The following is a 72,089-nucleotide window of genomic DNA, read 5'->3' as shown; positions in this document are numbered from 1 at the left end:
GAGCACTTCTCATTGTCTTCATACGCAGTGCTTCTTGTTAGCACCTTTTAGTGAATACCTCAAAGTACTCTAAAAACAGTAACTAGTTAATCTGGAAGATTCAATCTTCCCTTTACAAAACTAACTTGCAAACTAAGAAAAACTGAGGCAGAAAGGATGACATGAGCAGATCATGGCAGGGGGGCACATCAGGCTGGTACTCATTTCAGTGGAGGAGAATGTTCCTGTAGCAACAGAAACAGTCAAAGAAAAATATGTAGCCTCATCTCATACTTCTGAGAATGAATTGTAAAATGAGAAAACTTGCACTTATTTTATCTGTATTGGAAAGAGAAATTCCATATTCACAGAAAATCAAGACAGCAAATTTAAGGATTCTAATAACACAATTTATTATGTACCCAATGACCCACAATAACAAATCACAAGCACTCACAGCAAATGTTAACACTCAAAGGTTAATCACCTGGCAAGAAGTTTACACCAAGAGGTTTCGTGTTACACTTGTGATATGTGTGCTACTATGCCTCAGTGGGTGGCAATCCTTGCCGTCTGATGTACCCAGACTTCCATCCCCAGCTCACAACCAGCCAGACTTGGGCTGTTTACCTGGGTGAAGGCCAATAATGCAGTTTCAGGTTCTCTCTGGGTATATCACCTATCTTGAAAGTAATCACAGCACTCAGGAATTTCACAGACATAATAGCTATTTCTTCAGTGTGATTGATCCCACTGCAGATGGGTAGGCTGCTAGCCACCACAGAAGCATCGCCAGTGGTTTCTATCTTTAGCAAACAAAGAGTGCGACTATTTTATTGCATATCTAGATGTGGGATGTAGAGTACAAATAAACGTGAACTTCAATCATACAGTGACTGGTACCAAAATGTAAAGAAAAGTGGGGGGAATACACCCAAAAATGTTTTGAAGTTACTGTATCAATAATCCTTCACTGGACTAAACTGAAACTTTACTCAGGCTTTTATCCTAAGACAGATCTTCAGCCACTTCACAACTTTCTTTGGCAGTTGGGGAAACAAGTTTCCTCCTCACACCCATTAAGAGATTATGAAAATGCTTTAGCTTCTAATCTGCTTACAAGTTATTCTGGCAGAGGTCTCTCTCCAAGGCCAGCAGATGAGCCCCATCAAAAAACCTTGTAATCCCATGACTGTTTGCTCAATAGGCTTCTGGTTGGCTTTTGTTTCTTAATTTCAAGCATGTTAGAGCAGCAGTTTGGTTAGCAACATATTTGTACAATGTCAGCCAAAAAACCCAGCCAACATTGATGACAAGAGCTCACCTATCTTCCTTTTCTGCCACCAACTGCCCCAGTCCCTCCAATCAATCTACATATTTTTCCTGTTTGCTCACCATGTTGTCCGAGATCCAAAAGTGCCTACTGGGGCATATACAACCAGGTCACATTTGTTTACCATCTGGTGCCAAGCGACACAGGATATAGTGAAGAGTTTCAGATTCCATTAATTTTCTCCTGGACGCTGGATTTCATGGCAAGGGAGGGAACAATTTGTCTGTTCCCTTTTCCAGGCCTTTTCATGAAGTGCCATAGTCTGATCATGCTTGGGTCCTCCTGCCACACGTCTCTGCAGAATCTACGTACATGGCTAATTTCTTAGCCATTTCTCATACTAGTTTAAAGGGAATTACTTCACTGAGGTAACTAATAATTTTGAAATAATTATAATTTTGAAATAAAATAATTTTCCCATCTGGCACAATTTAACACTAGCTTAACTGGAGCAGAATAAAGGTTCATTCATTCTAAAGCCTCCCTCTGAGAGTAACTGCCACCAGCAGCTGCTTATAGTGCAAAAGCAACAGAACACGTAAACTGTGAATCTCAGAGTCCTCTATGGCAACTAGTGGAACTTACAGCTATTTCACAAGACACAAAGCTGTAGGCTTGCATCCTGGCCAAATCCTAGCATAGATTATTATATAATACTGCGATATTGGAAGGAATAAAATGCAATTACCTGAGAGAAGGAGTTGCAGGGATGAGAAATCAGGGGTATCTACTGTTCACTATTGTTTAGTTAGCACAATTGCAAAGGATAAGGCATTTGTATACATTTTATCTCTTTAGCTTATTTTGAGGCTTTTTAGATGTAGTAAGATTAATGTGACCTATTTGACTTCAAGAAGACACTAGACAAACCTTTGAAATGAGTAGGGAGAATACTGACCACAGATACAGAAAATAAGCTGGAAGGACTCTGTCACTCACAGCACCTGAAGCAGTAAAAATAAAAGGCACTAGCTAACTAATTTTCTAATTTTTTATTATTTTTGTAATCACCATGATATCTGGCAATTTCAACTGGATATTAATCATCTTCACTTCCTGCTCTAAACCACCAAACATTGTCATTGTGGGCTGTTTAGCAGCTACTATTTCCCTTCTCTGCACCAGCTGCATTTGAGCGATGAGCAAGCAACAACTGCACATTTTGCACGGTCTGCAAAACGCTTCTGATACCTGTCAGATGAAAAGTGCAACCTATTTGTGGTAATGAACTTTTCACAAGTGAGCAAAACTCACCCTTTATGGCTTGCTTCCCTTGACCACGTTTTCACAGAGAAGAAAACCTCTGTTCTGTATTTTCATCCCAACGAGCTCTTAACATGGCAATGGTCCTTGTATTGCACTTGTCCACACACACACACTAGGATGGCTGTAGGGATGAGTCCTGGAATCTGTTGATAATCTCTGAACACAGCAAGCATGATTCACCATGAGCCCAGGTCCCCATATGCCTATTCTTATCTGGCTGAAAATGCGTATAACAACAAAAGGCTTGTGTCCTCCCTATGAAGTGTTCCAATATGCAGTGGACAAGAAGACACCACGTGAGTGCTTTAATACGCTAGAGAAAAAGAGCAGCCATAGTTGCTGAAACAGATGATATAAAATTGCTAAGGAATTTTGCTGAGCTGCTTGAAACTTTGGGCATGGTGGGAATTGTGGGGGACTTTGGAGGGGTGCATGGGACTAGGTTTCTTGTTAATAGGATTTACAATCAGCGACAGGATGTCCATTTAGCATTAGAAATCAAATAAAAGAATTACTAGTAAGCTTAGGCAAATTTGTAACCTTGTAGAATATTTATCAAAAGGTCAAAATCCATACAAGCCTTCAAAGATGGAAGATGACATCTTTAGTAAGGAGACAGATACATTACTCTGTACTCAGGTATTCAATGTTTCAATGCAAATGCAGTAAAGATAGCTCTCTCAGGATGTAAATGTGCACTTCCAAAAAGGATTGTCTGAAAAGACAGTTGAAAACAAGCAATAGAACACTGGCTTCAGAAACCCTTGGTATCTTCTCCATCCAGCAAACTGCCTCTCCTGGAGGGGATCCTGTTTCCCATCAGCCTACACAGTGTCACGGTTCTGCTATAGCTACATGGCACTCTCCCATCTACCTTTAGACATCTGCCAGTAACTCAGGCCAATGCTTATGCCTAAATCCAGCCGAGTGATGCCTAAAAGCAGACCCAGCTCACAGAACCAGACTGACGTGGCTGTACAAACCCAGTACAGAGAACATGTAGGAAACTCAAATGCTAGAAAGGATATAGCGGTGCTAAAAGGCTGCTGTAAAAGTTTGTCTTAGCAATAGGAATTTAAATTTAACATCCTTTAGTCTAAGATACATAAAGAAAAGACAGGAGGAATTAAAAAGGAACAGTTGTTAGGAAAGGCTCTAGAAAAAGTTAACTTTACACCCCAATAACTAGAACTGACCACAAACAAAAACCAGACTGGTTCAGGTAACCACAGGGGAACATTATGTCTGTTCAACAACAGTATGACAATTCTCTTACTGTAGTTCTGCCACTGCAGCTCTCTTATTTATACACAGACATTAAAAGCAACACTATGCCCCAGGGCATTGTAACTCAGAAAATTAGCATATAATACCCATGCCCAGGTCTCCATCCCAAAAGTGAAACAAGATCCTAATTCCTTTGTAATTGTCACCTGAAGGTTGAGCCTAATTTTCCAAGAGGTTGCCCAAGAGCTGTTGGCTTTTCTTAACAATGTCAAGGTTAAGATTTTCCCCTATCTATTATTCCTAGGTACAAGGAAGTGGAGCAACACAACACAAATAGTGCAGCAGCACACTGTCAACAAAAGAACAATCATGAAACTGCCTTGATCAGTGCTGGGGCATCCTGTGAGGTACAGCGTTACCTGGGCTCTGCTGCTGCCATCCTTGCCCTGGCTTTCCCAGAGAGGTTTTCAGTGAAGAGGCTTACAACCTCTGAAAATCAGCCTTAAAGTTTGCCTGGAGATGATTGTGGTGCTGGAGCAGAGGACATCTTTGCCAAGATTGGCTAATTTTAATGTTGCTCACAAATCCACGTGCCCTGAATTTCTGGGCTCCTTATTAATCAAGCAGAGTTCAACTTTATTTTGGTGACCAGCTCTAGAAGACACTGACTTTAAAGGCTTAATCCTTCTAAGCCCTAGTTCCCACCACACACACACACACACACAAAATCCCTCTCCCTCCCATCCCCTTTTCAGTGTGACTGCACATCACAAACTTCTGTTAGTTGACATTTATAAGTTATTGTCATGTTTGAAAAGAGCAATGCTTTCCTTACTCCCCAAAGCACCTGACAATTCAGTTGTCCTGACTCTTAAACATACTTCTAACTGAAGTTTGGCAGTATTCATCATGAAGCCCACAAAGTGGACACAAGTCTTTAGGAGGAAGGCCAGCTGATGGAAGCAATATATTTTGTTGGAGTGCAGGCAGACGTGGACAGCTACTGAAGAATCCATTTCTACTATGTTTTTTCTTTCATTTTTACGTTATGAATTTCAGGGAACACACACCGAACTGCTCTGGACTCTCAAAGTGACCATCAGTTGTTGAAAATGGAATGTTTTCTTCCCCACAGAAACTTCAGAAAGTGGGAGACAATCTACAAATGAAATATTTTGGGGAGTGGGGAATATCCAAACCTGTTAAAATTTAGCTCCTTCGTGGAAAATCATCTTTGAGTGAAGAGTAACTGATATGGGAAATTTTCCAGCCACCTATGAAGAGTGTTTTTCTGAAACATGCTCCTCTCTCCTAATTTGTCAATGTACACAAACCCAGCTATCCCTAGGAAGAGAAGGCTTTTAACACATGAAAGTTGTGGATGAGAGGTACGCGGTCAGTCTCAGCTTCTCTCCAGTTTTGCTGCATGTTGAGCTGGATGTTCCCCCATTAGTTTCTCTTATTTTCCTTCTAGAAATTAATCAAATCTCCAGAGCAAGAGGATTCCAAAACGCACATTTCACCTTCCTCAGATTGTTCAGGTGCAATAAGAGTAACCTATTAATTACAGACACCCAAAGGACTGATATTTTACTGGAAGGGGTTTTTTATATATAAATAAATGATGGCAACAATAGAATCCAAGGCTGCCCAGGGAAGAACTGCTGCTGAGTTCAGGCTCCAGTTACACCAGCACTCTTCCACAACCTGTTTCATAGACAGCAGAGCTACTTTCCCGACTTTGTATCTCAAACATAGTACTTTCCAGGGTGCTGAAGAAGGGCCAAACTCCTTTCTCCATCAACTGCCACCCTCTTGTGAGAAAGGCCTTGTGGTGTCTGCTGGGGCTGATGTGGCTGAGGCATCTGTGCTCCCTGAAGACTTCCGCACCCAGAGAAGCCCAGAGAAGGTGTTAAAGCAGCTTTCAGGACAGGACTTGCTTTCCTGACCCTTAAACTGGCTTTTATTTTTTGGTCTTTAGGAACCAAAAAGGATTTTAGTGGGACTTGGGACAGATGGCGGAGTAACTACATCACTTTTCAAAGGTTCATTGTGCATGTCCAAAAGAGACAGAAAAAGCATATTCAAAGAGAGGTAAGCACCAAAAGCAGCTTAGCTAGGATGTACAGCTCCTGTTCTAGTGCCACATCTTTCCTTTCTTCTCAGCAGCCTAAATGTTGAGGGGTTTTCTTTCTTCAGAGCAACTGGGATTATGAGCTTGGTAAAGACATGACATGCATGCTCCTATTCCCAGTGTGGGACTAAATCAGGGCACTCTTCATCAACTACTGTAGACCTGATAAGAGTCTTCAAGCAAGGTTTGTGATTCCACAGAAAAGACCCAGGAGAGACAGATCCCTGTTGAATTTCTTCTGTTTCTTAAGGGAGGTGAGGACAACAGACATAGAAAACTTGCTTGCCTATAATGTCAGGAAGGGGTCAGCCTGCACAGTGGCTGATGAACTCTCTGAACCACACAGGATTGGCACCAAGCCAGTAATCAGTGATGCTGCTGCAGCTGGTCAGGCTGTAAAATCATTGTGCCTTACTCAGCTTCTGCTGCCTGCCTACCCTTAAGCAAACCCTCTCCCTAACCCAGCAACCTCACAATGATCTGGAGTTAAAAGGCAAAACAAAAGGTTATTCTGAGAAATCTTTAAGGTAACCAGGTAATTTCATCAGAACTGCCTGGATCTGATTTGGAGGTACTGACCTCACCCTCTTTTAGGGACAGTTGAAACAGGACATTTTGATATCACCTCAAAACACAGCTATAGCTAGTATATGCTCACAAGTCCTGCAACCATGCCTCCAGCTGCAGCCTATGATGGAAAGCAGCCTATTGGTTCACTTCAAATGTATACAACCAGGAAAATCACCTCTCTGAATGCAAAAAGACAAAGGGATTTTATTGCAGTTTCAGATTCTCAGTAAGTGCTTTTTGACCGCAGATGTCCTTCTCATCATTTACCTTCTTTTCTTTTTTACAGACATAGCCCCATGATTTAGCATTTCCTTTACAGATATAACAGCAGGACTGCGTCCTGCAGGTAGGCCAAGTAAGAACGCACCTTAACTAACAAACCTAAACCAAAGTGCAATAAAAATGCAGCACTCTTGAGATACTGCCTGGGTTTGGTATTTGCCAAAGCATTTTCAGGTAAAGGTACATTTCATTTCCAATAAATGTATTCCAACTTTGTCCCAAATGCAGCTGTGATTCCAGACCATTATAATTAATAGACAATCCATATCTAGAACTAGCTAGTATCATTCTTCAAGCAGGAAGGAACAAAAACATGCCTAGAAATGTCACTCTTACATGGAGTTTGGGATTCTTTAGTCCCTGAGGACTGAAAACCACACACAGGTGCCTCAGATGCACTTTGGTTGGAGACAAACTTATTCAGATATACAAATCTGGGGAAATCACAAACTGGGAAAAGGAAAAGATTTAAAGAATATCATATAAGGCATGTGCTACAAACATGGAAGGCAGTGTCAGCCTCTTCCTCTGAAGAAAGGGAGCTGTGAAAAGGCAGTGCCTTCAAGTCTTTCCTAGCCTTCTTCCAAAGAATCTAAATACTCAGTCGATTCCCCAGGAGAGCTGAGGATGACCAGGAACATGTGCTCATTGTCTTGGAGACCACCACTGCTCTCAGTGCATCTTCCAGGAACATGTCCTGAAATCAAGAAACAATGCCCTTCCTCTGGCATGCAATTAGTAACTCCAGCACTTATCCAATCAATCCCCTGGAAAAGGCTAGAAAGTAAGGTCAGCTCACTGCAGGGTTGAGAGAACTTTAATCCATTAGTTTATTTGCTGATTCTCTCTTACTGACCAACAAGTACATAAACCAGAAAGGTATATTAGGCTTACTGCATTACTGCTGACCTTAAACTGCTGGACAACAAAGACAAGTTTCCCATTAGCAGATCTGTTTAACTTCAAGCACAACTGACTGACATAGAATCATAGAATAGTTAGGGTTGGAAAAGACCTTAAGATCATCCAGTTCCAACCTCCCTGCCATGGGCAGGGACACCTCCCACTAAACCATGCCACCCAAGGCCTCATCCAACCTTGCCTTGAACACCGCCAAGGATGGAGCATTCACAACCTCCCTGGGCAACCCATTCCAGTGCCTCACCACCCTCACAGTAAAGAATTTCTTCCTTAGATCCAATCTAAACTTCCCCTGGTTAAGTTTGAACCCGTTACCCCTTGTCCTATCACTACAGTCCCTGATGAAGAGTCCCTCCCCAGCATCCTTGTAGGCCCCCTTCAGATACTGGAAGGCTGCTATGAGGTCTCCACGCAGCCTTCTCTTCTCCAGGCTGAACAGCCCCAACTTTCTCAGCCTGTCTCCATACTGGAGGTGCTCCAGTCCCCTGATCATCCTCGTGGCCCTTCTCTGGACTTGTTCCAACAGTTCCATGTCCTTTTGATGTTGAGGACACCAGAACTGCACACAATGCTCCAAGTGAGGTCTCACGAGAGCAGAGGGGCAGGATCACCTCCTTCGACCTGCTGGTCACGCTCCTTTTGATGCAGCCCAGGGTACGGTTGGCTTTCTGGGCTGAAGAGCTGTAGATTAAAAGCTGTAGATTAAAACAGCAATTGCAAGGGTGAGAGGGAAGGAGCACATACAGTCATTTCCCTTTGTCACAGAACAAACAGAGCTACTGATCAGTAGTAACATTCCATGAATTGAATTTGTCACCACACAGCAAACACCTATGTACAGAATTTAACTGGAGACGTGTTCCTGGAAAGCCCACTGGGCTGTAATTGAGTAGTTACAATTGTAATGTTTGCTGAATACCAGTTGACTAATGACTGCTTAAAGATCTTGTGGTGACGGAAAATTAAGTGCTTTGAGGCAGCTGGAAACTGCCAACAATATTTTACCCATTAATAGTCCTAAAATTAAACTGCCTGGAGGTAACACAAGAAAGGACTGCTTTTTAGGCAAGGTGATTGCCAGCCATAGGCTTCTCTTTGCTGTACAGAAACAATAACATTCATCCAGAATATCAAACCAAATCCACCAAGTGACAGAAAAATCCCTGTGAAAAGCATTTCTCTGCGTGATGGTGGGCAGCAATGTAAACCAGCACAGAAACATCTGCAAACAAGACATGACAACTAAAGACAAGAAACAGCTTCAATCGTTCTCTCATCTTCCAAAAATAAATATTTTACCCAAAAGCTGTAAAATATTTATTCAAATATTTTTTCCTTGGCAATGTTGTGTTAAAAGCCTGAAACTCCATCAATATCTTAGAACGTGGCAGCTTCCAGTTACACAAAAGAGCATTTTTCTGTTTTCTGAAAATGGAAGATGATATTTTTCCCTCTTTCAAAACTGTGGGACTTTCCAAGAAAATGAAAAATTATTTACCCATTTTTTTTTCCAAATTTCTGAAAAAGCTTGAAATTTCCAATGAGAAAAAGCAACACAAATAAGTACAAAGTTCCCCTCCCTGCAACTGCTCTCAGTTTTTATGCCCTGACTTAGTGATTATACCTAGCCAAGTTCATTTCCTGAGGGTCCAGGAGTAGATGCTGCCTCCAGAGCTTTCCCAAGAGACACATTTTTCTACTACTTTGGTGTCTGGAGAATGCAGGGAGAACACCTCACTGCATTGGGCATTAACTAATGCTGGGAAGCAGGGATGGTTTGAGACCTACACAAAGAGCCGAGTCAGCTGGCAGCAGAAGAGCGTGTCCTGGAAAAGCCCAGGATCAGTGCAGACTCTGTTCCATAAGTGAACACTTTTCTCCTCCCTTCACCCCAGGGAAGAGCAAAATGCTTAATCTACAGTGAGCAGAGCAAAGTCCTCCTTCTGCACAGCTAGGATGCACAAAGCAAAGGGGAAAGCAGCACGTGTTATCAGCATGGTCCTGGGGCCAAGTACAATGCCAGCAAGAGCTCTGTCAGAAGATCACTTATTTGTATATAATTTACCTAGCTAGACTCCATGGCCTGTACTCGGGCTGTCTATTGCTGTGATATGCCTTTCTAAGATAACATGACAGAAGATAATATACATGTATTTTTAAATAGGCATTTGAATTTGGAAGCTACATGAGAAGCAGACCTTCAGTGATCACAGCTTCCATAAATCATGCACTTACAAGGTGCAGATCCCTAGAAAGCTCAGACTGCTATGAAATGGTCCGAGTACAGACAACGTAATTAGAGATATTCCAACAACTGGATCAGATAGCCATTTAGATCCAGAGTTTTGCTCTGTGTGGATGAATCATATTTTTAAGCTACTGATTATTCTTTAATTCACCGTGTTAGGCCCACAGCAATCCTTGCTGAGTGTTCTGACTTGTGCTATGCTACTGAAATGAGTAACATAAAAAAGCCCATAAAATAAATTGCAAAGAGGATGGTTGCAGTACTAGTCACAATAGCAGTTTTCAATATTTTTCAATATTCAAATTCAATATTCAATGTCAACACTAGCAGCACGGTAGCTGCATTGTAGCATGAAGAGTAACATTGCCTATTTATAAAGCCTCACACAGTTTCTGCAAGAGCTACAAAGAAATATAAATCACCCTTTAAACAGCTAACAGTAAGGATGGAGTCCATGCAGTTTGGGATATGCTATAGTCATTGGGAACCACATATATCCTCAAAAACTGACAACCTCTGAGCAAATGTTTATTACACACTTGAATATTAACCATAACAAACTAGGAAACATTCATTTACTGTTAAAACCCAAATTTGCACTAGGTAAATATTCAGCACTTGCAACACGATCCCATTTCTATATCTCATAGTGCAAGAAACAAGTGCTGTGCAGTACATTTCTTCCTTAGCTCAGCACAGCACTTCCTTACGATCATAGGTAAGAAAAGCTAAGAGCAAAATTCTGGCAAAGCCAAGCTGATATGTACCTAATTTTGCTCCCTTAATGCATTTCTGCTGACACTTCCACTGACGCAACCACTTTCTCTTTTGAAATCAAGATCAAACAGATATTTTCCTTACCATGATGGTTTCAGGTGGATTTTCACACAGTTGACAATGATTGAAAACAGAGGACAAACAGACCATGGGTTACCTAAGTAACACTTATACAATCAACATCACTTATTTTTCTAGAGTACAAGCTCTAGAAAAAGCTACGGTTATGCTGTTTTCTCAGATCTTTAACCCACATACACTTGTCTAACTTCCTCTATCAACACATTGCTGTTCTTTATAGCACTGGAATACCTAGATCAAAGACCAAATTTCAACATTTTTGGCCTGACATTCACACTGGAAGAGACCATATTGAAACCAAGGAGTTTGCAAGATAGTTAGAGGATGCAGCAGTTGACAATTATTAAAAACAGAGGACAAACAGAGGTAACTATAGGGGATCATGGGTTACCTAAGTAACTCTTACACAATCAGCATCACTTTTTTTCCCTCTGGTGTGTCTCTGGATCAAGAGTTATACCCAATAATTCAAAGGGAATGAAAAAGTTTTGCACCTAAGCAGTCTTTCATTAAAAAATAAATAAGTAAATAAAAAATTATTTAGCTTGAGAAAAGAATGTCAGTAAGAAATGAAAAAGTAATCAAGCAAACATAACTTTTGCAAGATGAAAGCTAACCACTCTTCCACAGAAGCATGCCATGCTGTTTGCACAAACACAACAGAGAACTGCATATTATTCCCTAAACCTCAGGAGGAGCCCAGCAAAGCAGACCTGAGCAGGAGTAATTGCATTAGCTGCTCTTGGACATTCTCTACTTAGGCTTATTAGACAGGCTCATTAAAAGACTGCAGCAAGATCCCTCAGAGCATAGAGCCACAGCCCACAATTTGTTAAAGAATTACAATTTCTGCAGCATCAGGCAACTGCTCAAGCTTCAGGCCATGCAAACTGGGGAAGAATTGAGAGGGACTTCCCCCAGCCTCCAGTAGAAACCCACATAACTGACAGCCACTTAAATGTGTCGCCTTAAGATGACTGGAACCAAGGATCACAGGGATTAAAAGCTTATTTACTTCTTCAACATTAAACTCTATTTTAACTCTGGGCACTGAATGTCCATTAGGAAAGTTTCAATGTCTGAAAAGAATATAGAATCATAGAATAGTTTGGGTTGGAAAGGACCTTAAGATCATCCAGTTCCAACCCCCCTGCCATGGGCAGGGGCACCTCACACTAAACCATGCCACCCAAGGCCTCATCCAACCTGGACTTGAACACCGCCAAGGATGGAGCATTCACAACCTCCCTGGGCAACCCATTCCAGTGCCTCACCACCCTCACAGTAAGGAATTTCTTCCTTAGATCCAATCTAAACTTCCCCCGTTTAAGTTTGAACCCATTACCCCTTGTCCTGTCACTACAGTCCCTGATGAAGAGTCCCTCCCCAGCATCCTTGTAGGCCCCTTTCAGATACTGAAGGCTGCTATGAGGTCTCCACGCAGCCTTCTCTTCTCCAGGCTGAACAGCCCCAACTTTCTCAGCCTATCTTCATACGGGAGGTGCTCCACTCTCTACTGTAAAATTGGCTTCAGTGAGAAAATATTTTTCCAAATCATTGCAATGTAATGGGAAAAATCCATTTCAGACTGAAATTCTTCTTCACCATATACATCTACAGCAAATCTATACCATTTGCTATAGATCTTGGAAGCCACTAACAGACTACAAAACCAGCCGGTAGGCAGTGTCCCATTAAAACTGTTTTCAGGTTTGTAAGCTTGTGAGTAGGCTGACTAAATCACTGAGGTGAATGCACTGCATAAAAACAGGTTATTATGTGAGGGTGTAGCTGTCACAGTATAAAAGATGGTTGAGCAAGCAGACGGAATGGCAAAGAGCGAGAAGTTGACAACAGTGCTAAGGAGATCACAGAAACAACTGATATTTTACTGAAAGAGGTGAGTCACTTAAGAAAAAACCCTAAACTATATTTATATAAATATATATAAACCCTAAATTATATTTATATAAATATTGCTTGCTTTGTCCACTTCCTGGGCTAAGGTGCTTAGATGGTGTTAACAACTCCCTATGGCCAGACAGTTAAGACTTCAGTGATACTGCTGATCTCTTCTTCTCTCTCTTGTGACAAGATGCATGTTTTGGTTTTTCACAGTAAGGTAATTAAAAAATGCTAGGTGAGCTTTATGTATAAGAAACATCTTCTCTAAAATATCTAGTTCCATGTACCAGTCTTAAACAGGTACTATATATTCACTTGTGCATTTGCACTTTGGGGCTGGAGATGGGAAAAAGAAAGGGGATGGAGAAGGGAAAAAGAAGAAATCTAAGTTCTTAATTCTTATGACAACTATTTTATGCATGGAAACGTGTGACATAATGAATCAATGGTATGTATTTTTGAAGAGCATGTGGACTTACTGCAAGACTGGAAGCAAATCACACTGAAACCCGCACAGAAAAAAGAACTTCAGCAGCAGCATGGATGCTAATGTTTTCTGAATAATGAAGCAGTACTAAGGAATATAAACTACACCAGTGACTACACAGAACTAAGTGAAGCCTTGATACACCTCCTCAGACAAACATCACAGGTTTGGAGTTTGTTTTTACTTCTTTCCCTTTTTTGTTGCTGTTGAGTTTGTTTTTAAAAAGATCAAACCTGGATTGCAAAATCTGGAGATAAAGAGAATGTAAATGATATGAAGTCTGACTGGGTGTCACAAAGCATTTTCTAATGTATCTTCTTGCAAAGACTTAATCCAAAAAATGTGATTTAAAAGCATCACTTTAGAATGAAACAGAAGAGAAGGAATGTAAAGGAAGACTCGTTGTTTCCAGCACTTGGAATCTTCAGAGCCCCTGGGTTCTCCTCCAGCTTTGTTGGGAGGCTGAAGTCAAACACCTTCTACATTAGTTCCTGCTCTACCTTTGAATATGTGACCTTCTCCTTATGTTTGGTCAACAAGCTGGATCTGGATATATTAATCTAATACCAAACAATTAATGACATTACTTACACCAAAGGTATTACAACAGCACGTGGGTGTGTAAAATGAAGAATGGTATGTGACTGCGTATCAGGAAGAAGACTTGCAATGACCTGCACTCCACACCATGGATTGAAACATGAGTAAGCTTGGGTTCTTAGCACCCAGAAGACAACAACAAAGGGTATTACCATAGAACAAGTCTTTTTTGGAGTATATGCAGCATATGGAGTAGATCCTGCTGACTGTGTTCAAGCAGCTTTTAGTCTTTACAAAGTGACAACAGATTAACATGTTCCTCTGTTACTCAATTATCTGCCAAATACTCACATAATTAATGACCCATTTCTCACTGATTATGCTGATTTGACATTTACAGAATTTATAGGATTCATTGCATGCTCCTGCAATCAGAGGAACAGATTATATTACATGATACAGACATAAGCCCTGCATGGATGCCATAATTGCCTCAAGGAAAGTTTTGAGTTAGCTGTTACCAGTTGCAAACAGAGATATCATTTGGCAATATTTTCTAGCATTTGCCTTCCTATTGCATACTTCTACCAGGAAGCATCACTACAGAGTGAGTCAAAGTGCTGTGATTGCGGCCATAGAGAATTCACTTAAAGCTACTGATAGCCAGCCAGAGAAGCTCAAAGCAGAGTCTTGGGCAAACCATATTATGGCAGATGTTCCATTTGAAAGGTTAAGAAATGAGCGGGCTGTGTGCCAATAAAGAAGTAACACTCAGAAACTCCAAGTGGCCTCAAAGACAATATCGTCCCATGGTACAGAGATTAATCTTGGCAGTGCACACATAGCAGCCTCAGACTTAAAAGGCAGCATAAGCTAGTGCCTGAAGTGCCACTCCAGGATGTACAAGACTAGGGCTGAAGACACGATTTGCTTCTGACTAGTTAAAGTATTTCTCACTTTCGTACAATCTCTGGCAAATCATATCACAAAGCATCCAAGTTCAGCTGGAAGGTGCCAAGACATTGTGCTTCAGCATTTCAGAAAACATAATAAAATTGGTTTCTTGCTTTTTAAGGCTTGAAAGACCCTCAGAGCAAAACAGAGCTCAGTCAGCTTTCTGAAACTGCTACAGAAAAAAATCCAAAGAACCCTTCCCAGCCAGCTCTGACACTGGTATCTTCTAGAGAGTAATTTGTAGGAAATACCCTGAACCAAAATCAGCTCCTTATGAGGGAAAGTAATAGAGCTGACAGCAAAAAGCCTTTGGCAGCAACAACAGACAGCTCAAGAGCTCAGTATAGCTGAAGAGCACTACTTGCCCTCATTTGCCATTAAGAGCTTTCCCTTCTGCCATTTGTTATAATTAACAGACAAACGAGCCCCCTTCCCTTCCACTTCCTAACAGAAAATACCAACTTCATAGCACAAGCAATAAGCTTCAAGATGTGGCACAGGCACAAAGCAACACACATCAAAGGCAGGTCTCACCCCAAGCAGGTAAGTCGCAGGAGCACTGTGTTAACACTATGATAACTAACACAGATAGCTTACACAGAGGCAGCCATCTTCAGTTTCCTCCCTACCCCAAATTTCCCATCTTGCTGTCACAAAGTTTCATGAAATGTCAGTAACTATCAACAGGAGCATGGGGACATCACCAGAATTACAGTGGTTTTTACTGAAGAAGAAAGTATTTGACTATCACAATTCAAGACACATGAACTGCCATAACCTGTGAGCTCAGAGGCAAAAGAAACATGTCAGAGGGGATAGAGGTCCCTGAGAAAATCATCCTGGCTTCTCATAGTAATAGTCTTCCCCTAATGCATTCTTCCAGAAAAGCCTGGAAAAAGAACACAGGATTTTTGCATCTGCTGGAAAGCTGCAGCCAAACTGGGTCTTACCCAGCTGCTTTTGAACAATCTGGTCCAGAAGGGCAGAAAGAGTCTCCTGCTGAACCTGACAACTGAAGGCATTAAGAGACTTCTTGGCATCACAAACACAATCAGCATAAAGAAAAGCCAGGAAAAAGTTACCTAAGGACGACCGGTCTGAAATGACTGCTGACTCAATCTGGATAGTGGAACCTAGCTGCTGGCTGCATCTGGGTAGGAAGCATTCCAACGTGCTCGAAATGCCACAACAAGCCCAAAGGTGTCTAGTACATTAACCAAGGCATTGATGAGGTTCACCAGAGCAAGAGCTTGTAACAGACAGGAGTCTTCCTAGGTACTGAAGGGCACACTCAGACCATGCTGTCACCAAGTGGCAGTACATATGAACCTCATATGCTACAGTTCCCTCTTATTTCTGTCTTTATTCTGCTGGCTCCAACTTCTTTGCCTGTCACCAGATTTTAATTAAATAATCCTAATTAATGAGATAATATTTAGTTGTTCCAGTGGCACCCTGAGTTGGATTAAATATGTATTGCAATTCAGGGCAGGTCAGATTTTACAGTCTGTCATGTATTGTTTATCACATTTCAATTGGGAAGAAACAAATAAGTATACGGGATGCAGTATAACAGTAATGAAGAAATGAAGCAAGTTTGCCTCAGTGTTACTGTTGTTCATCTCTCTCCCTCTAAGCCAGAAGCTGGATCATGTATAATAATATAGGTAGGGTAGAAAGTCTCTTCCTGGACAGAAAAGCTTGGCAGGTGACAGAGGAGAAGGCAGGCAGTACTAGGTTTGGTTTATTTGTTTAGGGTCTTTTTGTCTGTTTGCTTTTAATATATTTCCCTTGGTTCTCCAATGAGAACTGAATGAAACTTACAGCCTTGTGAAACAATGGACATGCTCCTCTGCTCAGTGTGCCACCAGACACAGGATGCATTTAATGCAGGATGGGTGGTTTAATGTGCTTTGAAACTGAGTGGAACCACAACAGCTGAAGAAGTTCCAAATCCTCCAGCAACCTAGGTAAACAACTTCAGATACCAGCAAAAGATCCAGGAGAAGGAGCAGATGGCACTTGGTACCCTCCATGTTGCTCAGGATACCAGCAGTGTCCTGCAGAAAGGGACTATCAACGGCTGCTCCAAACATCTACTGGCATTTTTTTCTGCCCAAATAATTTCCTTTGACTTTCAAACTTTTATACAATCAAGACCTCGCAGGTAGTACAATGCCACTGGTGACAAAGGTCACGAAACTACCAAGGCAGAATAGGCAGCTTGTCTGTTTACAGCCAGCATGAATATGTTTTCTGTTCTCTTGCATTCTGTTTATTCTCTGAATTTTTTCCTCTTTCTGTAATTTTTCTTCTTTTTAACAAAGTTTTTAGCACTGCATATTCTTCATTGGCTATTGGGAACAGATTCAGCATGGTTCACTCCTACAGTGCCTGAGTAACATTATATCTTGTTCACATGAAATACCCTACATCCTCTGAAACAGAGGATACAACCCAAATAGTCTCTGTCTGAGCTTGCCCTGAATAGGCAGCTGACAGAACACAGTCATCTACTCTAGCTATGGTCTGAAATCTTCTAAGGAAAGTTTGCAACATGAACAGTAGGTCCTTTTCAAATCATTTGGGGGTAGGACACAGGTCTTGAGGTAACTCAGCAATATATCTTAGTGGATTGCTGCATAAAGATCTAGTAGTGATATCAATCAAAGGTACTAGGTGTCAGCAATGCAAAGCACAGGTCATAAAACATGTAGAATTTGACATGATGCATTTTGTCTTGAATTCATTCTCCATTAGAATCACTGCAAGGTGAGCTGCAAGCTCAGGTCTTCTAATCCACCCCCTAACTAAACCAGAATCAACTATACCTTACATCAGCATGTTCTTTTGCTGTTAACCTAACCCAAGGAAAATCCCTGATCTTTTAATATATTTATTGCAGAGTCCTCTTTGTCTATAGCAAATTAAATCTGGGAAACATGTTAGCTTAAAACACAGGAGAAACCCCACTGAACACAATAGAAAATGTCTGTGTTTAAGTACTCTCTATGACCAGCCTGTTTAGTGATTCTTCAGGACTTTCCACAGGCTAAAGTACTTTTTGAGAATTATATTTCATGTAGCTAAACCCTAAAGCACCAAATCCCTTTTGCAAGTCTCTTGCAGTGACTGCAGTGTAAACGGCATACATGTGCTTGTTACACACCTGTACTTCATACACTGATTAATTTGGTACACAAAGTTATTTACTCACCTCATTCCAAACCCTTACTAAACATGATGCAGGGGTTATAACTTAGCTATAGAAAATACTGATTACCTGAATTTGAGTATCACTACCTTTTTTTCCTCGATGTATTTCCCTGAACTGCAATATACACCTACATATTATTAGCCAAGCAAATGGGTTTTTTTCAATGTCAGTAGCTTCAGCTGGCACAAAATTGAATTTGACAATCCTTTATCTGCACAACCCTGAAAACCCATATGTGCTATTGAAACAACCTCAATCACAGCCCTTAAATTTCTGAACCTAGTTTTAGGCACCAAACCATAAGCGCCTTCATCAGTAAAAAGCAACTTCGACAAGAGAAGCTTAATTACAATCTAAATCCACAGTTTAAAACGATGTCTCTTTTTGAGATCTTGGACTAAGATGATCTCTAAAGCCTTCTAAAATTTAGCTCCAGTGGTCTTTTTCAACTGATTTCTAAAGAAATATGTGAAATTACTTTGGAAATTAAAGACCGTGCCAGTACTCACCAGATGGCATAATCCTTGGTCTTTTAAATCTATGCATCTAATGAAGTTCATGGAATTAAATCACAAAAACATCGAACACCTTACCTCATAACGAGCCACATCCTGATCTTCTTATACTCAGCCTGGTTTTTAATTGAGAAAAAACTGACCCATTCAAGGCTTGAGCTGAAATACAGGTAGAAAAAAACGACTTCAAAACATTACAGGCATTCTGCATTGCTCCTGTAACAATGTATAAGCAGAAAATCTACTGTATTTTAAAGGCTTGTTGCTAAAGGCAAGCTCTGTGTGGCATTATCTCTAGTCTGAAAGGAAAAAAAGACCCCCTATATTATGTTTCAATATTAGAGATGGACCCCAAATCAGATCACAGCTCTTCAGAATATGAGAATAAGAGCTGAACTTCAAAGCTGATCCTTTATGTTAAGCACAGGTGAACAGATAAGGTCCAAGACACAACACAAAGGACTGCAAGAGACACCTTCTCAAACCAACGTATTTATTATGCCGCTATCAAAAGCATAGTGTCTTAATACAAAAAAAAAATAAAAATCAAAAAATATCCTTGCTGCCTCTCTTGTTTAGCAAAATTACTCAGAATTGACACTGACAAACCAGAACCTCATGGCTAGCTACCCTACAAATAGAATCTGGTTGTTTCAACAAAGTGTAACCACCTAAACAAATTGCAGTACTGTGATAACACCCAGAAGCAATTCCAGTGGTCTTTAAACTTTCCTCATCTAAATATTACACGTCAGATACTGCTTACTTTGAACACCAGCTTTTCTCTTTTTTATTAGTCTGTAGATCCAAAGTCTAAAGTCATCAAGACAGATTTGCTCCATTCTTACTTTCAGTTTGAATGGCCAATAGTCAAAGTCTGTTCATAAATTGTCATGTCTGCTCCTCTCCGCCACATTTCATCCTGCCGGTAGAGGAGGTTAAGTACAGCAAAATGTTCAGGTAAATGTGTAGGCAGAAAGACAGAATCCAACTGTGAAAACTACTGAACAAATGAATTGGAAGATTCAGTTCTTAGTCATGATTCAGGATTGGATTGGGAAGTCTGGATTTGATGCAGAAGCCAAGCTCTGCATGGAAAAAACCCAACAAAATTATGTTGAGCTTCAGACTGTCAGCAGACCTTCAACTTTGATAGGCAGTTCTCATTTTCATCAGGAGTTAAATACCATGAAATCTTCATGAACCTGTGATCATGTGTATCCATTGTGTCTGCCCACTTCATGTTTGAGCAGCCTCCATTGTCATTAACCTTTAGAGAAGGAAAAGACCTGATAATTTAATCTGTCCACAGACTTTCCACAGAGCCTTGCTGTCAAATCCATGCAGCCAGGCAGCATGTGTGCTGGATGGTCTCCGGAGCTGACGTTCAATATATGGCATTCAGTGCTTTTGAGATAGGAATGGCTCTACTTTGTTTGAGATTACACAGAGACAGCTTCATTAACTTCTCATCAATAATTCTTAACAATGAAACAGAAGTGATCAATGCCAAATATTTTTTTGTGTAAGAGTTAAGAACAAATCTTTTGAGGGCAAATTCTGATCCCAAATCAGAATTTACCACTGTAAATCCACAGTTTTACATATTTTTTAGTCAAAATAAGTAGAACTATCTGTCAGTTGTTATTCTCAGAGTCAGCAAGTCAAGATATAAATCAGACACTTTCAGTTCCTGCAAAGTGACTGGTGACAATTCATACTTGTGCCTATGTAACATTTGCAGTTGTCTTAAAAGTCTGTTTCATCTGGTTTTAAAATCACAGACACTGGGACACACCTCTTGAGCTCTGCTTGAAGACAGGACAATGCAAGATTGCCAACGGTAACACGGAAGCAGCAAATTCAGTCAGATCCTTCAATTATATGCAACAGCTGTACCTGTCCACAAAGTAAGTGTACAGCTGCTCTTGGGCACCACAAACCAACTGCAAACATTCAGACAAGCAGTCTCATTATTTGATCAACAGTTTTACACACATCCATCCCTTTTACACAAATGCTTTAATGTAGTAAGAATGACTTATAATATCGTGGCACCAAACTTTACTACTGTCAGGGCAATTACTTAGGCTGAAGGGTTAGTTCTTTTCATGTTTACCACCCAATAGCCTATTGCATTTCAGTAGATTTCACAAGACCAAGAAAAAAGGCTTCTTATATGTTACCAAGAAGTGATTAAACTCCAGCTTTATGTGGTAATGACCTTTAGCTCCACTTTTTACAGCTCACACTGGTTGCACAACCTCAGCAAGAATCACTTTTATTCAGCATTCCGGGATACCCCACAGCTGCATGTTCACTGTCAGGTATCTAAAATGTGCCTGAGAATCCTGCTGTCAGCAATGGAGCTAGAAGAAAGCTGGAAAAAACACTCCATTCAAATTTTTTTGCTCCCTTTTGGTGCATATTCTTCATCATTCAAGTGTCAAGTGAATTGAACACAAGGCAAGTGATTAAACTGTTAGTGTGATATTTGAAAGTTCTAATGCAACTAGTGATGCTTTAGATAAGAACAGAAAATGGATCTAAACAGAGAAAGCAAACTACTGAGCTTTCCATCACCTATGAAAACTAGCAACAGAAAATCTGGATTATCACATGCTTAAAAACCACACGCATGTGGACACTTTTGTCAAAAATTAATACTTTGACAATATTTTGAGCCATAATCCTTTCCAAAAGTTCAAAAATAACTAGCTTGATACAATCCATACAGACAGCTCTGTCATTTGTCATCTATTTTCTTCATAATTTAGTCTTGAGGGGAAAAAATACCATCATTTCAATTAACTGAAAGCATTTTTTCCCAATCTTATGATTGACTCACAACCTATGTGAGTAGTTCTGCCTCGAGTTCTTCTTTTTCAGAACTGGGACATAGGTAATGCCTGCAGCTGATCTAGTCTATCATGTCATTGTTGATGTGGTTTCATCACCGAGATCACAAACTACAGTGTCAATTGTTCAGAAACAATAAGGAACACAGGTAATATACACAGATGAGCCTGCACTAGAGAACATAAGCCCGTGTGTCTTCTAGGGCTTATGAACATGTTTTCTCACACCTGCTTCAAAATAAGCTGAAAAAGGTCACCCACCATTAGCAAGTCAGCAAGACTTTTGATCAAGAGCCCAACCTACCAGACTCAGAGATGACACACTCACTGCTCAAAGTTGTTTAGGATTCCCAGAATGGTTTTTAATGGTAAAATAATCAGTAGCCTTCATGCATCAGGAAGCAATTATATAGTTGAAAGGTGACAACCACCACAACTTGGATAAATCTGTTGTTCAAAGGAGGTAAAAAGCCATGCACTTTACGTACCAGGGTGAAAGGGTGGAGAAGGAAACGCAGTTATAGCTTTACATGTACAGTTATTTCAAGTAATTGGCTTTGTTTCCACCTCCAGTGACTCTGTTGTCCTTTCCCACCACATAGAATCATAGAATAGTTAGGGTTGGAAAGGACCTTAAGATCATCTAGTTCCAACCCCCCTGCCATGGGCAGGGACACCTCACACTAAACCGTGCCACCCAAGGCCTCATCCAACCTGGCCTTGAACACCACCAAGGATGGAGCATTCACAACCTTCCTGAGCAACCCATTCCAGTGCCTTATATATTCTTCCTTATATCTAATCTAAACTTTCCCTGTTTAAGTTTGAACCCGTTACCCCTTTCCTGTCACTACAGTCCCTGATGAATAGTCCCTCCCCAGCATCCTTGTAGGCCCCCTTCAGATACTGAAGGCTGCTCTGAGATCTCCATGCAGCCTTCTCTTCTCGAGGCTGAACAGCCCCATAGAATCTCACCACCCTCACAGTAAAGAGCTTCTTCCTCATATCCAATCTAAACTTCCCCTGTTTAAGTTTGAACCTGTTACCCCTTGTCCTGTCACTACAGTTCCTAATGAAGAGTCCCTCCCCAGCACCCTTATACAAGATGCATCTAGGAGCCTAAACCATAGATGGTGTTAGTCGCTCTAGCTCCTTTGAGGTGGTGAGGCAATGTCCACTTACATGGAGCAGGAACCTGATGAGCTACTAATTATTAGTATGCATTGCATACCTTGTAACAGCACTGATTGCTTTGTTTCCCATATGCAAGATGCACCACAGACTGGAACTGAGAGACTTGCACACCAGTATCATCTCTTTACTCCAAGTATGGATCTGTTCCACTCTTTTCATCCTCCTCAAACTGATATTTACTAAAAACTTAGAGAAGATTGCAATCAGAAGGTCTAGGATGAGTGTTGCCCCAGGTGTTTCCACTTTTATTCATGTCAACTGGTACAGGAAGGTTCCCCCACTCCTATCTAGAATACTTAAGATCGTAAGTGAAAAGTGTTAATGTTGGTTTACTCTTCAAATATCATACAGGAGTCAAATTCCAGCATTAGTCAAACCAGGCCTGGATTAACAAAATCTTGAACTTGACCAGTCCTGACAGTATTAAGTGAGTGCTGAAAGGACTTTGGTATTGAGCCTTATCTCTTGGATCATGAGGAGCAAACTTCTTCCAAAGATCACATCCACAGCCTTTGGAAGTGGAGCCCTTGGCTCCACCTGCCAGCCCAGCCGGCATACCTCACCACACAGCTGAGTCTTTCTCAAGCAGCATTAGGCACAGCAGTCCTGTTACTCTCATTTCATACATGGAGGAAGACAAAAAGCCAACCAGATCTCACTTAAATCAACACAAGAAATCCCTGATGAAGCAGGCTTAGCCTACTTGCCAGTCCACCAAATGCAACAACACCCTTTGCACACCTTCAGAAGGGCAGGTGCATCACAGGAAGATAACCAGCTCCCTGTACACCCCAACTGCACTGAGAGCCCCTACCATAAAGGAGCAGACTACTTCATGGACCACTTGAGCTGCAAAGGAAACCCATGCCACAGTGATTGGACATGATTAAGGAGAGTCCCCTACACAAAGCAATAGAAAAAAATATCAGAACATGTTTGCTTGCTCGAAGTATGATCTAAGAGGTACCTTTTTTCAGTGGAACAAGACTTATTCGGTGCTCTGTGTATAGTCTGAGTAAATGAGAGTCCTGTTAAAAGCTCAAGTGTGCGGCTTTTGCAGGGCTGGGGTTAGCTTTCAAAATGCACTGCTCTCTTCTAAAGCTATTGCGCAAGAGCTGTGTGTTTAAACACACATTTCTAACCTGCCAAAATTGCTCTTTATATTTGATCAGGAATAATTTAATTTTTTTTTTTTTTTTTTAACCTTTGAATCTGTTGCAATGCAGGTTCAAAGGTTACCTGGGTGCAGTGTTGCCTGTTTATTAAAGCCACACACTGATGATTCGGGGCTTAGTCCTGCCACAGGAGCTGGCGAAGCACCAACCCTTGAACACCCACTTGGAGTTGTAAAGCAGCGAAGGAAGCAAGCTGTACCAGCCCTCCACCCTCCTCAAGCACTGAAGGAAGGTAAGCAAATCTTTCCTGATCAGAGCCTGTGTTTCTCAAGTCCTAGACTTCCTGCTCCTGCAGAGTACTGCAAGTGGGATAATAGCCTTAATCTGCTGCAATGCCTGGAGCCAATGCACTCTTCTAGTCAGACTGTGTGCTGCTAAAGGCAACAACTGTGTAATTGGCTGCATGTTGCTAAAGAAGCAAGTCTGGGCTCAGGGGTGGCCTACAGAGAAATCACAGCCTGAATCAGAGCAGCCACCTGAACACTCCCTGCTGCTACAGAATGGCTGGAACTGGAAATCTATGTCCAGGCTGAAGCCGTTTTCTTATTAGTTTGTTAGTTATATCTATTTAAAGATACAGTACACACAGTGCCAGGCTCCCATTCAGACTCACATCTAAAAGAGTTCCAGAAATAGTAGAATCATTTGGTTCCACAGCAACATGGATAGGCTTTGAAATCTTGTCAGTAAAAAGTTGCTGAATGCTAGATCACTTACAGAAGCTTATTAGGAACATTTACTACATCCAACAGGACCTTAATCCCAAACTATGAATACACAAGCTGGTGATAATGCCTTTTTTAATATTTTAAAAGCAAGATCTTAGAGTATGGCACACCAGATTGCTGCCTTCGCCTTAGTACAACTGGTTGGTGTAGCTATAGAGATGGAGCCTCCTCCAAGCTCTTTCTTGTGTACAGAGCTGCAGATGTAATAAAGGAGCAGAGACAAATATTAACCAGAAGCCAAGCTGCAAGAAAGAGAACTGGCACAAAGCAGACTGCTTCTCCAAGCCCTGAGCCCATTGTCCTGTCCATACTACCTTCTCTGAGATTACTTATGTCCCTGTGTAGTTGCTCTGCTTAACAGCAGCGAGAAGGCTGCCCTTGAAAAGTGTAGCAGAGCAATAAAGAATAATTATTTTTACAGCATTAACAAACTGGAATTCAGAAATCCTTCAAATAAAGTGAGCCAACACTTCCCACACTCACAAAGTTTAGATTCAAGTCTTGAAGTGACAACAGAAAAAGCTGTTCACTGAGCTAATGCTTCCCTTTCCTTTATTTACATCCTCTGCTCTTCGCCATAGGTGGATGAACTATTTTGGCATCTTTGGATAGCAAAAGCTCATGCTGTGCCATGCACCTTAAGATTTATTACTTGAAAGCTCATCTATTTACCTTTTGTAACAGTGACAACAGGAAGGAAACAAGTTGAGCTTTATATACATACTCTACCTACTGCTCATGCTAATTTGCTAATGGGTAGGAAGATGCAGGTATACTTTTTATACACATGTACAAATAGATGCAAAGGTTGAGTTATTCACAACTCTGCTTTATTTTTTGGCAGAGAATTACTAACAATAAATGGATTCATGCCTTTCAAAAATCTGGAGTTTATTCAGATCAGTTAAGGCAGTATCACAAATGAAAAGCCTAAAAATTTGCATGTCACTTCTTATGCACACCAGGCAAAGAGTATCAGCTGTATTGTAATTTAGGAGCATTAAACAGAACCCATCATTAAGGAGAAGCTATTCTCCCCAAGGCTTTTTTGCATGCATCCTTTAAGCCCATTTACATTGCAGCTGTGAGACCCGCTGAGCCCAGGCAATGTAGCATAACTTTACCAGCTCAAGGACCTCTGCTTCACATGCTGGGCTTCTGGCAGGTCAGGTAGGACAGTGCTATGGGCATGTTCTCTCACACCTGCAGCCAATGCATGAGGTACACAGCATCACTACTTAACAGCTAATCAGAGACAAGGCAAATTCACTGCTATTTTTCTTCCTCCTGGAAAAATAACAGCCTGGGGCCAGATATCTGAAGGGGGAAAGTCCTCAGACAGATACCCTAAGAAGGTGATAATGGAGCTGGCTGGGCTGGGAGCCTGGCCTCCTTACCCTTCTCTGTAAGTGGTATTGCCTTTCTCTAAGCAGAAGTCTCTCTGATGTGCACTATTAAAACTGAAGCTCACAACTTCACTTAAATGCCACAGGAACAGGTCTAGGTAGGCAAAACCAAAAGCAGAGGAGTTTCATGCAGAACAAGCTGTTTCTTTTTCATCTTCACATAAAGCAGTGAATTAAGCCTCAGCTTTCCTAGGAGTATGTCTGCATTGCTAAATAATATCACAATTGCAATGTAAGTTAACTTTACGTGAATAGCATAAAATATACAGCAGCAATAAAACCATAGTTGTGATTAGTAGAAGCTATGCGTTTTGGCAAGCCAAGGTCCAGGACAGGTTGTATTCTCGATGCAAGTATGTGCCGTGTTATTCCATCACAGATACGCTTAGTCTAGCTAAGCAGATTAAACTGAAATCATCCAGCATAAAAAAACTTTCATACGGGCAAATTAAGTGGGAAAACAATTCCAGGACCTGAGGTCAAGGTACTAAAGAAGAGAGATAGGAGAAGCTGCTGCTTTCTCACCCCTGCAAACTTGCTGCAAAGTTGCAGTTAGACAAGCATCAGAGAGAAAAATGAAACTGCAGCAGCTATAAACTGTTCAATTTTTAAGTGAAGAAATACAACTGCAAAACCACAAAGAAAAATCTTTTCACAGTAGGAAACAAAACTGAAGTCTGAAACATGATTCACTGTTATGTTGTGCAAATAATTGCACACATGTGAGTCTATACCACAGCAGAAAGAACTAGGTAGCTTTGGGGGAAATAAAAAACAAACCCAAAACAACCAAACCCCAAAACAAAACAAGAAAAGCACTAAAACTAAGTAAGCCAAAACCAGCAACAGAAATGGGGATTCAGCCCACCAGCAAATACATTACAGCAGTATATGAGAAATACTGTACTCAAAGGATTTTTTCAGTATCACAGGTTACAAAGCTCTACTCAGCTTAATTTACCTGCAGCTATAGGAAGAAAATTGCTATTATTAAAAGTACAGTTTTATACACACAGAAAATAGATTAGAAGCAAAAAAATATTGCTCCAAAAGGGCTTGTTCTACTTTTCACTTGGCTCTTCAAAAACATGCAAACCTTAAGCTCTTTTCATCAACAGGGAAAAAACTCAACAACTTCCTCTGTATTGTGTTGTTTTTTTTTTTTTTTCTCTTACCACTCCAGTTCCCAAGTACAAGTTCCTCCCATTTATATGTTCCCTTCCCAGCATGCTTTTCTGCTTGCTGATTTATTTAAACCAGGGAGAGGAAACTAGCTGTAGGTTTTAATGAGTGTTACCTAATTGGTGTCAGTTTGTTATTGTGTTGGTAAGACTCCCTTTTACTTAAGGAAAAGAGATTGGTTTCCCTTCCCATCTTCACAATGGTAGGTGTTCTTGATTACTGGTTCTCCATATTTGCTCTCAAGTGTTTTCTGTATAAGTAATGAAGTTCTACTTCTATTTGTTTTATTACTGATGGGATTGCTTGTTGTTACTGACGTGGTCTTTTACCGCAACCTGTGTGCAGGTGTGGTGATTAGCTGTAGGGTCCAAGATAATGAACTCTTTCAGGAGATTGCTAGGAAATCTCTGGTAGTGTGCTATCAGGAACAAATGTGAACCTTAGGCTAAGTTAAGTTCAGATACACTGAGAGCAAGCATGTGAGTATTGTGATAATATGTAGCAATAAAATGCTATAGTATCTGAAAATTTTTAGTGCTACCTTTTTCTGTATGGCTATGTATAAGCTATGTAAGGTGCTTAATGCTGATGTTCTAGTTTTTTTAAGAGTTCTATGTGAGTTCTCAAGTTCTAGCTCTTTAAGCTGTGCTTGCTGAACATCTAGAGATAATTTCCTATTAATATAATGTTGATGCATGCATGTTTTGCAGGAATGTGTTCCTGTATTATCTAATAGATAAGCAGTAACAAAATCTCTTATGACTATTTTTCTTATGTTTTCGAAGTCTCAAAGGGCTAGTTGAATGTGTTCTCTTTTTGAGTAGCTCACTTTCAAGGAGAAAACCTAATATAGAAAAATATATGAAAGCTCGACTTTTCAGTTTAGGCGGCAAAGCTTCTTCTAGTGCTAAGCAGTGTCATGGTGTTGTTGGTCTCCTGATAGAGGGATAATAATAGGCACAGTAAAATTATTTCTAAAAAATAGCCTTTCTATTTAAGTATAATGAAGCTCTGATGTCAGTAGGTTTCATGAGCAAGGCCCAGAAACAGCCTGTAACATATAGTCTGAAACCACAGAGCATTCTGCTTCCTGGAAGTGAGTTACTGAGGCCTCATTCTTTCCCACTCCCTTGCATGGAGTCCTTCTTAGTCAAGATCAAAGGGTACTTAAACTGTTTGGCTCTGACTTTCACAAGAGGTATTCTCAAATCAAAGCCTAACTAAAGCATATCTTAGGCTTATTGCAAATTACTGTGGATTTGTTTTGTGGTTTTTGTGTGGCTTTATTCAGCAGTCACTGCTGAGCTTTTGCACTTTAGCTTCTTTCTGGATGCTAAAAGTTAGGTGTTCCTAAACCCTGGAGGACACAAGGCTTGTCCTTCCTGCTAGGGGAAAGTGGGATATAATGCTTCTAAGGAGCAAGAACTGGCACAATGGTTCACATTTGCAGGGCACTAAGCAAAGGCTGCACTGTGTAAGCAAATGTAAGAAGTAGGCTAATGTAAGAAGTGGTGGCTAACTAATTAGTGACCCCAGTGTAGTCAGTTGTGCTCTTCTCTTCCTGCTTGGAAAGAGTCAATACTCTTACATGTTACCTTACATTACACAAATCAACAAATTATTGAGATCACCTCAAAAGCATATGCAAGCTGTTTTTTAGGCAAAATTCTAGAAAGCATTTTCCTAGGCAGTGTATGACCATTGCTTCTGAAATTGTGCGAGTTTTGGCCATTGCTTTGCTGTCTGTAAAGAACTACTGTGATTGAGATTTCTTTCTTCATGCTTATGTGTTTGGAGGCACAAAGCTCAGTCACTTTGCAGTGAAGAGAATCTCCTGGCTGTGAGAGAATAGGGAATAACTGTTTCCTTCCTATTAGTTAGTGAAGGAATTGTTATAGAGACTAAGGAGCTGAGGGGTAAAGTAGAAATGAGAACATGTACTCCTGAACCCAAGGGTGTAAATGGTATCACTGTCATCTCTTTTGATAAAAACTAAGCCTTTGCACTCTGGAGCCTAGTGTGTCTTATCCCTGACCGTTGATCAGGGCAGACAATCCACATATACTTTAACTGTCTAGTGTCATATTGCACAAGAGGCCTACATGTGGTTTGAGACACCCTGTGTATTTTATATCTTTCTCGTCACTGAGAGCTGAGCCCTTTAGAACCTGGGTTTCAAGCACTTCATCCCTGCATGCTTAAGAAAGCAGCTGGCCCTCAGACCTGCCCTGCAGTGCAAGCTGGTGTCTGTCAAAAATGCCCTGGCTTTGGCTCATGCTGCACTGAGTTTTCACCTAGCTGATACGGATTGGGTATTACGAATGCACAGGACATTTGGATTTATGGGTTTAACTCTGGTTGTGGTTGCTCCATAGGACAGATCTAGGGTAGAGGTGTTCTCTTCCCATGGGCAGGAAATCTTATCCTCTCTGCTGGTTCTTCTGCTTTGAGGGCAACAGGATTAAGTAGCTTTTGTAGGACACCAGAAATGATTAACTAGCAGTGACTTGGATTTGACAAGTTGCAGTAGAAGCTCTTGTTGTAGGAAACAGCTGTCCTAATACTGGGAATTGAGACAAATTTGCTGAGAAGTCTCTTTTCACATCTTGAATAACACACCCTGTGTACATTGATAGGAGTGACTAAAGCCCATCTGAGGAAATAGGGTTAGGAAGTAAAAGCAAAACACTATCAATAAAGTAGAGGAATTGAAAATAGCCTGTCAGATATGAAAAGCATTTTTATTTTTGTGTATTGCAGACAAGGTCTAGGTATCTGTGCTTTTGACACAACACTGACTGCTGTAGCTTTAAAGGATGTTGGGTTTTGACTGTCATGTGTAGACTGTAAGCAGGCTAACGAACACAGTTATTTCAATAACCCAAAACAAACAAAAAGTAAACCCCTAGAAACAAATGAGCATATGATACTTCTGAGGCTTTAGAGAGAAAATCATTAACAGGTCTTGCTTTAAATGAAAAATCCATTTGGCTTATAACTGAAACCCATCCTTGAGTAGCTATAGGGATGCTGGTTAGATTACAGTGACATTAGGCTACTGTCTTACATGGAGAGAAACCAGAGACTTGGGGAACCAATTTAGAATCTGAAGGCAAAAGCTTTGCTGCATTTAACTGTCTTCAGGCTTTTCACAACTTGATCAGGCATTCTCTCTGGACTTAGAGCTCTCTGCTCCAAGCATCATTTCCTTTCAGGGCCCCTGATGCTCTCTCTTCCTAGTTGTCTTTCTGCAAACTGCCTTGCATGTGAGTCAGTGAGGAGGTGAGAATACCTTGATGGAAAGATTTTCAGTGACTGATCTACTGCTGCATGGAGCATTTGAGCTTAGTGGGTTCTCTGATCCTTACCCCAAAAAGGTCAGACAAGTGACCTCTGTTAATTTTCTGTCAAATAAGGCCATGTAACAGGCAGTAGCATTTGAAACAACTGCGCTGATCAGTCTGATTAGGCAGTGTTAATAAGTTACAGGAGAGGACTTGGTGCTATAGGCCTGAACCCCAGTTCTGTTTATTCCTCTAGCATGATACCCTAAAGCCAACCAATCCTTCCTGGTTTCTAGGAAATTATCTTAAAGTCACTATTAAAATGAGCACATGAGAGCACACTTCAGCCATTAAAAGAAGTGAAGCTGTACAGGCATGTGATCTCCTCTGTTGCCTTCATATAGCTCTACTGTCTTACTACTGATTGAGAAACTTCATGTCTAGGGAGAGTCATGAGTGCAAACTCCTTTTGGTCCATGTAGGGATGGAAAAAGATTGGAAACAGCCCAAGCTTTAAGCAAGCTATTTTAATGGACGGTGTCCCTGCTCATGGCAGGGGGGGTTGGAACTGAATGAGCTTTAAGGTCCCTTCCATCCCAACCCATTCTATGAAAATTCAGGTGAGTTGAACACGAGTACTCTGGTATCTGTCTGAAAAGATGTGAGAATAGATGTGCCAAGGTCTAGTTTTGCCAACAAGCTAAGCTTCCAACATACAGGTGGTAGAAATGTGATTTGCTCTGTCACTTGGATCTAGTACTGGCCTTTGAGTTAAACAAATAAAGCTTATATCCAACTCCTGTACATGTTGGAGAGTGAAGATGCCTCTATCAGGCTGCCTCAGTGCTCATGCTATAAAAAAAGTTACTTGTTCCTGTTAACAAAAGAGGAAGTGTCTGAGTCACACAATAAGCCAGATACTGTTTAAGCACCTACAGAAAGCTGTTTGCTAACTGCTCCAGTAATGGGTTACAAGGCCAAATGTCTAAGTCATGAAGAGCAGCTGATTGCCAAATTGCTTTATTAATAATCTTCAGTCTTCCAAAAAAAGCAGTGCTAGAACCTAGTGTTAAGTGACTTTGCCCTGAGTGTAAACTTAACCAGCAGACCTGGTTTTAGGGGATTTTTTTTAATCTAGGCTTGGTTGATAAAGGTCCAAAGGAAGAGTCTGGAGATGGGTGACTTCTGTGCTGTAGAAAGAGCAGGTTTGATATACCCAGTGACTGGAACTGTCAGGCAGCGCAGAATGCCAAGGGCATTTCCTGTCTTTCTTGCTGTAGCATAATTTTTTGGGACTCTCAATACATAAAACCAAGGTCAGGAGTTTGAAGTGCACATTTTAACTAAGCAGAAAAGCTCCAACGCTAGGCAGTTGGTACTTCTCAGATATGTAGGTGGCATGGTTTTTGGCAGCTTAGACTTGATGACAGTCCTCTGAGGTACCCTTCATTACACAGATGCTGAGCGGGCAAAGCATGCCTTCTCTCACCAGAGAACACGTGAGGACTGCTGATTAACGCAGCCACTGGAAACTGGAAATACAAACGCATAAATCAGATATGGGTGATCTAATTCTGGTCAGTCTGGCCTCAGAGACCTGAATTCTGACTTAGGGGCCTGGCTGAATTTATTAACTTTGGAAAATTCCTTCAACTTTCTTGAAGTTGCAGTTAAAGGATAACTGGAGCTCATTGCTCCAGAATGCCTGATAGTCTTGGACAGGGATTTAGTTAGTTGCTAGCTGACATACTGTCTACTGACTGGGTTTGCTTGATTCTGTATGAAGGAATTTGACAGGGTGTGGTTATTCATCTTGCAAAGTGTGATGTGTCATGTCCCGCATAGCTGTTTAGATACGGGCAAAGGTAAGTTGGTGAAATCTGAGTTGATTCAGACAAAAAGCTGTCACCTATGCTACATTTTCTCAGCTGTTCAACCTTAAGCATACCAGAACACTTTAGATATTAAAGTACTTGTTTCAAGGGGATGAGGCTGAGGTAGATGTCTGTCACTTCTAAGAAAACCTGCATTCTTGGGTTTTGCTTTCCTGTCCTTAAAGGAAGAGACTCTGGAGGATTCAAGCAGCAGAACTGCTGCTGTTTCCCAGCCAGATTTCCATTGCACACATTGACTTCTAGGTCACAACTTCATAGTAACTTTGACAGTTTTGCCTTGTGCTGTATCTCGTGCTAAACACATTTTTCACTATCTGAAATACTTGTCCAGCATGAACTCTCCTTTCCAGCAAGAGCAGCTGATCACAAAGATACTTCTTGTCTTGAAGACTTGCATATGCACAGGTAACAAACACTTAACTTGTCAATACCCCTGCTATTTTAGCAATACCCCCTCCTATTGCAGAATATCTTCTTACTTCTGCTGACACCACTGAACTGTAGGCATTTTTTGGTCATACTTAATTTGGGAAATTATATACTGGGGTTTTTTTGCCAGGCAGATTTTTTACTCTTCAATACAATGAATAACATCTGTTTCTTGTCTGACTTCATCAGGCTTCAGCTTTTTGTGGAGGTGGATGCAGCATGGATTAAGATTAATGGGGACAGGTGACTCGCGATCTCTTAAGAGGCTTAAAGTGTTGCATAAGCATGCTTTATTATTGTACCAGGACTCTTTAGGAGCAAACTGCCGAAATAATTTGTAGTATTGTTTAACAAACTGCTGAAGTAACCATAGCTCATGGGTAGTGAGTGCTTCTAGCTCACGTCTACTGAATTTCCTGTTTGTTTCAGGTTCAACTCTGGCTCCTCTGATCCAGCACAATGATCTGGATACTTCAAGTCTTGTTCTCACCGCTCCCAACACCAGCACTGATTAGTCTTATTGTATTTGGAGCCGGCGTCTTCCTGTGGGTGATAAGCAGGCCAAAGCCTGTTTTGCCTCCTGTTGACTTGAACAAGCAGTCAATAGGAATTGAGGTAATACTCTACTTGTGGGCATACATTATTTTTGAGCTTAATCTAAATACTGATCCATTCTGACTCTGGGTATTGGTGGAAACTGATATACACAGCCTTCTTTCCCAGGTGTACAACTCAAGAGTATGATGGGGAGAAGGGAAGTCTTAAGACACTAAGAGTAGGAAGCAGCTGCTCTTGCCAACAGGATTAGGTGGACTCTTTACCAGATGGCCTTGGCTGTCACTGACTTTCTTCTGTATTTTAAATCCTTTGTATCAGCTTTGAAGCTGGTGCTAGGCTTCATGTAACTAAGCAAGTGATAGCAGTCAATCTTAGTCAAGGTCTCTCTAATAACTTGTAATGGAAGATTAATCCATTTAGAGGCCATTTAGAAAATTCCTTTGTATATGACTGAGCAGATCAAAATCAGGAAGGAAAATGAGACTTCTTTAAACAAAGCAAAGCTATTGAAATACTTCAAAGGGAATTGCTGGGAGAATGGCTAAGGAACAAATGACGCTGCATCTGTTCTGCACTGTTTCATAACTGTGCTCTTTCTCTAGGGAGGAGCCAGAAGAGGTGCGCTCTTGACAGACAATAACCTAGTTTCTTATTACTATGAAGATAGTAAAACCTTGTATGAAGTTTTCCAGAGAGGACTGCATGCTTCTGGTAAGCTTTGCATCTGCTAGTTAGTATTTGCCTATCACAGGTAAATAAAATTATTCCAAGCTCCTTTACCTTGCCTCTTGTCTGTAGTAATAATTAAGGATAACAAAAGCTTTCCTAGCCTTTTGTGAAGTAGAGTGACAAGTGACCATATTCCCCAGACATGCACACTGATTTAGAAGCACTCTTAGTTGGCAGACTGGGCAGGAACAAACATCAGAAGCTTAAGAAGGTAGAGTTCAGTGAAGAGGCAGAAGACACTAAGCATCAGAGGCAGTTGCAGGGAAACACCTCTGCTCTGCCTCGTGGTGTGGTTTTTAGTGTAAAATTACTGCCTGTTTACAACAGGTATGAATTTGTGCACATGTGACTTTGGGGGTCCTATGCATGGAAATAAGTGATAGCTTACAAGCTATTTCAGTCTCATGTGTGTCATGAAATGGGAAAATATCCCCAGACCTTGGAACTATTGCCTTTAAGGATAAGCCAGGCAGTCCTACAATGTGGGCTTGGGCAGAATGGTTAACTATGGACACAGCATTTCCATGCTCCATGCAGTTAGCTGGATGTCTGACTGAAAGTATTTCCCACTTAGTGTTGCATTGAAGTGCTGTGCAACTTCAGTACTGAGCTTTACAATTGCTTTTCTGAACTCCTCCATTAGGAAATGGCAACTGTTTAGGCTACAGAAAACCCAAGCAACCTTATCAATGGCTGACATATAAACAGGTGAGTACTGTACACAACAGATGTTGTTCATTTGGGATCCTGTCCTATAACACTGAAGTCTGGGAAAACTATGTTACAGGTTTTGGACAGAGCTCAACACCTGGGATCAGGGCTTCTGCAAAAAGGATGCAAACCACAACCAAACCAGTTCATTGGCATTTTTGCTCAGAATAGGCCAGAGGTAAGAAACAAACTGAATATTCTATCCCAGAGTATTCTGACACCTTAGGGAGAGGTCTGTATTTAAAGAGTTTGAGGCCACTGGAAGAACAATCAAACTGGCTTTTCTTTCCCAGTTACTTTATTATTGACTAAGCACATACCATGCCAGACATATAATACACTAAGCACATACCATGCCAGACATATAATACAATGATCTTGAACCCTCACTACTCTTAATTTCATGTACTCTTGCTCCTTACACAACCCCCACTACTATTGTGTGCATGGGCTAGTCAAGCTGTAGGAAATCTGCAGATAATCCTGTCTTGAGCTGCTAGTTTCCCTTAGCTGTACTGTTTTCTCTTTTCAGTGGATCATTTCAGAGTATGCCTGCTACACTTACTCAATGGTTGCTGTTCCACTCTATGACACTCTGGGGCCAGAGGCCATCGTATATATTGTTAAGAAAGGTAAATATTGACTTCCATTATTTCATAATGACTTCTCTAAGAAGCTTTGTTTTGAGAAGGCTGAAGTTCAAGGGAATTCAATGCAAAAAATCAGAGTAGCTTTAACCTTATTGCTCATACACATTCATAGACACTTAATTTCTGTAAATGAAGCTGCTTTGCAGGGGGTATGGTCAATGCCTAGAAGAAGCCTATGGCTTTTCTATGTCTCCTAGTGTATTGACTGCAAGTTCACTGAAGACCTGCTAGATCCTGTGCATAATCCTGCAATCAAAGTGCTCAACTATTTGCTATTTGAGGTTTTGCAATCCTGAAATCCCACATTGCCAAAGAACCAGACAATGCAGACAGTCTTGCATGCAAATTAAGACTAGATGTGTGTCTCTGAGTTGAAGTTGTAGAATGTAAAGAGTGGAGGACGGAAGGGTAAAGATATGCCTAAATCTGCTTAACCTATCTGGTTAGGGCCTGTTGTTCTACAGAACCAACAACTAGCATGCCATCACAGAAGAAACTGGTGAGGAAGCTTGAATAAAAGTTCAAGCTTTCTTCTTCCAGTCAGGAGACATGGGAGGAGAGGAGGGAATATCCACTGCTGTCACAATGATCTGGGATTCAACCCATAAACAGGATTTCCATGCAAAATTGCTTCAACAGTTATGCTGGCAAACCTTGCAAACAGGTCTTGCCTGGAACTACGCAGCTGTTACTTACTAGGCTAATGGGGAGCTGGCATGTTCAGGCAAACTCAGTTCCTCAGCTGACTTAATGGGAAATGTGTTTGCAATTGCACAAAACTCTCTTCTACAGGTAGGGAAGCTGAGGCATAAACTCAATAATTTTGATTACCTCTTTCAAGTAGGTCTAAATTTCTTTAGATTTGAGGAAGATTGCTAAACCTAAACAGTCAGTGAGGACAACTTTGAGCTTTTATGATAACATCAAGAGTTTAAATGCCTCTCTTGACTGTGATTGAAGATTCATCTTCAGTTCCTCAGCATTTTGCATAGCCAAAATCTCAAGTTTGATCAATCAGTTGGCCGTGGTAGGAGGAATGTTCATAGCACTGCAAGCCAGCCACTAAATCCACATGAACAAACACAAACGGCTTTAGAAACAATGCTATGTTCTAAATGTATGTTCTGCTGAGCTGTCGCTAGCCTCATGTCTTCTAAACAGACTTCTGAAATGTAATTTCTTTTCCGTAGCTGACATAAGCGTAGTGATCTGTGACAAGCCTGAGAAGGCACAGGTCTTGCTTGAGAACTGTGAGCAAGGAAAGAGCCCATGTCTGAAGACTGTCATTCTCATGGATCTCTTTGATAAAGAGCTCAAGGACAGAGGAGCTAAAGTGGGAGTTGAAATTCTAGCACTGCAGGAGGTTGAGGTAGGTGACTAAAGGCTTCTGCTTGATCTTGCAGAGGAATACCTTGCCAGCTAGACATCTGGATCTCCTTTGGCAACAATGATACTTTGATGTAAGCATTATCCAGTTGTCACACCTGTACCTGAGATGTTGATGAGCAGTCACCTTGAAAATTGATATATTTAGCCAAATGAACTGGCAAAGTTCAAACCATTGACTGAAGTTGTGTCCATGTGTTGTGGATAGTCAGTATGCATGAAACTGAAGACTTCCTTAGCTTAATTTATGGTGTAGTTGTAATGGGATTTGTCAGGTTTTTAAGCTGACAGCTGAGTATAATTGAACTGTTAAGTGCAAATTACTGACTGCTTTGACATCCCAATACTGGACTTAATCTTCCAGATGTGATGCATAAATGCAAAGTCTAAGAGATGTGGCTTGCATTAAATAAACTGAAATCTCTCCACGCAGGACTTCCAAATTCCTTAAGCAGTTCTGACTGCTTTCTATACATTTTAATTTATGCTTTCCACAACCCCAGGAGACCGCTTTCCCAAGTTGTGGAAGTTCAGGAATTAAGTTCAGGAAGACCAGCAGCTCTCCCTGAGACAGAATATCAAGAGGCAAAGTGAAAAAAAAAGTGTTGCATGTGAATGCAATTACCTACTCATCTACTGTTGCATGTGTATTTCTGTTGCAATTTTTAAGCTGTGTTTTCTCTCTAACACAGGAGCTTGGAAGAAACAACATCAGAGAACCAGTGGTAAGTATCTCTGTGGAACGATTACAAACCCGTAAATATAGTCTTTAAAAAGAACTCTTGCCATACTGCTAGTAGAGGAAGCTGGCAGATTTATTTTGTGTTGTATCTTGTCTTGCTGTTTCTAAACAGAATTCCTAGTTCATCCTACTTTAGGATGTGTATGTAAATGATAATTTAAATATGATACATAAATAATAAACATAATCCTTACCCTGTGAACTTTGTGTTGTTTTCCCTCTAGCCTCCTAAGCCTGAAGATCTTTGCATTGTGTGTTTTACCAGTGGAACCACGGGTAAGAGAATAAGTATATATAGTGGTGCTTCCCCGCTACAATAATCTCCCTGGCCTGAAAAAATAGCTTTGCAGCATGAAAGGAAATTATAACAACACAAAAGTAAAATAGTAAATGAGAACAGCGTCAGTCAACTACTTCAGTTTTACTTGGGACATTGATGCTACAAATCAAGTATACTAAGACAAAGCTTCTTAGAGCTGGGGAGAAGAATAGCTAAATGCATGTTGTCTTACACTAAACAGTCAATCTTTAACATTAAAACTGTATTTTTCATAGGTTATGTATTCTGATCCACAGGGGCTAGAGAAATATCTTGTAGCATTCTCAACGTTACTCCTAATTACTCTGCTAGTTCAATAGACCTTTCCTTTATATAATATCCCTAGCTGAAAGTGCTCAAGATGAGGCATATTTGTGATCTCTTAAGACAAAGCATGCATGACTAAACCTAATACAAACATAGCTCAAACTGAGTCAAACAAGACACGGGAAACTGACAGCATAAGCAGTCAGAGCCACAAGTGACCTTTGCTTGATCTCTCCGAAGGTAACCCTAAAGGAGCCATGCTGACACATGAAAATGTTGTTTCAAATGCTGCTGCCTTCCTTAGATGCACAGAGGTAGGCTACTGCTAATGGTGATCTCTAGGCTGCATCACTCAATCATGAAACTAGCTTTAATCTGGACATTTCTGCAAACCACTCACTCACAGCAAACTCATGTTTTCCATATATCAATGGAACAATGGTATTGCAAGAAACTTGGTTTAACTTTGAACAAGAACTTCCATACAGAAATTATTCTAGAATGAGTCAGTCCTAAGTGCCAAGAGTATTAAACTACCCTATTACAAGTCTTGCCAAAACAAAACTATGTTGATCTAGTATGGCAGAGTTGCAGCTGCAAATGTTGAAGAGGTGATGAGTGATCTGGGTTGTTTCAGTCATTGAAGTGTCTATTTGAAAGTATTCAAACTGATCCAAACTACACTTGCTTTCTATTTAACTAACTCAAGCAGGCATAGGAAGTGCTAACCTACATCTGTTTCTTTCCCCTGTAGAACACAGTTGAGTGTACAAGTTCAGATATTGAAATATCCTACCTTCCCTTGGCTCACATGTTTGAGAGAGTTGTACAGGTATGTACAGATGTATGCATCTGAGCTTCTATAAATCAAATAAAAGGTACAATGGCCTGTATTTTCTCAAAAGCTATTTACAATAGAATATTCGTTCCACTGGGCACTGAAAATCATGCTGCTTTCCATAGACAATAATTATGGTTAATGAAGCTAGGAATTACCCTTGACTTGTTTGGTCAATTTTCAGACTGTGGTCTACAGCTGTGGAGCAAAAGTGGGCTTCTTCCAAGGGGACATCAAGTTCCTAACAGATGATATGAAAACCTTGAAGCCAACACTATTTCCAGTTGTACCAAGACTGCTCAACAGAATATATGACAAGGTATGTGAGCAATTTTAGCTAAATCATCTTCATGATGATTTAATAAATTTATTATCATCATTAAATCATCATTTAAATGATGATTTTAATATCTAATTAAGCATACAAGTTTAAATGAATACTGAATGCATCATTGCCACTAGTAAATTACTTCTTAGCAGGAAGAATTCTTTAAAATCCTTTCTGAGAAGATGGAAAGAGCCTTATGACCTGGAGTATAAGAACAGCATATCCAGTCATGACAGTGCTAAACCTGTTGCTGTTCAAAGATGAGATGTTCATTTACTTTGGAATGCAAATGAAGCAAGTTCAAAGCTAGAAGGATCTCTGTCTGTCAAAGCTATGAGCTGAATATGTCAGCAGTAACACAGATTAGTGTTGTCCCTTGGTTCATATCCCAGACCACGGCAGTAGTGAATATGGACCCAAGAATATCAAAGATATGGTGACTCCTAATAAAACAAGAACAGGATGTACAGATGTGAGTGTTAAACCCAAAAGTCATCAATACTTTTCTTTACAGATACAAAGTGGTGCAAAGAGCCCAGTGAAACGCTGCCTGTTAAACTTAGCTGTGATTATGAAGATGGCTGAAATAAAACAGGGTATAATTCGTAATGACAGCATTTGGGATAATTTAATCTTCAAAAAAGTTCAGGTAAGGTATTCTAGGTGTAAATACCAGGTGAATCATGTAGAACTGGAAGATCTGATGGCTTCTATTTCACTTGTAGGAAACCATGGGTGGAAGAGTACGTATAATGGTAACAGGCGCAGCTCCTATATCTCCCTCTGTCCTGACATTTCTTAGAGCAGCATTAGGCTGTCAGGTAAGATGAGTTTTTGATTACGTTTTATTATGCCCAAATAAGTGACCAACAATACAGCTGTGGTCCAGCCCAGCTTGTTCAGGGAAGATTGCTGTCAGTCTTCAGTATCTAAAGGCTGCTTGATAAGCTCCATGAGCTCCCAGTGTAGTACATTTGAGAACACAGTTGTCTTGTTCAGAGAATTAGGTGACCAAAGCAAGGTTTGGGTAGGTAAACTTGAACATTTGGTTGCACTAAGAAGACCAAGAAGTCTTGGCTTCCTTCCTAAGAAGATTTGAACACAGGCATACTTGAAACTGAGCTCTTTCACACCAATGGTTTAATGTTCAAAGAATATTCCTCCTTTCTTACACAGATCTTTGAAGGTTATGGGCAGACTGAATGTTCAGCTGGATGCACTTTCTCAATGCCTGGAGACTGGACAACAGGTATGGTAGCTGGGACTTGGAAACTCTCCCATAGCTATCAGCAGGAAGTGACACTCAAGCTTAGGTGCTCTACTGCTTTTTGTTCGATGAAAGTTAAATCCTGGGTACTTAGAGTGATTCTTGGTACTAACAGATAAAAAAACCCCTGGACTCAAGTAGTCGAGTCCTAGAGTGAGGACTCAAGTAGTTGAGGATCTCTCATGTCACACTATGTTTAAGTGATGTAGGTTACCTTAGGCCCTATCCCAGTGTACAGAAAAGATTGTCTGTACAGAGCTGGAAAAACTGGACAAAGATTTCCCAAATGGCTCTAAGAAACTAGCTTTAGCTCCCAAGTAACTTGTTTTACTCCAAGAATAATGACTAAAATATCAGACATGATACTTGACTATTTTCCTGAATGACTACCTGACCTTGAAGATTTGGCTTTCTTATTAGCAAGGATGTTTTTAATATTGGGTATTCTAAATTTGAGGTCTAGATATTATCTTTGGTAACATAATAACTGCAGAAAGAGCATAATGAGGATGAAATGCAAGTGAATACCAGGGTCTATGAGGGAATCCAGTGGAGGCAAGAGTGCTACATGATTGGTGTGGTTAATTACACCAATAAATGGTTGTAATAATTGATACTTAGCTGCTATTTATCCTGCATTAACTGCCTGAAAATGGCATTACAATAACTTTCTTGAGCTTTTAGTGTCAGAATCCTTTAAACAGTACTGGTTCTTGTTAAAGCAGTGAATAAAGTGCCTTTAAGTATCTACCATCGCTGAGGCCTTTCATATGTCGGGGGCATCTGAGTTCTCCCATATTACTTAAATACCTAGTCTTTGTAGCTTTAGACCAAATAGGGCCAACTACTAGCAGAATCCCCAAAACATAACTGTCTTTTGCTTGTTTGGGTTTTTTTTGGGTTTGTTTTTTCAGGCCATGTTGGACCCCCTCTGGTTTGTAATATCATAAAACTAGATGATGTGGAAGAAATGAACTACTTCTCTTCTAACAATGAAGGCGAGGTAAGTGCGATCTCCTGTATGCATCAGGAAATGCTAGAATGTAAGACATTGACTAACAATGTTCTGTGCTTGCTATAGGTCTGCATTAAAGGACCAAATGTGTTCAAGGGTTATCTGCAGGACCCTGAGAAGACAGCAGAAGCAATTGATAAAGATGGATGGCTTCACACTGGAGACATAGGGAAGTGGTTGCCAGTGAGTATTGTTAAATACAAGCCATTGCTTGGATATGAATTCCTGGCTAGTTCACAGTAATCTGAAAAGCTGGAGAAATGAATTCTAAGATAAAAGCCTTACACAGTACTTTATGATCATTCCCAAAGTAACTCCAGGCAAAGCTCCAAAGACCAATTAGGTTACAAGATCTAGAATAACACCTCCTAGGCCAGTAATTAACACTGTCACTTCCACAGTGCAGTGCAGCAAGGTATCTTGGTTTCTCTCAGAGAAGAATGAAGGAGCTGTCTAATCATGTCCTGAGCTAACTGGAGAAATTAGACCAAGTGCTCCTTCTCTCTATAGAGAAACCAGTTCCAGACTAGCATGTGCCTTTCATGCAACAAGCCCTAACCTATTATCTTCTTATAAAAGCAAGACAGAGACTTGAAACTAATGGCTTTCTTTAACTTCTAGAATGGAACGCTGAAGATCATAGATAGGAAGAAGAATATATTTAAACTTGCACAAGGAGAATACATTGCTCCAGAGAAGATAGAAAATGTCTATGTCAGAAGTGCTGCTGTAGCCCAGGTCTTTGTACATGGGGAAAGCCTGAGGGTAAGTGATGTTAGGAGTGAGGATCTTGCAAGATTCCTCCCTCAATGAATTCTGGAAGATCAGGTACAAAGGTATGCACAAGCAAGAGAGTCCTTGAACAAGATCTGCTTCCCAGAGTGCCATGTTTATAGGACCATTTGTTCAGACCTATAGCCTTCCCAATTGATACCAGAGAAAAGGAGAGCTTGATTTCAAGCTCTGGGTAAAGGCTAATTGCATACTTGTGTGCGATAAGTATGTCAGGTCAGCTCTGGAGAATTTAGAATCATGGAAGAGTTTGAGTTGGAAGGGACCTTTAAAAGTCATCTAGTCCAATCCCCCTGCAGTGAGCATGTAGAGCCCTCTACAGCCTGATCTTGAATGTTTCCAGGGATGGGGCACTTACTCTGGGCAACCTGTTTCAGTGTTTCACCACCCTCACAACAAAGAATTCCTTCCTTATATTTAGTCTAAATCTCCCCTCTTTTAGTTGTGCAGGTGTATGTGCAAAGCATCATCCCCTGTCCTGTTGCAACAGGCCCTACTACAAAGTTTGTTCCCATCTTACTTATAAGATCCCTTTAAATACTGAAAGGCTGCAATAAGGTCACTATAGAGCCTTTTCTTCTCCAGGATGAACAACAACTATCTCAGCCTTCCTTCATAGGAGAAGGGTTTCTCCACTTCTTTTCCAAATGTCACATATGCTAGCAGAGGCCATTCTTCAATCTGTAAACCAGCCAAAAGCAGTTGCTGAAGCATTCAGCACACAAAAACCCCTGCATTAGTACATTTACTGCTGTCTGATAAGTGACTTAAAGTCTGTGTAGTCTGTTCCAAACTCCAGGAACAGATGAGGCTGTAGATGTGGCTTGTTATAGAGACACTGGCTACAATCAAGTACACATAATTTCAGATGCCTTTTCCCAATCTCGACATGACTGCTTCTGCTTGTTTGCAGTCTTTTCTAATAGGTATAGTGGTTCCTGATCCTGAGATGCTTCCAGAATTTGCAGCAAAACTAGGAGTAAAAGGTTCTTATGAAGATCTCTGCAAAAATCCAGTGAGTAGCTTAATGTTTTAGTGGCTTGTAGATAGAACTTAATTCTGAAGTCCAGTCTTGCATTGCTTTGACTCCATTCTGCCTTCCTTTTTTGTAAATTAAACTGGCTCAATACTGAGTGAGTCATGCAAGCAGACATACACTAAAAACTGGAACCAAGTATAGGTGTCTCTTGAAGTTTCAAGGGCTATCACTGATGCTTTTCTAATGAGAAGATGTTAAGGCCACTGTGAGTTCACATGATAAATCTTGAATGTAGAAATATGTACATGTGTTCTTATCAACCTCAGTTTTCACAGACTGGGCAATTGGTATGGTCTTGAATTGCAATTACAAAATGGAAGCTTTGCCCACTCTCTTCATGCTCTATTTCTTCTAGGCAGTGAAGAAAGCTATCTTAGAAGATATGGTCAGATTGGGGAAAGAGGCTGGCCTTAAATCCTTTGAACAAGTGAGTTCTTCTACATCCTGCTTGTCACAAGCACTTGTATTGTTAATACAATGGCTGGGAAGTCTTCATTCCTGATACCGGCTATGTCAAGGTGGGACCTAAGACAGCTGCCCCAGACAACTGATCAAAGTAGGCAGTGAAACAGTGACTTCTGATCAACAAACAGGTGTCTGTACAGGGCAACAGTAGTAATTGCCAGGGGATGGAGTGGAGATTCACCATAAACTGCAGGAGCTGTACTGTAGTTCCAGCCTATTCTCTTCCTGTGTCAGCCAAAAGGAGTTTGACTTTATCAAAAAAATCCCCAGTTTATTTAATGGCAACTCCTGAGTAGTTGTACCGAGCTTGAGGAAGGTGACAAGAACTGTTTGTGCTCTAAGTAATTGTGTAAGTGCAGTTGCTAAAATATTTTCTTTTAATAGGTTAAAGACCTGTACATCCACACAGAGATGTTCTCTGTAGAAAATGGACTCTTGACACCAACACTGAAGGCAAAGCGAGCAGAGCTTGTTAAACTCTTCCAGAAGCAGATTGAGGCCCTCTATACAAGTGCAGAGGAGTAAGTGGCCGGTTTAAATTAAACTGCATGGAGTATCCACGTGAATCTGTGACACTACATGACCTATGGAGGACACAGGCAAGAGTGGAGGGGAGCAAGGAGAACTTCAATGTATTTTTTTTCTGGTATCCTGGGAAAAATTACTTTCAGATGAAGATGGCTGAAGTATAACTGACAACTGGCAGTGTTCACATGGTGCAGGACTGAGCATCAGCTGTCTAGACAAAGCCAGAACTTTGATCTTCCTTGGACTTTGACTGAAATGCAGAAACACTCAAGACCCTCAGCCTTTAAACGGCAGCTGTGTGCACTTCTCCCTGTCAAAAGCAAATCTTCATTTTCCTGCTCCAGTTATAAACTCCATTGTGACCTTTTGTGGATTGATCTGCAATCAGACTGAACCTTTTCATGAAGTTACATTTTGGGTGGGGGAGATGGTTCAAAAACCAAGTGCAGGAAAATAACACTTCAGTTTTCACTTGGGATGCTAGTCTACTTGGGATACTTGTCTCAACTTAATGTGTCACAATTTGAATTGGAACTTAACATCTGTTCAGCAAATACAGAAGTGAATTTCCTGTTCCTAGCCCTGGACCATACAGTACAGGTTGTTTTTAATGAATCAACTGGTCATCAACTGGTTTACAAAGTACATGTGTTTAAGGCAAACAGAGCCTATATGCTAGTATGAGAGGCATTGAATCAGTTTTTGCACATGTTCTCAAATGCAATGGCAGTTAAAAAGCCTCTTCTACACTTACAAATTTGAGTCTGGTAAGTGGAAAACTTTTAGCTGTCATTCCTAAGGATATAGGATGCAATAAATTGTAACTGCACAATTAAACCAAAGCCTGTGTGCATGACTTGTTTCTCTGCTGCATCCAGACAGTTGTAAGGTTTACTGCTGCCTGGTTATGTATAGCTGCAGCTCCAATGCAGCTGCTGCAGAAAGCTGACTCGTTTCCTCTGCTGTCACTACTCAAGCCATGAGGCAATAAGACAGTGCCAGACCAGATGTTACTCCTGTACTCAACTTTCCTTTTCTTGTAGTGTAAGGCATTATGCACCAAAGTCCTCAACAAATTTGTTTTTCCAGCTTAGCATATTGCATGAACTAAAGCATAAGATATCATTTTCTAGGGCTAAAGCTGCTTCTTTAGAAACCTCTTCAGGCAGGATGCATACTGTCTCTATCTTTAGGAAGGTGTCTTCAATCAGTGTATGCTGTCTCTGCTGTCCCTCTAAGTAGTCTGCTGTATCAGTCAAAGGCAATGCAGTGCTAAAAAAGATGTTAAGTAGGGGAGGAGCACATGTAGCTTTCCTATGCCAGTTCTCCTTGTCTGTGCTGGGCTCCCACAACTGGCGGCTGTTTCACCCTGTACTTAGGGCTTTTGGTCAGATATCCCAAAATAAAAGCAACCAATAGATGTGTTGGTCAGGAAAGCTCTGAGACATCTGTAGCTTTGATTAGTAAAAACAACCAATAAATTCTGTTTCTAGTTTAGGCTAAAGACTTCAGCTTTTTCAGGTAACTTTTGTGACACTTAGTGTGCTTGTCATAACCGGAGGCTGAAAAGGCTTCTAAGACTGAAAGTGCATGTAACAGTATTGCTTATCTCTTCCATGGTTCCTTAAAGCAATGGACTTAAAAGTTATTGCTGGCTTGATCTTTTTCCCCCAGTGTGAGACTGGGGAGTGAAAAAGGAACCAGAAAGAAGAAAAAAATTATGCTGAGACTGGGTTTGGGTTCTGATAAGCAATTCGGTTGGGGACACTAAACGTAAGGCAACTGAGCTGTGTATAAACTCGACGTTGAATCCTATGATGCCACCTGCTGCAGTGACAGGAAAATACGTTGTTTTGGTGTATCAACAAGTGAAACTTCTCTACAGCAATCTGCTTGCATGTTGAAATCCAGCACTTTGGTGGGCCCTTCAACTAGCAGTATCCAGATATCAAGCACAGTTCTTCATTCAGCTTAAAGTGATCTCATTTGTGAACTGAGTAGAGAATGCCTACTTCTCCATGCCATGTCTCAGAAAGCAGCAACTTTGTACAGGTCACTTCCTAATACAGCAGAGATGCTTCCCCTTTCAGAAAAGGAAACCTCAATCTGTGAACTTGGTTTGCTCTTAATGACAATTAAATCTCTTCTCACGGTGCTTTAGATTTTTCATGTCTGTGGCACCTGCTAGTAGCTGTTACGATGACAGAATTGAATGAGTAATAGAACTCTGAACACTAACCCATACATAGCAATTCAAGTGTATATTGGTCTGAAACTGGTCTCCTGAGTGCCACTTTTGCCACATGAACTACCTACACCATATAGATCTGAAGTGAAATCAGGAGCACTTTAGCCACGCTTAGCATTGAAACAGTACAACAGTTACTTCAGGCTATTGTTGAAGCACTAGAGAATGCTACAGCAGGCTTGAAGCACTATTATACCCAGTGAAAAAAACATTTGAGGTAAGGATGACTATAGGTATAATGAAGCTTAATTCTCTGCAACTTTTTTACCTAGCTAACATCCAGTCTTTTCTACTTGCTTTAAAAAGCTCTCCTTTAGCACCTGTCCATTATGAACTGACCCATAGAAGTGTATATAAGCTGAATAATTAGATACCATGACTAATTGCTGAGGTGAGTAGCTCGAGAGAGGACGCCTTCAACACCTGAGCGGGGGGAGGCTCAGCGTCCACGAGCCTCAACTGAGAGCGGCCAGAGCCACTGAGGGAGCCTCGAGTCCTCGCCAGGCCTCGCCCAGGAGCCGGCAGCTCAGCTGAGGCGGGCAGGGACTCACAGGGGGCGGAGCCACGAGGAGCGGCACCAGCCCTGACTGGGTAAAAACCCGCCCCAGGGAGCGCGGCGACCGGCGCGAGTCGAGGCAGTTCGCGCGGGCAGGCGGGCGGGATGAGGAGTGCTCGCTGTATGACCCCGGCCCGGTCTGGGAGCTCTGCTCTGGCTGCGCCGGCGGTGGCCAGCGTAGGCACCCAGACAGAGCCGATGAGAGGGGAGGCTGCAGTGCAGAGCTCGGAGTGTAGAGAGTGCCGGCACTGGTCTCCTGAGGGAATGGTGCCCAATGGGCAGGGCTGCACTCGATGCTCCCTGGTGGAGGTCCTCCTGCAGCAGGTGGCTGAGCTGCGGGATGCTGTCAATAGGCTGCAAGATGTCAGGGAAGCTGAGAGGAAGCAGCACTGCCTGCTCCAGGCCCAAACTGTGCAGAGGCCTCAAGCGTCCCCTGTAGCTCAAGGAGGAAAGAAGGAAGCCATTAACCCAGGAAGCTGGGAAACATCAACAAAAAATCCAACAAAAAAATGAGGAAGAGGACAATTAAAAGCAAGGAGCTTCCTCCTAATGCTGTTGTCCCCACCCAGAACCGCTTTGCTGTCCTGCAGGCGGCTCATGAGGAAACGCACTCACATCAGAAACAACTGGCTGGTGCACTGGTAAAGAAGGTCTCTACTGGTGCTGCAAGGAAAAAGCGGTGGGTCGTAGTAGTAGGGGACTCTACTTTGAAAGGAACAGAAGCACTCATCTGTCGGCCTGACCCAGTCTCAAGGGAGGTGTGTTGCCTACCTGGGGCACGGATCAGGGATATTGCAGAGAGGCTGCCTGCTCTAGTGAGACCCACGGACTATTACCCACTTCTAGTGATCCATGTGGGTGCTAGTGATATAGATAGTAGTAGCCTGGAGAACATGAAGAAGGACTACAGAGCCTTGGGAGAGGTGGTTAGGGCCTCTGGAGCTCAGATTGTCTTTTCATCAATTCTCCTGGATACAGGGGAGGACCTTAAAAAAGCTTAGGAGGATTGGCCAGGTTAATAAATGGTTAGAAGGGTGGTGTCATAGTCAGGGAGAGCTGAAATCAGGCAATCTAATTCCTAATGCAGTGCATGCAAGTTGTTTCCAATTTGTTAAGTAAAAGGAAGCTATATTGTCAACATTCATATTATGCCTCATGTGAAGCATGTATCATAGAATCATAGAATAGTTAAGGTTGGAAAGGACCTTAAGATCATCTAGTTCCAACCCCCCTGCCATGGGCAGGGACACCCCACACTAAACCATGTCACCCAAGGCTTCGTCCAACCTGGCCTTAAGCACCGCCAGGGATGGAGCATTCACAACCTCCCTGGGCAACCCATTCCAGTACCTCACCACTCTAACAGTAAAGAATTTCTTCCTTAGATCCAATCTAAACTTCCCCTGTTTAAGTTTGAACCCGTTACCCCTTGTCCTGTCACTTCAGTCCCTGATGAATAGTCCATCCCCAGCATCCCTATAGCCCCTCTTCAGATACTGGAAGGCTGCTATGAGGTCTCCATGCAGCCTTCTCTTCTCCAGGCTGAACAGCCCCAACTTTCTCAGCCTATCTTCATACGGGAGGTGCTCCAGTCCCCTGATCATCCACGTGGCCCTCCTCTGGACTTGTTCCAACAGTTCCATGTCCTTTTGATGTTGAGGACACCAGAACTGCACACAATACTCCAAGTGAGGTCTCACAAGAGCAGAGTAGAGGGGCAGGATCACCTCCTTTGACCTGCTGGTCACGCTCCTTTTGATGCAGCCAAGGATACGGTTGCTTTCTGGGCTGCGAGTGCACACTGCTGGCTCATGTTCATCATATCAGAAGTCTCTCAGAGGAAGAAACTTTCTAATCACTGATTTCTTGTACTGGTGGTAATCACCTAAAGTTACCAGCTGTGAGAATACCAAGGTTAGTGTTTTGTACAGCCTGTTGTATAGGGTAACCAGGCTCTCCCTCATGAAGAATTGAGATACCTGGCATTCCACAATGGAGTCTCTTTCAATTGGAGGGCAACAGAAACCCCAATTATCTGTGCTACAGAAGAGGTGGGACTCAAGTTATGGCTACAGCAGGATGAAACCATGTTCTTCAACCACTAAAAGACATCCACTCCCCTATAAACAGACCGCAGCTTAAATAAATGCCTCTCCTAGAAGCTAACAATCAACTGTGGGTCATTAGTGCTGTTACTCTGTTCCTATTACACTGCTAATTGCTGCCTGCTAAAATAGACATCAGCTATTTGATAATTTCAAAGTCAAGAATAAGATGTCCTTAGCTGTCAGCTTCTTCAGCTAGGAGACAAGCTTCTTTTTGTAATTTTCAGTTCTTGACTCCAGACACTGAAGAGAAACTACTGCAGTTGAGACTAAGAGTATTCGATGCAGTTTGGAAGATTTCATATTAATTTCTGCTCATATTCCATATAGCTACATCCTGCTGAGTTATGGCCTTTCAGCTATTGCTAGCTAGCAGGGAAACTAGGAGTATGATACACTCCTATACTACTACTTCTAAAAAAGGGCTTTGATTTCAAGAGCCACAAAGCACCTGCTTGCAAGCTACTGAAACTGATCACTAACTCCCCATTGCTACAGCTCAGAAACAACATAGGATTATGGCTTACCATTGGCATTAACACACAGCAGATCAGGCGTAACAAAAACCTGTCTTTGTGCTGGAGATGAAAAGCCTGAGAATAGGAGCATACAGGAGTAATGCTGGCTTGTCTGTATATAGTTATTTCGCTATACACTCAATACTGGCTAAGAAATGCTCATCTGAGAAAAGTCATGCAGGTGGGTGTAAAGCAGGCATTAGTTTAGAACAGTAAATTGCAAATACTCCCAACCTGTGACATGCAACTGCACTATGAGAGAACAAACCCACCTGTTGCATTTAGGATACATTCAGAAAGCCTTCAGCTGGTACAGGTTACTTCATTTTAAGGTCTTCCTTCTAGTAATTCATACCAGATGCTAAATAAAAATGCTTTAGAAAAGGTGTTAATCACTCAGTAGCAACTAGGCTTAGAAAAATTTTTATTCTTGGATTTATTGCTTCCTTTCACTCCAAGATGGATCAAGAACTCTAGTTTCTTGGGTATGCACTCATATTATTTCAGAGGGAGCAGATACAGCTGGCTATATTTTTTGGCCATTAAAAGCACAGAATATTCTTACAGCAAGAGCTGCAGGCATTCTAACCTTGAAAAACAACTTATAACTCTGAACACTTTACCTCCCAGTCGTTTCACGTTCCCATGCCCATAAACAAGTTCTCGGTAGCTCTAAGAACAATTAAATCCACAAGTGAATATGAACGTATCATTTATTTGAGGTGGACAATTCACATCATTAAAAGTCACAGGTAACAAATTTCATCTTGAATTTGAATCAGATGTTTATTTTATAGCTTTCAGGGGCAGCTTCAGAGAAATTAAAATACAAAAGAGATGCAGCACGCATCGCCATCAGATGCGGGTGAGAAAAACATCTAAATCATGAACCCTCAGAATGCAATTGAAACAGCAAAAAGAAAAAAAACCCAGACTCGGGCTGAAGAAGATGCATCTTGAAGGCAATCCACTGAATGGCTTCTTCAATTATTTACTGTTAAAAAAGTCTGCAAACCATGGCACAGACATATCCAACCCTTTCAGCTGCGAGGAAAAAAAAACCTTGTCCTAACACATTCATTGCATAAGTCTGAAGTCACACGCAGAAAATTTCAAGTAAAGGATTGTGGTCTGAAGTAAAAATTCCATTTCTTATTTAAAAAAAAATGAGAAGGCTATCTGTTTTTCTTCTCTCCATCCACTGGTTGATCCGTTTCTGAGTCATACTGGCATTTTTCCACACATTTCCTAGGGAACCAGCCTCGTTCTCTTATTGCACCTTAAGACATGAAAAGTTGCATTAACTTGGAACAAAACATGGCCCACTATAGATGAAAAACACAGGACTGGAAGAGATATCAAAAGGTTACACCCAGGTTATTTTATTCTCCAAGGTTATCTAATGATTCCCAACATCACTGACTGGGGATGCATCAATTCTCTTCCACTGCCTAAAAAGTTTTCAGAGTGCTCTACCTTCCCTAAGAAAAATCTTCCCTAATATCCTATCTGAATCTTTCTGACTATGAAGTTCACAACTCCTCTTTCTACACACCAGAGACACAGCTAACAACCTTCTCCACAACATAGTTTCACACAGCTGATGACTACTTGTATATACCCTGGGCTTTCTCCTACCTCTTTTTTCTCTCCCAGCAAGCCATCCCAATTCTTCCAGCCTTCCCTTACAGGTCACATTTTCTGTTACTCTGATTATTCTCATTGTTTTCCTCTTTATCCTTTACAGCTGATCTTCCTCTTTCTTAAGATGCTGTAACTGCTTTTACTTGTGGTAGTATTTCAACTGAGTCTCTGCCAGTGTCGAGTAGGATGGAAGGATTACTTCATGCATCTCAGAAGCTATATGCTTTTTTTCTTTCTTGGAAGTGTTGACTCATCTTAAGATTAACTCATTTGCTCAGAAGAACTGCTACTTAATAATCAATTTTTCCATCTTGTTATAGTGCAGCTTGTTACTCTGGCTTTATTATAGCATTTTGCTATGCAGTCTTAACAAATCTTATTCTATTTCTGAAGCCTAGTTCTCCAAAATGCCAGTGTTATTTTGAATTCGAACCTAGCCTCTCAGTATACACTCAGTTCCCTACCCATTTCACCTGATTAAAAACCAAAACTAGTCAATGTAGCACAGATATCTCCTGCTAATAACCAACACAAAACAATTACCATGCTCGTTTCTCTGACTCATTTAAGGTTTGGTGTTTGAGATAGTTCACTGGAGTGAGCTGCTAAGCCCAGGAGATAGCAGGGCTTGTAGAGTAGGCTTTAAACTAGGTTTGAGGGGAAAGTGGATAACACCAGGCTTGCTAGAAATGAGCCACAGGGTAGCATGCCACTGTTGGAGTCCAGATCCACAGAGCAACTTAAATCCATTTATGCCAGTGCTCACAGCATGGGCAACAAATAGGAGATGGAAGCCATTGTGCAGCAGGGAAATCATGACGTAATTGCCATTACAAAAACATGGTCAAATGATTCACATGATTGGAGTGCTGCAATGGATGGCTACAGCCTCTTCAGAAGGCACAGGCAAGGAAAAGGTGTTTAGATAGGAAATCTCAATGTGTTTAAGAAAGTATGCTACTTAAATATCAAAAAAAGAAATAATCATTAACCTCACTAAGAGTCTAAAAGTTTAACTTTTTCTTCAATATGAAGAAGTGTCCTGCTTCCCACTCAACCTTCAATAAACTTCAAGACTGGCAAGTCTACTAGATGCAAAAAATGTGGATATGGTTTTAGAGGGGAGACAAGCTAATGCCAGTAAGGTCAGTCATTGTATCTTTTGAGAAATGAACATGTAATATCATCCACATTTCTAGACAACTATAAAAGTGATTTGTAATTTTCAACAGAAAAAGTGAAAATAACTGCTTCATAATACCATCAGCAGCTGAGTCGAGAATCTTCTCACCATACATCCAGTGGCTGGGGAAGAAAGCGTAATAGGTAATTAGATGCCAGAATTCATCTCAATGTTTCTTTTAACCAAAAATTAAGGTGTGGAGCCACTAACTTTAAGCCTCTTGTGGCTAAAATCAGATCCCCTTTACTCAGTGCAATTCTTGGTTCTTCAGAACACGGTGTTGTGAATAACGTTTTAACACCTTTAGTCACAGGGCAGCAGACACCACTGTAATCTTCTATTGCTCGATACCGCACCTACAAATTTGAACACAACATGGCAATCTATTATTATAACGAGTTGTGGCCTTGCTGACAGTTTCATACCAAGAAAGTCAATTCAAGCATACTATTAGATTTGAGCATAATGACAATGGCTGTCAAAGGGTCTCTAAATTTTTAATTAACTGCTTAATAATGAAGCAGTGTCATCTTTATTATCATGTTTATTACCACCTAAGGAGCAACTGCAAAGAAAGCTAAATGCTAAGTTTAGTTAAGCAGAGGTTGCAGCATATTGTTTGTGTGGAAACACAAAGCCTTTATTTAATTGCTAAGTTTAAAATAAAGAAAGTGTTTCAGCAATTACTTACATTTATTTAAACTGATATTTCAAAGTCATTTCAGACCAAACTTCACAAATACTTACGCTTCTTACTCGCTTGTCTGCTTTCTGTTTCAGTTGCTCTATCTGTAAATGATTACAAATAGAAATTTAGGCAGTGTTCATTTTAAGAGGACTTGTGCATTCAACACAAAATGAAGTCAAGTACTGAAACCACTCAACAAACACAGAAAATATTATTAGCATTTAAAAGCACTCACAAAAGCATAACATTTTAGTCTATCAAAAATGGGAGAACATTCGACAGAAGTCTTGTTTCATAAATATACGTACTACTAGTCTATTTTGATTATTTAAAACACCGGTATATTACTGCAGAGGAAAGCAGACAATTGGATACTGGGGAGGATTAACTTGAGATATCACTGAAGATCAATTACCGTCAAACTGTATTGATGACAGCCATCTCTTACTGGCCAATCCAGGCCATCTCCCTCAGGAATCCCAGACCATGTAAACACTTGCTTGAAGTTCTTCCATTTACTTCCCATGTCATAGGGAAAAATGAAGGTCTCACCCGTTTGGTAGTACTGGATTCTGTCTTTGGCCTGGAAAATAATTAAGAAATACAGTACATAAAAACATGCCCTACAAACTGCAATCAAGCAGTAAATATTAAGAAGGCTGAATCGTAAGTTCTGTATGTGTCATGAGACCTAAAGGCAAACATTTTGAAGAAAGAGCAGTATATTCCTGATCTAGTAACCCAGGCTTTCAAATCTACATACAACAACCAGCATCTTGAAGTATGCCTGGTTTGGCTTAACTTGTTAACAGAATTAACTGGCCATACTCATTAATCCACTCTAAGTTCTAATTTTATTTTATGGCTTTTTTTAAGGACTGATGCCTGACCATTTCTCAGTTGCATTCAAAGGCATCCACTGCTCGGGATTCTTTGATTAATCAATGTGAGAATAATTCAACATTGGTAGTGCCTATTTCGCCTCTAAGAATTGCGTACACAGGAATGCTCTGAATCTCCACAATCTGCAGCCATGAACTTTCCATTCTCTCAGTAACAATGACATCTAGTGGCGCAGCCACAGAAGAGTTTGTCCTCTGTTGCAATAATGTAATTTTTATTAAACACTCATGTATTACAGTCTGTGTTCACTTTTCAGAAGGGACATATTAGCAGCCTGCATTTTACAATAAAAATATTAAGATATGACTCCAAATTCTACTACATAGTTGCAACAGGGTTTTCTTTCATTTATATACCATTGTCCTATTACTAAAAGGTCTAATAGGACTAGGATCCAGCTAAGCTAGATTCTGTGCAAAGAGAAAGCATTACAATGCTTAGGGGCTTACACACAGTCAAAATACTCATGCTAATTTTGACACAGAATAAAAGAATGATAAGGTAATAATGAAATGTATGTGGTTTTATACAAAATAACCTGGTAGCACCAATAAACACTGAGTCAGTTTTGCTTCATCTAAAGTTAGCTTCTGCTTGGCTCTATTTCTTTTGAAAAATCTTGAGAAAAGTCTCTATAAAGATATGGAAATCAAAGAGAAATTTAGAGAAGAAAAGACTAGGTATCATTATTTTCCAGTACTTCTTTGAAATGAAGGCAAATCATTTCAAGTTTAATCAGAGAAGTAGGAAATGAGAAAAATGAGCCAAACACGGCACCTAGAATGGGGACGTGGACAATTAAAGACATAGGCATAATGAGAAGCAAAGGCAACTCGAGTTTCAGCTGAACAAACCCACCTATTCCAAGTACATAAGCAAAGTCTCTTAAAAGCAAATACTTTATCATGTTCACATCAATTCCCCCAAACAAAAAAAGAAAAGAAAAATCTATGCAGTTAATGATTTATCATCTATTTCAACTAATTTCAGAAACAGTAAAGGAAAAGCTGGCTGTAGGTATTAAGTCAGTGGTGAATAGAAATGACATCTTTGGTTTAAAGCCAGAGAGATGAAACAATAAATCGATAACTATGGAGAACAGACTTTGTAACAATATAGTACAAGAATACTGTAATAAAAGCTTACCTTTTCTTCAATCCAGGACTCGATTGAAGTTTTATTTGTCAAAATTACTTTCATCTAAAATAAAAGCGTTAGGCAAAGTTAGCGTTGATTTTCTGCAGGAATACATCAGCTAGTCAAAGAAAACTTCATTTAACAAACTGACTTTGCTTTAAAGAACAAAGCAACTTTTATAAGCTTAAAAAACACTCAAATTAAGATTCAGCACAAATACATGCTACTGCTATCCTCTAGAACTATACACTTAGATGGTACCACACAGTATTTCTGTTTATGCTTAAAATGCATACTTTTATTTCCTTCCAAAGATCTCAAACTTTTGAAGTAACAGATCAGGCATGTTTATATCTATCCTCAGGGACAGGGGCATGTACTCCTGAAATACTAAATATTTTGCCTTTTCCAGAGAGTTTATAAAGGCCATCTCATATTTTCTTAGTGTTAGATTCTCACCTCTAAGCTCTCTCACAAAAAATGGTTGTGGTACAACACAGGAACTGAGATAAAGCAACATAACCCCCTGAAAAGCAACATAAGCTATAAACAGCTGCTCCCATCTCAATCCCAAATTCTGTTTCTGCTCCACAAGCAGGCACAACTTAGGGCTTTTAACTTCTTTGTAACAGAAGCCATAAACTTACCTGGATAATAAACAGCATACCAACAGCAATAGTTGTTCCTAATGCCAGTCCTAAGGCAAATAAAGATGCAGCAAATGCAGACAGTCCAAAGGGAATAATGGGTCGAGGGTCTCTTTTGGCTGCACTCATGTCAATCTTTACAGAACTCCACCCAAAAGATATCTGCAAAGGAAAAGTATCATTCAGCTTTAGAACATTTTGACTCCTGAAACAAAACAAGTTGACAATAAAAAATCTGGCTCTTAAGTGTCCAACTTCAAACGTTTTATAATGCAAATGGAGTAATTAAAAGCAAATATTCAAAAGACCTTTCTTCTTTAGAAATACATTCTTTGCTAGATGCAGGACTTCTCTAGATGGAAAACAAACCAAAATCCCCATCTTGCAAGCTCCACAAGTTAGGCCCAAAATCAACAACAACAAAAAAAATCTGGACTTTGGCACATTAACAAAAACACATTCACCAGTTTCACATAGAATATATTAACATAACACAGAACCCACTTTCAATAGAAACGCTACAAGTTTTCCTCTAAAAGCTTTTGGAGATAACAGTTCCCCAGCATTATCGCTCTGCAAATACAGTACACAGCCTTCACCTGTTACACTCAGTAGATATATTCAAGCTCTTCATTGCAACCACAAGGGCTGAAATCAAAGTTTATAATCTTAACCATGGATCTGAGATAAGGGATGTATTTCAGAACAAGCTCTACTTATTGTTGCTGCAGTTAAATTTTTCCATTTAAAAACAAATGCATTGTAATTTATTTTTAGACCCCCTTGAAAAACTGGCTACAATTCTAAAAAATGTGGCAAGCAAAAATAAATAGCATTTAACTTGTCTGCTGGAAATAAATAGTAGCTAGTTTCTATGCCAGCCAAAACGCAGCCTGTCTCTCTCTATATAAAGTGCTACTCAGAAACTGTCTTTAGTTTCTAGAAAACTCCCAGTGACTAAGACAAGCAACTTCTCACAGGCGGAGAGCAGAACTTAGAGTATATATTGAAAGATTAAGAAGGAATTCTACATTCTGCTTCTCAGGAAACCAAATTGTTTCATACTTCCAGAAATAAATTATCCATCTGACTTAAATAATATTTTAAACATTTAATTATGTTTTCTTACTCTGTTGTAAAGCTGAGTGTACATAGTCATAACAAATATGAAAGAAGCATGAATGCATCCAAGTGGAGCTAAGAGGAGAAACAGAGTGAAAGATGCGTGATTCTGGTACCCACAACAGTTGTTGATCCAAGGACAGTGGTGATCCATCTTCATGACACATCTGTGAATAATAAATATTGATTAATATAAAGGACATTTATGATGTGTTTCAAAAAGCTCATAGAATAAGACAGCTAACTTTCTACTACTCAACCTTCATTCATTCATTTGAACCCACCAATTTCTGACAGATTAACACAGTAACTTCTTTTTTTGTTGCTATTCAGAATGGTATTTCATGTTGTACAGTGAAAGAAAGCAAAACAAGAAGTGCCCCCCAGGTCATACCATCCTTAATGATCCCTCCTCCTCTTTATTCAGATTTGGTAGTTGCATCATATTCCAGAGCCAGGAAACAGAGGACTAGAATGGGTCTTGTAAGAACTGTCAACACAATAGTAGTAACTATTGCCATTTCTTTAAAATAAGCACACCAGGAAAATAAATGAAATACCAAATCCCCCGTGAACTACTTGAAGAAAGAATATAAAGATTAACAAGCAGAACTGAATTTCTTTTCAGTAGACCCTCTGAAAGCTTTATTAACTGTTATGTATTGACCTCACACCACTTTAAGACCTTTTCAAATACCTTTTAACAGGAGTAAATACCTTAGAGACACTTTGTATTCAATATAAAGCTGGTTATTTTTATGTAGTTTACACGTGCAAAAAAACCCACCTGATAATCCACATCCCAAATTGCATTAATTTTACTTAATGGGTATAAAAGTCACTAATTATAATGTTGCAATTCATCTGCACCAAATCTAACTGATAAACAAAGGACTGAACTGCACAAATATCCAGCTTCTCTGAAAATAAAAGTTAATTGTTTTGGAACTACTGACCTCATTATCTTTTAAGCTAGTCCATTCCCAATAGGAAGTTCAGTTTCTCCCTTTTAAGAATTAATTACTCTGTTAGCTCAATTGTCACCGTACAATTTCTCGAACATGCAATCATAACTATGAGCACAAATGCTTCCGAAGAAGTTCCTCAGTCTCACTCCATTCAGGTAGGCCACAAGAAGTTAACTTCCATTCATACACTGAAACTTGCCATAGCACAGAAGACTTTCAGCAACGGTTTAAGTTACCTACTTCATTGCAACAGGCTAGAAATACGTGTGGAATGAGTTAATTTAGCTACAGTTGAGGGGGCAGAAAATTCTTAAAGTATGTCGTCAAAATGATCTGGAGAATGTGCTGCAGCGTCTTCAGTTTTATTTGACAAGAGAAATAATTTAAGAACCTGCTTTTGCAAAGACTCAGGATCCGCTACCATTTTCTATGCAGTCCTCAGTGTAAATACTGTGACTCTAGGAAAAGAGTCTAATTTTAAATCCTGGGATGACACAGCCAAATTACAGCACTGCTCTACAGTTTCAGTCTCTGTTTCCCAAAAGCACACTAAATGCACATCCTTGTGTTTACAGAAATAACAAATGAACATGCATGTTGTAATATCCTTTTACCATGTTCTCTAGTAGTCCTTCAGAGGAGGATCTGCCCAGTAAACCCAGGATAAACACAACTACAGCTTAGACTGTAGACAGCTGAAATGGCTTGCTTTTTTTAAGTTGCATTAAATGCCAGTGCAGCTATTTATAATAAAAGCATCCTTTACCAAAACAACACTTTAGCAAAGAGTAAAGAACAGGCCAAAATTTCCACTCAAATCAATCTTTAATTCCCATTGGGAAAGACAATAGAATAGGCTTTTCTACTCCCTGAGCAGGTAAATGTTTAGACTTGTAACTTACAAAGGACTGAAAGATTTTTAGGTATTTACACAGGGTCACTTTCCTGAAACAGTACTGCAATGTTTTGTTAATATTGTTGAGAAGTTCTTAAGAGGAAATGATTTCAAGCTAAAAAGAAACTGTTAAAGACAGATTTATTCATTAAACTAAAACACAGTAAAACCACACAGAAATCATACAACTACAAAGTGGAAATATTTGAAACGGGAGTAGTGTTCATACAGAAGTCTTTTAAAAGTGCACAAGACAAGACCTGAAAGAACAAATTATATTAATAGCTCATTATTAGATTTGCTGCTGTGTTCATATGGACTTAAAACAGTTTTAAAGATAGTACCTGTTACACTTTCGACAGTGGTGTGAACGTGGTGCCTTATAAGACTGACACACTTTACAGTATTGGAGATACATGCAATCCTGAGATTTTTCCTTTAAACAGAAGAACAGATGTGTTAGATGTATACATAATTCTATTGGCAATACACATCTTGACACTTTCCTAACCTAAGCATCTTTGCTTTCTTCTGGCAGGGTGTGTTTCATAACCCAACCCTATTTAATGGTAGGTGATGAGGAAAGTAAAAAACCAAAATGAAATAATCCCTTGATATCAACACAGCCATCTCTCATTGTTCAAAGTGCTGGTTGCTAAAAGAAATAAACAGTTCTTTCATCAGGAAGAGTGTACAAGCAGGGCTTCCTAGTGAAGTTCTGGGAGTAAAAAAAAAAAAAGCATGAGGCCCTTACAATTTTTAAAAAATAGCTTTTGCACCTTGTCTCTTCATTTTATGCCATGAGCCAATTTGGGCTTAACTAAGATGCTGTACTGGCAAGCATTAATGTTCAGCTATGGTTGACAAGAAACCTAGCATGGCCTGGCGATGTGCACTGCAGCCCAGAAAGCCAACCATAGGCTGGGCTGTCTCACAAGGAGCATGACCAGCAGGTTGAGGGCATTGATTCTGCTCCTCTACTCTAGTCTCATGAGACCCCAACTGGAGTACTGCTTTAAGCTCTGGAGCCCCCAGAATACAGAGGATGAGGACCTGTTGGAGTGAGTCCAAAGAAGGTCACAAAGACGAACAGAGGGCTGGAGGACCTCTCCTAGGAAGACAGCCTGGAGAAAAGAAGGTTCTGAGAATACCTTATAACAGTCCTCCCATAACTAAAGGGGGCCTACAAGAAACTTGGGAGAGGGATTTTTTACAAGGGCACGTAGGACTAGGACAAGGAGAAATGGCTTTAAACTCAAAAAGAGTAGATTTAGATTAGACATTAGGAAGAAGTTCTTTACTGTGAGGGTGGTGAGACAGTGGCACAGGTTGCCCAGATAAGCTGTGGCTGCCCCATCCCTGGCAGTGTTCAAGGCCAGGTTGGACGTGGCTTGGAGCAACCTGCTTTAGTAGAAGGTGTTCCTGCCCATAGCAGAGGGTTTGAACTGGATGATCTTTAAGGTTCCTTCCAACCCAAACCATTCTATGATTCTAATTAGTTCTTATTTGCCACCCATCTCTCTCACACACACCCATAAGCCAAGTACAGCAAAATGACAGATTGGGAGACCTGTACATAGCAAGTAAATACCGGCCAAAGTCTTCTGTTTGCGAAGTCGAATGCTCAGTTATTCTGCTAGACTACATTAGGATCCTCTTGTCGCTAGACTCTGTCCTGAGAAATATTCCACAAATAGAAATGTGATTACCACTGATCTTCATTTCATGCCGCTGGACCACAAACTCTGGCCAGCTCTCTTGAGATACTGAGCCTTTATCAGTAGGTCCTTCACTACTCCTCATCCAAGAGATTACTAAGGCAAAGGAAATGGAAATTCTACCTTAACTTACAATATTGTATTGAACATAAGATAAAGATGTAATTTTCTGGCTCACATAAAAAAAAAAAATTTGCTCAATGAAGTTCTTCTAATCCTTGTTACTAGCAGCAAAGTCTTCAGTGCCAGCAGGAGCGTGCAGATAACCTTGAGGCTCTCACTGCTGGGTAGCAGCACTTGTTTCCTGTTGTTTTGGTTTGAGAAGCAGCTATAAAACTTAACATCTCCTGCCAATAAAATGACGTTACCATTCTACCCCAGATCACTGTAACTGACGGAACAGGGAAGGGACGGACGGAGCTGGAGCACACTGGACACGCTGTGAGCAGCAGCAGAGGGGCAAAACGCGAAGATGTTGAAACAACATAAGGAGCGAGGAGTGGCCCGAAGGGCTGGCTGCATTCTTTCAAGTGAACTGGGAAACATCGGTATCAAAAGATAAGCGACTTGTACGGTCTCCCTGACCCCTGCACACCGTCCCCTCAGCAGGGACGGCTCTGGCGCAAGGGCACACCTGCCGGTCCCCCCACACCCGCCGCGCCCAGCCCAGGAGGAGCTATCGAAAACCAGCACTTACCGGCGACCACCCCAGCGGGACGTACCCTGGGCCGACAAACATGGCGCTGAAGTAGTTGTAAAGGATCATGACGGTCCAGTTGAGGAGCATGATGAAATTGACGCTTCCTCCGGCGGTATCCAGGGGCCAGTACCACAGCGCGGCGTCCGCCATGGCGGTGGCGGAACACACGGCCACTACAGCCAGGGCCACCAGCGGTCCCCAGTGGCACAGCCGCCGCACGCGGCCCAGCCCTCCCGGCCCATCCATGGCCGCTACCGGCGCCCGGCCCTGCCCTCCCGGCCCGTCCGTGGCCGCCACCAGTGGCCGGCCCACCTCTCCCGGCCCGTCCATGGCCGCTACCGCCGCCCGTCCGCTGCTCCTGCCGCCCCACCGCCACCTCCACGCATGGCTCCCGCCAAGCTCAGACCCGCCAGCAGCCGAGACAGAGGAAGCGCTGTGAGAAAGGGGAAGAGGAGGTGTCGGGGCCCGCCGGGGCTCAGCCCCGCCCCGCAGCCCAGGGAGCGGAGCCCGCGCTCGCCTCCGCCCGCCGGCGCCTCCGGGTCAGCTACCGCCCCCCAACAGTTCGGGAGCAATAGGATCCCGACGGGAAATAGCGTCCCGCAGGTCGGGCCACAGCCTCGTCTTTCCCCTCTACGGCCACGGGAGTTGCAGGGTGTGAGTGGGCTGTCGCAGCGCCTGGGGCTGCAGTTCGAGCCCGCAAGCGAAGGTGTGGCGGGGCGGCAGTGGGAAGCCGTGTTGGTTGAAACACCTGAGTGGGGACGGAGATTTCCGGCGGAACGCGTGGCAAGGTGCCCGGCGGCGGGGGGACGTCTTTGCGGGTAGCAGAACGCGGAAGCCGGCCGGTGTGGAGTGGAGGAGCTGAGCGCGGTGTCTCCGCGGAGTGCAGTGGGGCCGCGGCCTCCCTTTGCGCCGCCGCCATGTCCTCCGATTTCGAGAGCTACGAGCAGGATTTCGCCGTGCTGACGGCCGAGATCACGGGCAGGATCGGGAAGGTGCCCAAACTGGTAGGAGGTGAGCGGCGGGCGCCTGAGGCAGAGTTGGGGTTGGAGGCTGCTGGCCTGACGGCGGGCAGAGGCCGTGGTCTCCCGGCGCTGCTCGCCGCCCTCACGGCTTTAACCCCGCACAGCAGCCCCGTCCTTCTCGTCTGCGAGAGTCTTTGCGGCTGCCGGAGCCTCCGGCATCCCAGCGGCTCGGCGTGGGAGGGTGTTGGTGTGTTTTAGTGTGCTTGTCTCAGCGTCCCATCACCCGACTGTGTTTCTTGCTCCTTACGCAGCAGAGTCAGGATTCGTCTCCCTGGCCCGAGTGCACGTCTGTTCCAGCAGCGACTTGTCTCGTGAAATGTATTGCGATTAACCTGACGGAATATTGTTTGCTGTAAGGATTAGCCCTTCTCTTCTGACTTGCTGTGGGGCCGCACAAAGTTAGGCCTGCGCAGCTGAAGGGCTGAGCAGAGCAGGGGACACAGCTGGGCGGGTGTTTATCAGCATTGCTGCTGAATGCCTTTGGTTGTGATGATGTCACAACATCAGTCATGGAAATGAAGTCTTCATGTAGCATAGGCAGAATTTGTGCGTGATTTAATCTGAATCTCTGTTTTTGCTACCTGCTATTAGAACATTTGATTTGGGTAATTGAGGTGATGCATATGTAGGAGAATATTCAAAGAAGTCAGTGTTCGTTTACTTTAATGTGTTTGTCAATAGCCTGCAGCATTCATGTTTGATTCATTATGTATCCCTGCCATAGAGACAATAATGTCTGTAACAGTGTTAAGGTAGAAAGCTTAAAGTTATAATCTCTTTACCCAGCCCAGCTGAATCTTCTAGTGCGTACGAATGAGTCCCTTAATATGGGGTTCCTAGTATGAGGCAGAGGGAAGTGGTTTTCTCATCATGTACCTCAGCTTAATGCCACTTCTGTGCCCAGGTCATTAAATATTTTGGCCTCTACTGCCTATACAAGTTTCCCAAAGCTTTAGTACTTGAACTGTAGGATTGGATATAGCTTAAGAAGGAAGTAAAAACACACTAATGGTACACTTTTACATATGACTAAAGGAAAAAATATAATTCATCTGGGACCAAAAAATAACATCCTACTTTTAGAGTAGGAAATGTGTCATGGATCAGTGACTCTAAACAGGATTTGAGGTAGGTGGTTAACTAAAACATGTCTCAGTGCAGTGTTAATTCAGGTCTTCATGATATATTTGAAATGAGTAAACAGGGATTTGAGAAGAAATCTGATTCTGAAAGGTTATGTCCAATTCTAATCTTAGCAAGTTAGAAAGTCTTCCAAAAAATTGGTGTTCAGTGACTAATCACAGGCATGATTAAAGGACAGGAAACTGCCTTTTCTTTGACTTAACAAAACTCTTTGCTGTTGAGCTTATAAAGGACATGGGCAGATAATTCAGTCACAATATGCAGGTACTTGGAGGTAGAAAGCTTTTTCTATTTTGTAATGGAGACTTACAAAATTAGAAGGAGGAGATCCAAAGAGTTCCTGTGATTGAAATGTAGAACTGGTATAATTTAGTGTGCTCAGAAATTACATTTAACCTGTAACTGGCCACTAGAAAATTTGCCAAGAGGATGCAGTGAATTTTTCATTAATATAAAGTATTTCCTACTGCCTCAGAAAGGGTTGTTCACTTTAAACAGCAAATTTAAAGACCTGTTTGTAGGAACAGGGAGAAATCATATATACACTACTGGTTTCTCTTCTGAATATTAGTAGTGCTACACTGATTTATGGAAAGAGAATAGAGATTTGATTTCCTAATTCTATAGATTTTGGAAGTCATCAGTGTCTGTTTGATACTGAAAGTATATTCTGCGTAGTAGTAGTGGATTTCCATAATCCTGACCTTGAAGCAGACTCCCTTATTCACTTAGGGAGACTTTAGAGCTTAAATACAAGATATTTAAAGAATATGGTCTTAAACAGTGACATAGCCTAGAAGCAGCAGGCTTTGAAATTGTGATTCATTTATGTGGCCATTAGAAGGTTGTTTTGGAATTTGCCATCCTCTCAGAGGAGAAAGAATACATGTTCCCTGCAGGACCAGTAGTGTAATACTGGGCTAAATGGCTTTAAGATAAGACAGTGGTTGATATTTTATTTTATTTATTTTAGAGGTGGCTTGTCATACATGGTTTGGACTGACTTGCTTTATAGCTGCTTCTTGCAATGTACATTTATGAGTGAGTGTATTGCTTCAGTTTTCAGGGCTGTTTTGTCTTTCATCAGAAAAAAAACCTTGTATGACTTCACAACAAATGGCAGTCTTAACCACTAGAGACATTTGACCACTTGAAAAAAAACACCTAAACGATAAATCTCTGACTATGCTGAACACTTTAATCAGAAATATTTTAAATACATGTTTTTCCCTTGTTTCTTAATAGGAATATTTGCAAGATCTTTGCTTCTTCATCACCAGAAGTTCCAGTTAGTTCTTGTGGAGATGGCTGGGACAGCCTCAAAAGAGGATTGTGAGGTGGGAGGGGGACATGAGGAGAGCTGCATGTGAGGTAGCAGTTTTCAGCAGCAGTGATTTGAGAGAGATTGCTGATGGCCTTCTTCCTCCACGCTGGAAGAAGCAGGATGAAAGGTGTAAGGACTTGTGCTACTTCCACATAATACAGAGAGATCTCCTGAAGTCTAGTGGCTGGTTTATTTCCTTCCGCTACTGAAGACGGACCTGCTGTAACCTTCGCATTCAGTCGAATTGGAGAAATACTGGTTAATTGTTTTTGCAACATTCCTGCAGCTGATGTTGTCAGGACTTGATGCTGTCTTGTGTTCTAGGAGGATGATGGCTCAACAAACAATCCTAATGTCACAAATGCATAAATAGTTCAGCAAGAAATGTAATAAAGGCACTGTGATGCTACAGAAGCAATAAGCAGCAGGGACGATAGAATGTCTTGGGAAGAAATGTCTTCCGTTGAGGCAGATGTCATCTGGAGAATTAAAAAAAGCATTCTAAATAGAGAAATGACTTCTAAATATTTTTTTCTGTGGTGCTGCTGCAGGTCGTTGAAGAATGTTTTATTAATATTCCTTGGTGTTTCAGAGAAACATCTATCTTGTGCTTTGACCAAAAATTTACATAAATTTTGATGGCTTGATCTGAAAGAGAGTTTTATCAGCACAAATAGTGATACTTGGTCTTTTCCAAGCACAGTAGCCACTGGTCATGATGGTTTTAGACTTGAGTGCTATCATTCTTCTGATACTCAATACCTGCATTTTCTACTGGGCAATCACAGCACTGTATTTCAGTCTCTAAGAGATTTAGCTGAAGAAAGTTCCTCCTTTAATTTTCTGTTATACCCCTATACTGGAGTGTACTATTTCCGTTTCAGGTCTGGCTCATTATATGGTGCCCCTTGAACCCAGTTTTATAACTGAAACACACATATCATTCCACTTGTCTCTGCTGTTGGGCAGTAACTTCTGGCACGATCACGTAAACCACTTCAGCAAATGCAGCAAAATCTGCAAGTGGTCTATGGACTGAAGCCCTTTGTTACTCAGACTCTTCTCAGCATGTACTAATAAAAAGAAGCAATTACACAAGCAATGAAACTACTCAGTTTTGGTCCACATTTTTTTAATCTCTTCATTGGTTGTGAGATCAAACCAATGCTTTGTTATCTTTCTACACTTGTAGGCAGGTTTCTGCATTTCTGTAACTGCTGTATTTTGGGGAAAAAAAGAGTGATTAATGCAAGGGCAAAGTTGAAAGAACTGAGAAGAATGTAGTAAAAGCTTGTTTCTTTCAAGAAATTGATACAACTTTGTGTGCAAACAGAATGGATTTCTTTGTACACAATTCTTATATGGAGGAAAAAACCACTTTTGTTTCTAGTCTTTATCCATATTTTGTGAATTTGACTAGTTAAAGAAAATACTGCATGTAGATTGTGTAATTTAGGACATTCTGTCTAGCAATTTGGAGACCAAAACACCATTCTGAATTTAAGTATGTTTAATGGAGTATTGGGTTTTGTTTTCTCTAAAGGATATTATTCTGAATTAAGAAAAAAATGTTATAACCACCCCCTTTTATTTAGTATGATGGAAGTGTATTTAAGGAAATGATCAAGTAGGCAGATTGAAAACTGCTAAGACACAGTGGAGTAATACAGTTAGCAATATGAGTATCTTTAATTGGATCATAACTTGTTTGTCCTGATCCACTAGTTTAGTGGCAGGCTTCTGTTATTCTGAGTAACTCCCTCTGACCTCATCTGCAGTCTCTGAGAAATACCCTGAGAAATACCCTGTGGATATTGTGCCCTCCTTTCTATGGAGATGCTGACTGTGAAGTAAGTTGTTCCATAGCTTAACTGTGACAGTAAACTGGAAGTAAATGGTTTGGAAACCATTCCAGCAAGTGCTTTCTGATTGACAGTGTTGTACCATTTCATGCTTCTGTTGCTGGTATCGACAGCAGGCAGGCCTAGAGTTATTGGCAGTCCTGCAGGCAGGTGGCTTCAGGCAGCATACTCTCACCAAGATTTTACAAGGATGTGGCTAAAGAAAAAGAGAGGAAAGCAAAACCGAGTGGGTGATACTTGTACTTTGGTCAGCTTCCTTTTCCTTACCCAAGTGACGCTGCTGGATCCTGCCACCCCTTCTTGCTCTAGGGAGTACATGGTATTGTGTGCCCTGGAGGATAAGTAGTTGGAATAAGTTCAGCTGCTTTCCTGGAAATCCATGAAGATACTTCTCCAAAGCTGCAGTGCTGGGATGTTGCCATGTGCCTGCTCACACATCTGTATTGGAGGGAGCACCAAAGGCGCATTGTCAGTACGCCTTGCTCCTCACAGTTACTCTGGTCACCAGCTAGGTGCTTATGTATTGATAAGCTTGGGATGATGTTAAAATACAACTCTAGAGTTGGATGAAATTTTAATTTACTAAAGAAGATCATTTGAGTATCTCCCCAGTTTTATGGGAGCAGTTTCAGATAGACCTTGTGTACTAATGAGTTTTCCCTACCAAAGATCTGTAGCGTAATATCTGTGTAGGTAGGTAAGACTTACTTGGTGGTTCTTGTAATCACACGTACACACAGAATTTGTATACCATGAAGTATCTTCTCCAAATTTGCAGTTTTATATCCCTAAATTTCAGGTTACTTAATGTATATGGAAATTGTAATCTGGTAAAATTCAGGGAAATGCCAGAATTGCTATAGTACATTTATTTTCTGCTGCTGTATTTTTAAATTTTATTTCAACTTCAATAAAATGGTATTTTGTGTTTTATCTTACATTGTTTTTCCTTTTATCCATCGTCATCTTGCTCTCTTCCAAGTGATGGAAAGAGCAGCGGTGGTTTGGGAGGCTGGGTAGAAGAATTGGAATGTACAGGCAAACAAGTGTCAGATTGTCTTGTCTTTTGGCTTTAAGTTATGTTAGGAAGATAAATCACTAACAGATTTTCTTTGGCTTGGGTGTCATCATGAGAACCTGGTGGGGAATTAAAGACATTGCTAACAGACAATTAGAAGTGCTGCACAGAAATGAACATGTCCTACATGTTCTGCTGTAGTAGAATCCCTCAGATTCTACTACAATGGCAATGTGATTTTGAGGTTTTCAAGAAAGATGCTGTTTTTCCATGTCTTTAGCTTTGTAGAGAGGAAATGTAAGTAATCAAGTATTACTTGTATATGTAAAATGTAAAAATCAAGTAATGATGAAATTCTGTGCCTCTTTCGAAATTAAGAAAGGAAATTCTGTTTGGGAAGATTTGGAGGTGAGCTCTAACTTTTAATTCTTGGGGGGATTTACGTGCTTCCTCCTCACTTCCGTCACTGGCAGAGTTCCCTTTATTCAGAGGGATTCAGTGTTCTTATTCTTCAGTGGAGAAAAAAGATTTTATTCTAGCTGTGTTTTAGTAGTATGTTGTTTAGGTCTCTCTGCTGCCACCCAGAAACAGCTTGGTTTGTTCATATAGGATATAGCAGAGTTGGAACTTGAGACAGTCTCAGCTTCAGGTGACCCTTATCAGCACTGGACCACTTGCTTATCCAGTCCAGTCTCAGAAGGAGTATGCTGCCTGTCCAGCTGGCTATAATACATTCTTGGGCTTCTCTGAGAGGAATTTTCCCTCAGCAAAGGACGTCATACTGTAGTCTTAATTTTGGACTGTAAAGGAATTACTCACATGTCCTACTATACTATAGCAGCTTCTTGGGTGATAACCCAGTGCATGTGATTTATTCTTGTGAATCTGCCATGTGCATGATGGTGTATCCTCAAATGACAGCTGGTTATTTGCAAAGATCTCTGTTATCTTAAAGGTGGAAAGATGATCCTGAACCTGTTCCTTTCTGCAGGCAGAGCTCTAATGTATGTAACTGAAGAAGGATGGATCATGATGTTCATGTGTCCTTAAATTGAGAGTGTAGCGTATTTTAGGTAAAAGAAGATAGATGGGTAAGCCCAAGCTTTTAAGGAAGGATGTTTTAAAGGTATGTTTTAATTTATGTGGCAGAAATTCTGGTTTTGGTTGCTACCCCAGTTCCTGCCTATGGCACTAAGTTTACTTAAAAATAAAGCATTTTGGCTTGTTGGAAGCTAAATTATATACATTTAATAAAGGGGGTCCCTCTTGAAATTCAGTGGCTTCTGACATGCTGAAGATCAAAGGAGATCGTCAGGTAGTCCTTTTGGTCTTTAATGTGTCAATTCTAGGATACATGTGGAAGAGAAGAAGCAAAGGAATTCAGGCTAAAAGAGAAAACTGTGAAGTCTAAAGATACAAAATAAAGTCTCTTATGCCAACATAGGCTTGCCCATAGCAATATCTGAGAAGCAACGACTGGAGGTACTGTTGTGCAACTTGCTTTTTATCAACTTCATCAGGCAAACCACTGGCACAGATATCATGATGCTCTTGGTTAAAATGTATAAATGGTTGCATATCAGAATTTTGCTAACTTCATTGAGACAATAAGTAGATTTACAGTCTGAAGGATCGAAGTGTGGCCATGAGAGGGGCACAGGGAAGTGCAATTGGTAGTATTGAAAGCCCTGAATGCCCAAAGTAATTAAGCAATGTGGGGACTTTAGTGACTGAATATTCTTCAGGAGTCTCCTTTCATGCTGTAATGAACCAAATGTTCAAAAAATAGGAATATTTGTGATGATGTGACCCTGAATCTCAGTTCTGAGGTCACATTGGATTCTCTGAGAATGGATGTTACAGGCAGGTTGAAAGTCAGACCTGCTCTCTATAGCTGGGATAACAGACTTGCGGGGGAGCCTGGCTGGTGATGATTGCTACATATAGCTTACAACTGAATTTAATTTTTTTTCAAATTTTCACCTTTATTACTAATTTACATTTTTTACTGTTACTAGAAGACAGTGGTTTTCTTGTAACTCCCATGGAGTTTCTTTTTTCCCCTCCCTCTGTTGAAGCAAAAGAAACTGTTCTAGACCTGGTGTAAGAGCAGGGGAATAGAAACCTTGTTTTTCTTCAGTACCTGGTTTCATTATAAGTGGGATGCTTGGTTTTGTGCAGCTCATATTTTGCAAATAAATAGGATAAGGCTTTGTTCTTAAACCATAATTCATTTTTTTTTCTGTTTGGCATAAGCATGTACCTTCTTATGCTTTTGTACACACCCAGCAAGTGCCTGCTGAGGTGTAACTAACTCCTACACCTGGAGTAGCTGTAACTGCTTTTCTAACTAGCAAATGCTGTGTAACAAAGCAGCAGACTTCAAGGATTCTCCAGTCTCCTTTGTTTGTTTGCCTTTTTCTTGTTAGTTACTAATGTGTGTATTACAGTGAATGATGATTTCAGACAGGATCAATCCTTCAAGTCAGTTTTGACTGATATACATAAGCTTTTGAAATGGTGTATTTTCCTTTCATGGCAAGAGCACAATTATATTGTTATTTTCACCATTGTCTTTCAGATGAGAAGAAGCAGATGGTTGCAAATATTGAGAAACAGCTCGAAGAAGCAAGGGAACTGGTATGTTCTGGCTTTTTGTATGCTAACTGCAAATTCCTAAGGAAAATAATAGGATCATTAGTGGTAACATTTAACGCACATGATTCCCTAAAAATACTGAACAATAATATAGAGTTAAATAATATTCTTGAAATAGTTCTTATTTGAGTATATGGAATATCCAAGAGGAGTGTACCCTCTTTTTGTGTTAAATGATTCAAGGTTTGCATTATTGCTGTAGGCTATTACAGGCTGCTACAGGCTTTCAGCTGTGGATTAGGTTTTTTACTTTAGGAATTGAATTAAATATTTATACACCTGGACTGTTGTTTGTTTATTGCTTGTTTTGTTTATTTTTTTCTCTTAAGACGTGCATCTACTCAATTTAAGGTGTCTGACTGTCTTTTAAAACAGTAGCTCTTCTCTCTCCCCTTCATTTAGCAAGTGAGGCATAAAGATATTTAGTTGTTTGAGGTCAAGGCAGCAATGGTAGTGTGGGTTACTGATCTGAGAAGAGTATATGTGTTAACCAAGCATTACTTAGTGGTCCATGCTGACAGAAGAAAGCAATATGTGTTAAGCAGTTGTGACTTCACTTTGTTCGATTACAGCCTGTCATGTCCTCCATCTGGATGGAGTATAAACTTCAAATTTTGTAGATGCTAAATAACTGAGTGAAGGTGTTGGTGACAGCTGAGATTGACTTTTTGCCAATAGTTCCTTGCCTGAAGTTGCTTTTGTTATTTTTTGGAAATTAGCTTGGTCTATCAAGTGTCAGAAATGTAATCTGGCTGCTAAGGTAGGGAAACAAAATCAGTTCTCCTAGCCTGAAAGTTCTTATAATTGAACAAATTGAATCAATGCTTTGGTTACTAACTAAACAGTAATATTAAATTTCACTTTTTTAAGTGGCATGGGAAGAAAAGGTGTCTAGGGTGGTGACATGGTTTAGTGGTGGACTTGGCAGTCCTGGGGTAAAGGTAGGACTTGATGATCTTAAAGATTTTTTCAACTGAGCTGATTTTGCAACTCTAGGGTGTTTGTTGACATACCTGTTGCTTTTAGTTTAAGAATTGAATTAGTCTTGTAGACTAGAGTGTTGGAATAGCATCCAGAAAAGCTGGATATTGGGGTGACTCCCTGCAGGTTTTCCCTGTGAGGATGCCAAGCTACCTAGCCTCTCTGATTTGGTGTTCTCAGTGAGAAACATGGTAAAGTTACTGTCCCATCTCATGAGGATGTTTTGAAGATATATGAAGGCCTTTTGGGCACTTCCATACTCAAAGAGCCGAAAGAAAGTAAAAATCTAGAAATGTTTTCCATCTCTTTTTTACAACTTGCCATGGCCAAAAAGCATAGCAGTACAGGGTAATGGTAGTGTGTGTGGTCTGATGAAAAATCATTCAAGTTTGGTTTCCTACTCAAAGTAAGATTGGTAGAGCCGAAATGGAGTTAATGGCTCATTACTTCTCTCTTACCTTATGTCAGGAAAAGATCATTTAAATTTGTTTTTATTATAAGATTAAAAAGTAAATCCTGTATCTGTACTTTTATCCTAATGATGATCTTCATTTAATATACCGGCTTTTCTTTCACGCTTTTGTTTAAGATCTTGTTGCTAATGCTGCTAGACAGATGCTTAATTCAATTATGGGCTTTAAGCAATTGCCTAACATGTTTGTGATTCATGTCAAAGCTTGGGTTTAAAAAGCAATTTGAACAAACCTGCTAATAATGGAACTGATTAAAAATCCTCTTTAAACTAAAGGCTACGGTAGAAAATCAAAATAAACCTAATTCCTTGCTACTGATAGTTTTAATACATTGGTTTATTTCATTGTTTTGAGT

General features: G+C 40.8%; 3 protein-coding genes across 5 annotated transcripts in view; 2 read left to right on the top strand and 1 right to left on the bottom strand.

Moving 5' to 3' along the window:
- Positions 1-33,046: 33,046 nt before the first annotated feature.
- ACSL5 (acyl-CoA synthetase long chain family member 5) lies at positions 33,047-44,218 on the top strand (the record flags this gene model as incomplete). Its single annotated transcript, XM_080621028.1, has 20 exons — positions 33,047-33,202; positions 33,748-33,856; positions 34,518-34,582; positions 34,662-34,763; positions 35,118-35,217; positions 36,426-36,604; positions 37,314-37,346; positions 37,588-37,639; positions 38,190-38,263; positions 38,704-38,781; positions 38,972-39,106; positions 39,630-39,764; positions 39,841-39,936; positions 40,292-40,364; positions 41,297-41,385; positions 41,464-41,580; positions 42,019-42,162; positions 43,103-43,204; positions 43,584-43,655; positions 44,078-44,218. 20 exons carry the CDS (start codon positions 33,047-33,049, stop codon positions 44,216-44,218), a joined length of 2,052 nt encoding a protein of 683 aa, XP_080477154.1.
- A 5,919-nt stretch (positions 44,219-50,137) lies between these two features.
- ZDHHC6 (zDHHC palmitoyltransferase 6) lies at positions 50,138-61,657 on the bottom strand. The gene is made up of 10 exons (XM_080621185.1): positions 61,251-61,657; positions 59,180-59,271; positions 56,980-57,139; positions 55,851-56,012; positions 55,213-55,266; positions 53,579-53,746; positions 53,223-53,264; positions 52,686-52,831; positions 52,554-52,597; positions 50,138-50,927 (listed from the first exon to the last, which is right to left on the bottom strand). Exons 1-10 carry the CDS (start codon positions 61,581-61,583, stop codon positions 50,824-50,826), a joined length of 1,305 nt encoding a protein of 434 aa, XP_080477311.1. The 5' UTR covers positions 61,584-61,657; the 3' UTR covers positions 50,138-50,823.
- Positions 61,658-61,861: 204 nt separating this feature from the next.
- The window catches only part of VTI1A (vesicle transport through interaction with t-SNAREs 1A), a 271,249-nt gene continuing 261,021 nt past the window's right edge, over positions 61,862-72,089 (top strand). For all 3 annotated transcript variants that reach the window (XM_080620516.1, XM_080620515.1, XM_080620517.1), the window contains exons 1-2: positions 61,862-62,264; positions 70,204-70,262. In XM_080620516.1, coding sequence (XP_080476642.1) covers positions 62,171-62,264; positions 70,204-70,262 — 153 coding nt within the window. In that variant the 5' untranslated portion in view covers positions 61,862-62,170. The remainder of the gene's footprint in view (positions 62,265-70,203; positions 70,263-72,089) is intronic.

The sequence above is a fragment of the Psittacula echo genome, assembly GCF_963264785.1.
Source record: "Psittacula echo genome assembly, chromosome: 6".
In the NCBI taxonomy this organism is placed as follows: Eukaryota; Metazoa; Chordata; class Aves; order Psittaciformes; family Psittacidae; genus Psittacula; species Psittacula echo.
Note: the sequence above shows the minus strand (reverse complement) of the source record. Positions and strands in the feature narration are given on the sequence as shown.

Coding starts and splice junctions, on each gene's coding strand:
- ZDHHC6 (XM_080621185.1), bottom strand. CDS start 61,583: ATGGACGGGCCGGGAGAGGTGGGCCGGCCACTGGTGGCGGCCACGGAC. Junction 53,747..55,212: donor AGTCCTGGATTGAAGAAAAG/GTAAGCTTTTAT, acceptor ATTATTTTCCAG/GCCAAAGACAGAATCCAGTA. Junction 52,832..53,222: donor CAGACAAGCGAGTAAGAAGC/GTAAGTATTTGT, acceptor TCAAATTTGTAG/GTGCGGTATCGAGCAATAGA.